Source organism: Coturnix japonica, chromosome 3, assembly GCF_054131305.1.
Source record: "Coturnix japonica strain WE chromosome 3, WE-NBRP24, whole genome shotgun sequence".
Taxonomy (NCBI): domain Eukaryota; kingdom Metazoa; phylum Chordata; class Aves; order Galliformes; family Phasianidae; genus Coturnix; species Coturnix japonica.
This window is the reverse complement of record NC_140665.1, coordinates 102,433,304-102,505,392: the sequence shown is the minus strand read 5'-3', so window position 1 is coordinate 102,505,392 and position 72,089 is coordinate 102,433,304. Positions and strand designations below refer to the sequence as shown.

At 39.7% G+C, this 72,089-nt stretch overlaps 2 protein-coding genes across 3 annotated transcripts in view; both read right to left on the bottom strand.

Annotated features, from left to right (window-relative positions):
- LOC107312443 (serotriflin-like) overlaps positions 1-5,044 on the bottom strand; it is a 6,415-nt gene extending 1,371 nt beyond the window's left edge. Inside the window, exons 1-5 of the mRNA XM_032443788.2 lie at positions 4,946-5,044; positions 2,242-2,466; positions 1,350-1,440; positions 705-850; positions 505-599 (exon numbers count right to left, since the gene is read on the bottom strand). Coding sequence (XP_032299679.2) covers positions 505-599; positions 705-850; positions 1,350-1,440; positions 2,242-2,466; positions 4,946-5,044 — 656 coding nt within the window. The remainder of the gene's footprint in view (positions 1-504; positions 600-704; positions 851-1,349; positions 1,441-2,241; positions 2,467-4,945) is intronic.
- Positions 5,045-33,557: 28,513 nt separating this feature from the next.
- On the bottom strand, positions 33,558-44,321 carry LOC107312442 (cysteine-rich venom protein-like). Of its 2 annotated transcripts, XM_015859893.3 has the most exons (9): positions 44,191-44,321; positions 41,154-41,215; positions 40,744-40,794; positions 38,982-39,101; positions 38,656-38,743; positions 37,197-37,342; positions 36,133-36,227; positions 35,195-35,283; positions 33,890-34,161 (listed from the first exon to the last, which is right to left on the bottom strand). In XM_015859893.3, the coding sequence occupies exons 2-9, from the start codon at positions 41,211-41,213 to the stop codon at positions 34,034-34,036; spliced, it is 777 nt and encodes a 258-aa protein (XP_015715379.2). In that variant the 5' UTR covers positions 41,214-41,215; positions 44,191-44,321; the 3' UTR covers positions 33,890-34,033. The 2 variants fall into 2 exon arrangements, with proteins under 2 accessions (XP_015715381.2, XP_015715379.2); XM_015859895.3 differs by lacking the exon at positions 40,744-40,794 and having other exon boundaries at positions 33,558-34,161.
- Between the last annotated feature and the right edge of the window lie 27,768 nt (positions 44,322-72,089).

Genomic DNA, 72,089 nt, shown 5'->3' with positions numbered 1-72,089 from the left:
TTTGCCTTTGTATAGCATTACAAGTTTAAATGATTACATGATTCCTTGTTCTGCTTTTTTAATAGCTTCCCAGCCATTATATATAATAAATAAGGAATAAATAAATAAATAAATATTATATATAATAAATAAGGAAATTATCTTGGCAGCGACCTTCTGCCATGCAAGAGTCGGAGATTTGCACTTTTCTTCTGTGAATATTCATTTGCTGTTGGCTTTCACCTGTGTCTGACTATCTCCTTTGTGTTTAAAGTTACAGGATGACTCTTGCATGATGTCTGATCCTTACACAGACCTTTCTTCATTCATATGCCAATATTTTCCTACTTCCAATTTCAACACAGATGACATTAAACTTGATGTTAAAGCAACAATTCACATTGACATCTTCAAAATTCCAAATGGCCAATGCAAACTGGAGGCACCTGATCCTACAGATGCTCAACAGACTGCAGGTCTAGAGCTATTATCACATCTCAAGAGAAACAACAAAGCAGTACGTACGGAGGACAGTAGTGACAAACATAGAAGTAGTTGTACTGGTTCCTTGGGCAGTAGGCAACTGCACACCCAACCTGGTAGCTGTTGTACCACACTAGCTGTAGAGTGAAAAACAGTGAAGTTGTGTCAGAAATACACCGTAGCTCAAATCAGAAGGTAGACAGATTGATTTATTCTCTGCAATACACTTCAGCTCTCCATACCTGAGCATAGTTCTTGACATTGCCGCTCTTTGTAGTTGCTCCAAAACCATACTTGAAATTGGAGGCTTGACTGTGCCAGACTTTGATTGCTTCAGCCCATGTTTTTGGTTGAGATGACAGCAAGATATTCTCACCACAGGTGACACCTGAAGGAGAAATAGGTCTGTTTTACGACATAGGAGTGAGGAAAGTTGTAGGGTGGGAGGCATGATAGAAGGAATGGCAATATTTTTATGGCATTAGCACTCTACAACTCCCAGAGGATAGTGCACTTGATCCTGGCAAGGCATGTTACTCTGATATCAGTGACCTTTCAGTCACAGATGGTTATTTGACTACAAAATGTGACACAAAAATATATGTACTTAGTTAGACCAACACTTCTCTATCGTACTGACTTGTCTCCAGTAGGAACTGAAAGAGGATAGTTAAAGAAAGGTACAAGAATGGGGTCAGTTCATAGCTTGCCCTCTCCCTCAAGCTCCAACAGTTTGTCTTTTATTCTGTCTTTCTCTTACAAAGATGATATTTTTGTGTTTAAAAATCTTCCAACGACAAAAATCAGATTAACATTTATCCATATTTCTAGTTCTCATGCAGATAGACTGCCTGCAAATCATCATTAATCCCATTTTCTTCACGTACCATCAATAACTCTGTGCTGCACTGGGCTGATTTGCATCTCACATGTATTTGCCCATTTCAGGGCATTTTTGGCAGCCTTCTCATTCCACAACTGAAAGACACAAAGGAGAGTATTCAGGTCACTGAAAAATTTTGTGCAGTTCTTGAAGGTGAGGAAAAAAAGTTATGTCTGAGTTGCTACCAATTGTGGTTAGCAAACATAAGGCAAGAATATGTGACTCAGTGTTCTAGCCATGTTAATACAGATTGGACAGCAATAAATGGATGTAGCTGGGGCGAACCTGTGTTCATACTATCTCCAAACAAACGACTCTAAGCATAGGGACTTCTGCCAGGTTACTTGAGTTTTGTTAACTGCACAAATCACAGAATCATCACAGTTGGAAAAGGCCTCTAAGATCACCCAGTCCAACCATCAACCCACACCCACCATGTCCACTAAGTATGTCAGTAAGTGCCACATCCACCCTTATATTGACCCCCTCCAAGGACAGTGATCCATCACTGCCCTGGGCAGCCTTTGCCAATGCATTACCACTCTTTCTGAGAAGAAATTTTTCCTAATATCCAACCTGTCCCTCCCCTGGCATAATTTAGGCCCATCACTTCTTGCCCTATCAAATCAGGACTTGCTGGCTAGTAGAGAGTTTTCAGATATCACCTGTGATGTGTTCTGAGACCTTTGCAATGATTTTACAAGTGCTTGCAGCATCTTACTCTGCAAACTTGGAGCATGAATTCAGTAGAAACAAAGGGATAGGATTTTGATTTTTTCATCTCAATCCCAGAGTAACTTTCCTGTCCTCTCTATTCACCAAGTGTGGAGTGTTTAGAAGGATACAACATTCTGCTAATAATCTTGAAAGCAGGTTATTAGCTATCTGTCACTTACCATCTTCAGCATGTTCCTTGCTGTTGGAACTACAGATCTCCGTATTTCATTGTGTTGCTCAAGGATCATTTGCTTGTTTTTGAGGTTAACAAGATCTTGACGAAAACGGTTTTTGTTTTTTATCTGATAACCATTGTATTTCTGTGGGTTTTGGTAACGGGGTTTCCCTTGTTGGTATCCAATGTCCAAAGGGAAGTAGTGGCTCACTTGGTTGCTGTGAATAACCTGGAAAACAGTAACAATGATTGTTCTAGTTCTGAGTTTTGATAAGCAAGATTGATCGAGAACCTGGAAATTCTCAGCTTTCCTTTATCGATTCTTCTATTCTTAAATGTGCTATTTTTTTTTTCCTCTCCTTTGTTTAAATTTCACTTTTCATAAGAGGACATGACCCTAAATGAATACTGTAGGTAGCAATTCTAACTTCAGGTGTCTCCACATTGAATGTGGAGAAAGCTTGGCCCTGGAACCTCATCCAGATTCCTCTTTAACACACTCAGGTATGGCAACTCCACCACCTCCCTGGGCAGCCATTCCAGTAAAGTTTTTACTTATGTATAATCTAGATCTCCTCTGGTACAACTTGTGGTCATTTCCTCGGGTTCTGTTTGTTGTGTGGGAGGCCAAGCTCCTTCTCATCACAACCTCCCTTCAGGAAGTTGTAGAGTGCAGTGAGGTCTCCCCTGAGCCTCCTCTCCTCCATGCTAAACAATCCCACCTCCTTGAGCCTCTCTTCATAAGACTTGTGCTCCAGACCCCTCCCCATTTTCGTTGCCCTTCTCTGGACACGTTCCAGGGTCTCAATGTCTTTCTTGTAGTGAGGAGCCCAAAACTGAACACAGTATTTGAGATGCGGCCTCACCAGAGCTGAGTACAAGGAGATGATCACCTCTCTGCTCCTGCTTGCCACACTATTTCTAATTCAGGCCAGGATGCTGTTGGCCTTCTTGGTCACCTGGGCACACTGTTGGCTCATGTTCAGCCAAGCATCGACCAACAACCCCAGGTCCAGTTTCCCCAGGAGGATACTGTGAGAGAACATGTCAAAGGCTTTGTTGAAGTCCAGGTAGAATACATCAATGGCCTTTCCCTCATCTACCAGTCTGGTCACCCATTCATAGAAGGAGATGAGGTTGGTCAAGCACAACCTGCCTTTCATAAGCCTGTGCTGCCTGGGCCTGTTTCCACTGGATGCCACGCATGTGCCATGTGATCTCAACCAAGATTTGTTCCATAACTTTCCCTGGTACTGAGGTCAGGCTGACAGGCCTGTAGTTCCCAGGATCCTCTTTATGACCCTTCTTGTAGATGGGAATCACATCGGCAAGCCTCCAATCCTCTGGGACCTCACCAGTTAACCAGGAGTGCTGATAGATGGCAGAGAGTGGCTCAGCATTCCCCCCCCCCCCAGCTCCCTCAGCACTCGAAGGTGAAGCCCATCCAGTCCCATGGACTTGTGGCAGTCCAGATGGAGGATGAGCTCTCTATCTGTTTCCACCTGAACAACCAGGAGTGTATTCTGCGTTCCATCCCAGACTTCCAGATCAGGGCGTAAAGTGCCCTGAGGATAACTGTTCTGCCTATTAAAGGCAGAAGTAAAGAAGGCATTGAGGACCTCAGCCTTCTCCTTATCCACAGTGGTCACATCAAGTAAAGGATGGAAATTTTCTTGGTTCTTCTCTTACTGTTAATATATTTGTAAAATATATATCTTGGTCTCCTTTACTGCAGTGGCCAATCTGAATACGGTGTGGGCTTTTGCCTTTCTAATTTCCTCCCTGCATATCTTAGCAACTTCTTTGTAGTCTCCCCAAGTAGCCTGTCCCTTCTTCTTGAGGACTCTCCCAGAGTCTCAACAAGAATTCCCAGTTCATCCATACTGGTCTTCTTCCACTATGGCTCGCCTTATAATGGTGAGGAACAGTGTGTTCTTGTGCCCTTAAGATTTCAATCTTGATGAGCATCCAGGCTTCCTAAACCTCAGGACCCTTAAGGAGTGACTCCCAAGGGACCCATGCTACAAGCGTCTTGAACAAGTCAAAGTCCACCCTCTGGAAGTTCAAGTTTGCTAGTCACACTTCTGACATCTCTAAGAATAGATAACTAATTCTGTGATCATTGTGGCCAAGACATTCCCCAACCTTCACATCTCCTACCTGCCCTTCACTGTTAGTGAAGAGCAGGTCAAGCAGGACACCACTCTTGGTAGGCTCTTGTACCAGCTGCATAAGGAAGCCATTTTTCACACACTCTAGAAACCTCTTGGATTGCTTCCTCTGTGCTGTATTATGTTCCCGACATATATCAGGGAAGTTGAAGACTCCCATGAGAACAGCTGCTGGCAATTGTGAGCTTCTTATAGAATGCCCTGTCCATCTCTCTACCCTGATTAGGTGGTCTGTAACAGATCCCCACCAAGATGTCACCCCTACAGGCCTTCTCCCTGACCCTTATGCATAGACACTCATCTTTATCATTCCCAATCCCAAAATCTTTATCATCAAAACACTAATATAAAGAGCCACACTACCACCCTTTCATCCTTGTTCATCCCTTCTTAAGTGCTTGTAGTTATCCATAACAGCACTCTAGTTATAGCAGTGATCCTACCATGTAGTAGCAGCTAGGTCATAGCTGGTCTGCTGACTTTAGCTGGCTTCAAAAAGCCCTTTTGCTTTGGATTCCTTCCCCAGTGCAGACTTACCCTTCTTGAAGTCGATCCGCCCAGTAGGACAGGTCCTACCTGTCCATCAGCTTGGTGCATCAAAGCAGCCAGGCAAATGATTGCAGTGAGAGGACCCATTTCTCTGGAGGAAAAGCGGGCAAAGAAACAACAAGAATCAGTCGATCTCTGTTGCACAAAGTTTGTGGTGTTCTGTGGTATGTAAGCAGGATGAGAAAACATTTCAGCATCAAGCATAGCACGTAGGTGATTGTATTAATCATTACCAAATACAGTTGCATATACTGAGTCTGCAAAAGTGAATATATAATGATTCATGGACAGCACTGTTTCATACTTAGATACTTAGAGAAGACTTGACATGGTATTGAGACAGAGACCCACAGTACCAGAAAGCTATGAGTTTCTTTTAAGAGACAGATCAAACTCCTCTTGTTTTTTGTTTTTTGTTTTTTTACTCAGTCCATCCCAAATCTGCACTATTTATTCAATCTTTGACTTCTTGTATATAAAAAACTAAAATTCATTAATGTGTACAGCAGGTTCACAGCAGTGTCCTGCTCAGGGAAGCATCATCCATACTGAAAGGTGGTATTCTGGAGTGGAGCTTTGTTTCAGTGCATTAACAGGTGCTTCTATTTCTTTTCAGCCCCGGACAGTGGGGGGCCACTTCGTGTTTTATGACTATTGTAACTTCGTATTTTATGACTATTCCACATCAGTTTACAACATAGGAAAGACATTCCACTGGGATTGGACCACACTCAATCACAGCACATAAATGTATCTTGTGACTTTTAAATCTATCCAAAAGATCTTACTGCTGATATACACAGGAAATGTATGAACAAACATAAGGTGTGGGTCACTATATCAGAAAATGGCAATCAAGCCACTCCTGGAACTTTCTTTGGATTTTGCTCAACTATAAAGAGCTTCATTCTACCTGTGAGGAAACTAAGCCAAAGAAGAAAAGGGACAACACCTTTTCTCTTACATGTGACATCACTGGAATAAGGGGTCTGAGTTCAGACCAGTACTACACACACTGTTGGGTTATTCTGCACAATGTGCTGTATTTTTTTGCTGGGTGTATATCCACTCCCAAATGGATAACAACAAAATTGGCACCCCAGCAGTGCCATGCAGATAATGGTTTGAATCCAATGGGCTTCATAGTTACATTATGATGGCCTTGTGACCATGCTAAGAAACCTTATGAGGTTGATTCAGCCTATGAAAATACCCAGAGAATATGGTCTGGTAACTGAACATTCTGGGTGGTAAACAGGTTGCAGATAGATTAATCATTTATTATTTCAGTACTGTACTCTGACACATGATACAAATCAGTAACACAACCTATCACACTACAGACTTCATGCCATTCAGGTATCTGTATTCTCAGGCTTGCATAAGGTAAAGGTCAGTTTCATGAAGTAGAGACAGGGATCACACTCATGTTAATGAAGAGTTAATTCTAAACTGGAGGGATATTTTTGTCTGCTGAGTTGTCTGACTCTTCCTCCAGTTACACACAGAAAGAGGGTCATTCTATCACTCCAACAACAGGAAACACAAAACATTTCTAGACTCTGAATTAAAGTAGATTAAAACACTGCCACACTTCTTCAGTTGTCAGGTGTCAATCAAACCACAGAATCATAGAATGTCCTGGGTTGAAAGGACCACAATAATCACTCAGTTCCAACCCCCTGCTGTGTGCAGGGTCACCAACCAGCAGCCCAGGCTGCCCAGAGCCACATCCAGCCTGGCCTTGAATGCCTGCAGGGATGGGGCATCCACAGCCTCCTTGGGCAACCTGTGCCAGTGCGTCACCACCCTCTGGGGGAAAAACTTCCTCCTCAGATCCAACCTGAACCTCCCCTGTCTCCGTTTCAAACCATTCCCCCTTGTCCTATCACTGCCCACCCTCGTAAACATTCCTTGGAATAAATTTATTTGGTAGTACTTTCAAAGTCAGAAGATGACCATTCCCTGATATTGTTACCCTCCTATGTCAATAGTATTCAATCAAGTATATCACTTTCATGTTCTATGACTCTATGTTTATGAAAAGACAAATCACAGCAACATGCTCTTAGGTAGCTCTGTTTGAAACCTCTGTTCATCTAATGCAACCTTGATCAAATTGAGCTTGATCAAATTATAGATAAATACAAATGGATTTTGTAACAAAAATGTTCATTCTGCATTTAGAAGACACAATCAGCTTACTGTGTACTAGAAGATACAGAAGATATTTTAAAATGGCATAAACCTGAAAGTTTGGACAAGTACTTGATATCTATAGATGTCAACATTCTGAAGGCACACCAAAGAACCACAGAACTGAAGGGTCTCAAGAGATCATTGAGTCCAACCACTCTGCTAAAGCAGTTCCCTACAAAAGGTGGCACAGTTTGGCATCCAGATGAGTCTTGAGTATCTCCATAGAAGGAGACTCCTCCACCTCTCTGGGCAGCCTGTGCCAGTGCTGTCATTCTGACAATAAAGAAGTTCTTCCTTGATGAAATATCAGATGTACCGATATTCCCCCATACTCCAGAGAAATAAATTTTAAATAACAGTAATTTATTAGAAATGCAACTCTCGTTATTGTCCACAATTCAGTGAGAAATGGGTTAATTTACTTGAAGAGTGCCTTTTGAACTAAAAAACTGAGATTTAGACTTCACTTCAGAGGTTTCTCACCCAGACAGGTGGAAGCTGTGCTTTCTAAGCAGAAAATATAATTTGCTTTTTAAATTCTGCTTCTGAGATAAATACAAGTAGGTATTTTCTTTTCATTACCAGATCTAATAGGACTTAGATATTAACTACACTAGTCTTCATAACACAGTGCCGAACCACTGCTGATCAAGAAACATTGGATAACATTTCTAATACCGAAATTAAATCCTCTGTACATTACCTCTTCCTGGAGATACTTCTATTGCTTGGGAAGAGTGCTGGAAGTTAGAGGCTTTCCTCACGCCAGGGCTGTATATATATACCCATTCCCTTTCTTTGTCAATATTTATTGCAGATAAATGACATCACCTTCGGGGCTGTACATGTTAGAATAAATTATTTTTCTTAAGGATCAGGTGACTGCAAATAAACCAATCCAACCACATTCATCTTCTTTTTATCTTTTCATTTTTCTCATCTCCAGGGCAGGAAAAGAGAAGATCACGGGCCTGCTCTTTTTCAACATAAAAACATCTGTAGACCGATAAACAGGCTGATGTGTTCACAAAACCAAAGCTCAACTTTAGGGATGCTGCTTTGTGATTCTCAGTTCTGGTTCTGGCAAAAGAGTGGTATAAAAGATCAGCACACTGTGAAATGCTGATATTTTCTTTTAAGTAGCTTCTGAACTTTAATTTAATACATAAAATGTATATTGCTTTAGATCACTGAGGCCAACAGGCTGTGGCACAGGGCACTATTTATAAGCACCATAAAGGCTGTCCCATGTGTTGCTGAAGAGTAAGCTACTTGCAAAGTGGGTATAAGTGTGTTTTCTTATCTGTCCCCCTTGGTTTGAAGAGATGTTTGAATGTATGGCTTGTGTTTGGTTTTCCTTCAGGGTAGCATCACTTAACTCACATTTCATATCATCTTTGTTTCCACTGGCCTTAATAAAGTACCATCACAAAGTCAACTCTGACAGCTCCTCACTGCTCATGTTTAAACACAACTTATCTTGCTTCCTTCTAAGGTACCTGCTAGCTTTTAGAAGTCATAAAGCACCTCCTCATTCTTTAGTTCCCTTCCTCATCCTTGCCTTTATTTCAATGTCTCCTCATTCAGAAACATTCTGGTTGATGCTCAGCTGAGTTTACTGTTCACAGTACAACTCAGTTTCTTTATTTCCTGTTTCCTACAGAACTTCTGAAGCTGTTGATATTGCCAGCATTTTAATATTGGATTATAGCTCCAGTGTAACACAGCTGCTTTTGTTCTTTATTTGTATAATGGGTACAACTATGGGAAGTCATTAACATTCCTACATCCTTCAGTGTTCTCAGAGAAGGGCAAGGGTCTTTTATGTCTGTGAAAACTTTTCTTGTGATAACTTTGATGAGACTACAGTTATCACCATAAGAAGCCCAATAAATTACCTACTGCGGTTATTAAGATTGCATCTCTATTGACTATAAGGGGAGGCAGAATCTAGCAGTTCCACCTACTCAGTGTCATGGGAGGCTGTTTCGCCTTTTTCCCTTCTACCATACAGAAAATATTTATCTAAGCCTGACGGGAAGATTTAAAGTGAAAACACACATTCCCCTCTGAATCACTCCATCCAGTACACTCAGTAATTTTCATTAAATCGCTACAGTCACCTGAGCTGTATTTGTATTGCTAAAATGAAATAATATTTTGCAAGTATTCTTTTAAAACGTGCCACACCTGTTTAAATAGTCAAATCCATTTATCTTATAAAGAATATCTGTCAGATACGTTACAAATCATGGTCAATGGGTAAAAGAATTGGGAAGAAAACAGAGATTAATAAAACTGACATCCGGGTCAATGGTACTGAGAGCAATTCAGCATACCAACTCCCTCTTAACTTAAGTGGACTATCTGAAAGGGTGGAGTAATTTAATTTAACAAAAATATGAAGAAAATAAAAAAAAGGATTAATTCCACAGTTTTCTACAAATGTACAGGTATACTCTTCATTGGGTATGGAGCTGGTTGGAGGGCTTTGCCCAGAGCATGGTGGTAAATGGAGTTCAATGCCCTACAGAGGGATCTGGACAGGCTGTGTCAGTGGGTTGAGGCCAATGGGAAGAATGAGAAGACAAAGAGTTCAAGAAGTGTGCAAGTGTTGGGTCCTGAACTTTAGTCACAATAACCTCAGGCAATGTTACATGCTTGGGGCAGTGGCTGTAAAGCTCCATGGAGGAAAAGTGTCTGGTGACATCAGTTGATGCTTGGCCATACAAGAGACAGAAGTGTGTCCAGGTGGCCAAGAAGGCCAATGGCAACCTGGTTTGTATCAGAAATAGTGTAGCCAATAGGAGCAGGAGGTGATTGTCCCTCTGTACTCAGCTCTGGTGAGGCTGCACCTCAAATACTCAGTTCATTTTTGGGCCCCTCACTACAGGAAAGACATGGAGGCCCTGGGGTGTGTTCAGAGAAAGGCAATGAAGCTGTGATGGGTCTGGAGCACGATCCCATGCGGAGCAGCTGAGGGAACTGGGTTTAATCTGGAGAAGAGGCTCAGAGGAGACCTTCTCACTCTCTACAGCTCCCTGAAAGGATGTTGTGGTGAGAAGGGGGTCAGCCTCTGCCCTCACATAACAGTGATAGGATTAGAGGCCTGAAGTTGTGAATATTAGGAAGAATTTCTTCTCTAAAGGAGTGATGATGCATTGGCACAGGCTGTGAAGGGAGGTGGTGGAGTAACTGACCCTAGATGTATTCATGAAACAGGTAGATGTGGCACTGAGAGTCGTGGTTAGTGGCTGGGGTGGGGATGGATTGATGGTTGGACTGGATGATCTTAGAGGTGTTTTCCAACTTTAATGATTCCGTGATTTTCTGTATGTATTTTAAAAGTGGATAAATCTATGGAAAAATCTATGGGAAGTTAGCTTAAAACATAAACAAATTCATCTGGAGAGATTTGACTGTGGAAAGTCTGAACTGTGAGAACCTGATCTGAGGTCAAGGGAAGGCAAAATTCCAGTTTCTCCATTTCTTTGATTCCCCTGAATTTAATGGCAGCAGGATCTTTGAAGGCTGATGGATTAAAGATTTGGAATTGCTGAGCATGGACAACTCACATATTGAAAATTCTGACAACAGCACAACTCTAATACTGTTGTGATGACCTGGAGGAGCTGTGTATTCATCTAGCATTGAAAGCAGGTGCAATAACTCTACACTTCCTATAGGAACACATGCTGTGATTCCTGCGTTCAGCCTTAGGAGAGCAAAGTCATGCTCCTTGGCTTTTCTTTACTATTTTCAATTCAAGCTGTTGTACCAATTGCATCAGTGCCCACCTTGGAACAACTGCTGTCTTTCAGGGCTGAAATGAGCTTTCCCTTTACTCATGAATCATTTCAGGCACTAGAGACTAAGTTGATTTTGCAGGACTTGCAGTGTGACTTCTCATCACATCTCACCTACAGCTTACGTAGCTAATGACTTCAGCTGTAGATATCTTTGACTGAAACAGGCTCTACAAACAATTAATGTTCCTCATGTATGCATTTTTTGTTTGCTCCAGGCATTTACTTGGAAAAGGTGTTTCTTTAACATGTCAGTACTGATGGTAATCCAGGGCATTTTGCCATGAATACCTTAAAAATGTTCCAGCCTTAATCACAGAGCCATAGAATGGCTTGGGTTGGAAGAAAGCTCAAAGATCATCTAGTTTCAACCTCCCTCGCATAGGTAGCCTTGCCAACCACTAAATCAGACTGCCCAGGCACCCATGAAACCTGGTCTTTAATGCTGCCAGGAATGGGGTTGCCCACCCTTTTCTGGGCAGCCTGTTCCAGTGCCTCATCACCATCTGAGTGAAGAATTTCTTCCTAACATCTAACCTAAACCTCCCCCTTTTCAGTTTAAATCCATTGCCCCTTGTTCTATCACCACCTACCTTCATAAAAAAGTCAATCCTTCATTCTGCTCATAAGCGTTTTGATCTTTTCTTACACTTGATGCAGGAGTATAACTAAGATGAGTTGCTTAGCAGGAGGATTGGTCTTTGCATAACATTGTCCAGTTGACAAAAAAATGTGTTTAATTTGTGAAGGCTGAAAAGGATGTTAAAGTGTAGAAGAAAACAGGGAAATCAGATTCACATATAGTGAGTCCTACATGGTCTATTCCATTGCACTGGTTGCAGCAAGCACATGAGAAATTCATTAAAGATTCTCCATCTGAAATGACAGTACACCACGATGAAGAGTCATCTGGAAACGATGTTGCTGATTAATTACAATATTAATAGTAATAATGATTGAATTAACTGCATCTGGCCATGGCCAAACTCATTTGCAGCAGCTTCTTACCTTGCTTGTAACAGCAGAGAGGTTTTAATACCCTGAAGTGGGAAGGTGCTTGATAAAGGCTGGATTGAACTCATGTTACCATGGGATGTGTTACATACCCTATCACTCAAGTGAAAGGGCTTTCTGCACGCCTTACACATGTGGGGCCATTCCACAGTCTGACAAGCAGAAATCATAGATGGAAAAGTGGGAAGAGGGAGTATTTAACTGCATGAAAAAGGCCCTGATAAAAAGGAAAAACCCAAAACACTTTAATGGAAGCTATAGAGTTCTGGTTTCTACATCCTGTAATACCTTTGCCTTTTACAGAGATAGAAAATGTACACACAGTCCAGGAAGCAGGGTCTGGAACATTGACTTTTGAATGCTATAATGAGCTGTAGAAGAATAATTGGTAAAGAAATTGCTTCTTGGCTGAAACCAATACATTTCTTTTACAAGTTTCTGATATTGGTAGGTACCCAGTTATTCACGCTAATGTCGAAGATATCTAATTACATGTGCTTACATTAGTGCTTTTCTGTGATCAAGGTGGGGAAAGGCAAATACAGACATTTCTTAATAAGTTAATGAGTAGATTCTTTTGAAAGAAGTCATAGAAAATAATTGTGCTTAACTAAAAGGGGGCAAGTATAATGTGTGAGTCTGCATTTGAGCTAGTTAACCCTAGCATTTGAGCTAGAGTGAAGGAGCTCTTCTAGATTTAGGCCTAAATCTAAAAGCAATAGAATGAATCAAGATATCCAAGGCAGTGCTAAAAATGTTACACACGACACAAGATAGACCTGTTTCCTTCTGAAGGGCACTTGGAGGCTTGGCTGGGTACTCAGGGGCACTACAACATTTTCTGGACTCCAAGTGGGATTAAATGCCTTATATGAATTTAAAGGGTTTCCTGGGAGAGCCTTATCTCATACCAAGACATGTACTTGTTGGCAAGCTTATTACATCTCAGACTGCGGTCTTCATTAACTTAGATTCAGATGAAATTGCAGAAGAAGGGCAGATGAGACCAACACCACTCAAGGTCCTCATTTTTCAAATGTGGGTACTGCAATAACTTTGATTTCTTTTGGCATACGATACCACCACTACAACCAAACAGACCAATCTCAGCCTTTTAATAACCAGAACTCAGATTACCGAAACCTGTACCATTGTCTTCTTCATCTATACCCAGTTCTCTTTGTCTCTGGACAAAGGTAGTCAGTTCTAAGATGGGATGTGTGTTGCTCTGAATGTCTCACCTTAAAGCAGGACACATAATTTAATTAAAAACATACTTTAGTTAACTAACAATTAAGGGAATTTGGAGGGTTTTTTTGCAATTACTCGGCATTACAGATATTTCAGTCCTGCAGAAGTGAATCTTACCTCCTACTCTTCTGCAATGTAAAGAACTGAAGCTGTCTGTTACCTATGGACAAGTTTAATTTGGATCAAACATCCCCAAATGAATCTTTACAGATAAAAAGTCACATCAAATCCTGCCTTCAGCAGCCAGAAGCTGTTTTAGAAGCACTGTGAACAAATATTCATAGCCTCTGTTTTTGAGTGACTGATGTCTCATGAACTGTGTCTGCACCAGCAAGTTCAACTTGATCGAAAAATTCTATTCCAGAGATTTGGGCCTCATGGCTTTGCTTCACCTACCATTCCAAAATCAAGTGCATTTATTGACTGTGGACAGGTTAAGGTGTCATCTTTGTCCTGTGTTCTGAGTTTTGCAGTGATTTATTGGTTTAAAAGCTGAAATAGGGACACCTTTCCCTTTGGTTTCCCATTCTGGGACTCTATCCCTTCATCCAGGTCACTGATTAAGGTGTTGAACAAGACCAGACCAAACCCAGCACCAACTCCCAGGGAACATCACTGGCTACAGCCTTCAACCAGACTGTGCCACTGATCACAGCCCTCTAAGCAATGCCAGTCTGCCCACTCATCTGTCTGAAATTCATAAGCTTACCTATGAGAGTGTTGTTGAAGACAACATCAAACACTGTGCTGAAGCCAAGGTACACAGCACCCACCATTCTCCCTCCCTATTTACGCAACCTATTATAACATGGAAGTCTTTTCCAGTGTCTGGGCCTTAATTTTAAAACCACCTCTCATAAGTGGACTCTTGAAAATTATTTATTTGGAAAAATATTTTCAAATGGAAATTAATAGGCAGCATTACTTTTGAAGTGACCTATTTATTTCTGTGCTTCATTTAGGTTTTGCAGAGTTCTGCGCTGCTTTAAACAGGTTGTGATACTGCATGATTACAGATCCTAGAGTCCCAGAGTTCAATAATGCTTCACATTCAGATTTCTCTTTGAGAATACTTTATTACAGCACCAGCCTGGGCAGCTATAGTGTGGAGAGCATTAAAGAAGATTCACTGCAGCCTATGGGCCATCCAGCACTCTGGCTTGGATTATTATTATTATTACATTGAAGGCTGCACTTTTTTTCTGATCATATATTCATCTTGGTCTGGTTCCTTCTTCTTCTTCATAAAAGAAGAATAAATAAATCCCTCTGTTCTTGTTGCTCAGTCTGTTTGCTTCTATTTTTTCTTCTGAAAGTTACCAATTCCACAAACAACTTGAGTAGCTGGGGAAGGTCTCCATACCGCATGTGGCCAAATATACCCTCACTAAAAGTCCCACTGCCAGAGGGGTAATGTTGCTTACAAGAAGAAATGAAGTTATTAACATTATCACAAGTGTAAATTTCCAGTAGAGTAGAACTGCCAGCTTCAAGTATCTGCAGGAATTAAGCCACCTTTTTCTTTACTGCATTCATGTAGTATTTTAAGTGTAAGGCTGAGCTTGCACAACTCTCTTGCAGTATAGGTTTTACATACTGAGTCATTTCTCTACTAATATTTACAGAGCAATATACCATAATCCATAATCCTCTTTGGAATATCAACATGCAAACTTATGTCTTGTAATAGTTAAAGGAATTAAATAGCTAATTTGTAGGTTTTTACTAATAAGATGGTGGTTAATGCACCCCAGAATAAAACATCTTGGTTCTAGCTTATTATCATCCAGTTTGCATTTATCATAGAACCATAGAATCACAGAATGGCCTGGGTTGCAATGGCCCACAGTGCTCGTTCATTTCCAACCCCCTGCTACGTGCAGGGTCACCAACCAGCAGCCCAGGCTGCCCAGAGCCACATCCAGCCTGGCTGGATGCCTGCAGGGATGGGGCATTTATGTCCTTTGTTATTCTTTTGCTTCATCTTCTATCATCCCAGACAGTATTTCCAATTTATTAGGCTCTTTTTGAATTCCAAACCCATCCTGTACACAATGTGGATCATCAACCAGCTTGGTGCCAGCGAAGTTTTTTATAATTGGACTCCCTGTTCAACTGTGCAAGTAAACAATGAAAACAGTGATTGCCTCCTGCAACAGGGGAGCCCTCGGGGCCCTTACCTGATATGAATTCTTCACGTCAGTGTGAGATGCGAATTGAAACATTCCAAGTTTCAGCTAAGTGTGTGCGTGCTTTTTGCAGGCATTTAATCCAAATGCATTTTCTTTGTTTATGTGATGACATACAGGACAATGTCAGAAGTCTCACTAAAGATGAAGTGTGTCTTGTCTATTACTTTCAGTTTAATCATCTTGCCAATTATCCATCTGTTAGCTGACATCTGATACACCTCCCCCCCCCTTGGACTGGAAACATGAGATATACCTGCTGCAAGCTAATTAAGATGTTTATTGATTAGCGAAGACACCTTGAGGTAATAAGCAGAGCAACAAGTAATCAAAATCAGTAATCCAACTAACGAATAAAATCTGTTCTCCAATTAACCAATCATCAAGCTACTTACATTAATAGACTGTTACATAACTACACAAGTGATTATTCACAGACATGAAACTGTTAATTATGGATCGTAAATCTCACAAATCAGTTGGAGCAACTGTTAAACAGTAGTTCTTCTGTATAGTGATACAGTGCTATGCCCTCTGTACCAAGGCTTCTGGGTGGTGACCTGGTGCAAATGGGGTTCTCTGCTGCCACTATGGACTCAGATCCACTGCTTGGTGTGGCCTAGGTCTATAGATGTCTATTCTCCTACTGCTGTAAGATTTACCTACAACTCTTCTTTGATTCTATTTTCATTTCCCATTTTTTTCTAAGTTTGGGACAATATTTTTGTTCTTTTGGAACTTTTTTCCTTCTTTTCCCTCATCTTACTCTCAATAAACAGTCCTTCCCAAATTACAAATATTCATCAATTCTAGTTTTTTCTGTCCTATATATGATATAATTCTGGCCTTATATGTCTTTCCTGATAAGGCAGGTATGAATACCATTGCAACTACTAACGCCTCAATCTTCATCCAGTTCTTACTGGTTGTACTTTACCATATAAAGTCACTGGATGTGATTATTTTGTTTTAGCATTGTTTCCTTTGCACAACTCAAGTTGAACGCAAGCAGGTTTTTATCTCGTGCAGGTAGGCTGCATACCACAGCAGCAGGGTAACTGGTTTCTCACACTTCTACTCTCTGCTCTTGTGGTTCCCTTTTAAGGACTCAGCTATTGTGAGGCCTCACCGTCTGACAAGTCCTCTTGATGGCTGGTTGGAACTTTAACACGTAGAATGTATTCTGTTCTCAAGAAAGCTTTTATAGCCTTATTACTTTTACCCTAAAATGTGATCTGGGGTTTTTCCTTATACTGAAACAGACTGATATAGTCCAAAATTATGATGATTCAATTGCTTCTTCTTTTCCCTTTTCAGGTTCAAGTTCTGTATTCATTCTTCCCAAAGGTCTAAATCACCTTTGAGGTGAGGTGATTATCTTCATGAATTTGGTGGTTCATGATTCAATGATCTCTTTGATTAGTCCCATGAGTATTAGTGGTGATTTTCTTCAAACTCAAGTACCCCTCTGCCATCTCACTGCAATCTTAAGCTTGCATTTGTCCCAACTTCTGCTGAAAGCAAGACAATCTACATGGAGATTTACTGCATTTCTGCTATGTATGTGGGTCACTGATAAAGATGTTAAAGAGTACTGGGTCCTAAGATGGATGCCTGGAGGACACCACTTGTCACTGGCCTCCACCTGGATGTAGAGCCACAACACCGTGGCTGTAACCATCCAAACAATTCCTTATCCACTGAATAGTCCACCCTTCAAATCTGTATCTTTACAATTTAGAAATAAGAATGTGATGTGGGACTGTATCTAAGGCCTTGCAGCAATCCATCTTCCTTTGTCTACTGAAGCTGTCACTCTACCATATAAGGCCAACATATTGTTGAGGCATGGCCTTGTTCAGCCATGCTGGTTTCCTGCCTCCTCTGCTTTATTTCTTACACTAGGGGATGGAAAGCTCTTGGGCTTTCAGGAAAGAGTATGTTTGTCTTGCTTGTCCTTTGCTTTTTGAAAAGCAAATGCTTTGGATCAGTGAGGTACCACTCCCGTGGACCTAGAAAGTGTTTACCAGGAAACATTCTGTTTGTCAAAGCAATTTTTCTTTCACATTCTATATTGCACTAGAGCACTTGTTTCACAAGAACACTTCTAGTGCCAAAAATAAATTGCAAACTCTCTTCACCTTATCAAATAAACAGTTAATGTATATTTACCTTAAAATCACGTCATCATCTAAAAGCCTAATTTTAAGAGTAAACTATGGCTGCTTTCCTCAAATTCTCTTCTATATCTTTCTTTTTCTCTCTTAACCCTTAATTCTGTCAAAGGCAAAAACTATTCAAGCAGAAGATACAGAATCAATTAATCATCAAATTATTATTTATTGCTTGGTATGACTTTTATTACATGCAGTAGAGGCTGGGATTTGGCAAGCTTCTGGACTACTAGTAGTCCTATGAACCTGCAGAGTGTGCTGGTGGAGCAGGTATGGGGGAGGTGAGCTGGTATATGGGGCTTCTTGGAATTAATCCTCAGTGGTGCTGAGATGTCGATTTCCATCACATTTGTGCACACCAATGACTCTTATGACTCACCCAAAAGGCTCAGTGATTCCCAGCTTATTTCTGGGATGCCTTTTTCTTTTTTTTTCATATTCTTTTTTCCCCAGTTTATTTCTATGATGCATTTCCATGTGTGTGTTTTCCTTCTCAAATACTTGAGCCACCAACTTCTGTATCTCAACTCTTCCTCTCTCTCAGTTTATACTTTGCTGTTTTTCTGAAGTCTTTCCCTCTGCTCTTTCCCAGCAGCAGCAGATGCATTCACCTGGGCCATCTCGGAGTGATACCAAGGATCTCAGAAAGACATGCTGAAGTGTTCCTTGGTAAAGCTGGCAGCTGGGATTACAGACCTAGAGGGTTAGCTGAGGAAATGGCCACAAGTTGTATCAGATGAGGTTTAGACTGGACATAAGAAGGAACTTTTTCTCTCAGAGAGTGGTCAGGCACTGGAATGGCTGCCCAGGGAGGTGGTGGAGTCACCATCCCTGGTAGTGTACAAGAGGCATCTGGATAGGGAGCTAGGAGATATGGTTTAGGGGTTTTCTGAAGGTATGGTAAAGGGAGGACGGTTGGACTAGATGATCTTGTAGGCCCTTTCCAACCTTTAATTCTATGATTCATTCTGAGCGTAGAATGTACCTGTTTTCAGGTAGATTTGTATTCGTACTTCTCTGTTGCAAGTCTGATGAGCTTGCTGGCTCTGTTGTATCTGTAGGTGATAAGTTTAACAGGTGAATGAAGCCTCATGCACTGTTTTTCTCTTCCTATCACGTTCATATTTGCAGTGGGTGTATCTCATCAGTTAGCTGCCTGTCCAAGCTGTACATCAGGTCAAATATTCAAGGACAGCTTGGTTGGCTGAAATCTCCCATGAAGTGGAGGCTGATTTGGTAAACCTGGAGGTCCAGAAGGGTTGGGTGAGGGGTTCAATGCAACCTTTGCCCTGTGATCTCCTAAACATTGTCTTAAGGTCTTTTGTCTTTCCCCCAGTCTGTTCAATGGAGCATTCATTTCCTAGACATGGTCATGGGCTTGTGAACTTGAGCAGTTACCTCCAGAGGTCCCTTCCACCCTCAACTATTCAGTGAAACCAGAGGGGTTATTCACACCATCTGCATCTAACACACTCTGTGAGTCACCCTAGATTTCTTCTACGGAGAAAGGCTCCTCATCAATGCAGCACGGAGCATCATATACAGAGCTCCTTCCCTGATACACTTTCCCTGCCCTAAAGTGTAACCAGCTGTGCCAGCTGCCTCTGTTCTGAGTGGTGGACTCCCCTAGAAAGACTTAGTGGACTGCTTTCACTCTAAGCAGAGGTTATGCATGGATCATTTATAGTACCATGGGTGGGATGTTATCTCCAGGTAACAGCTTGAAGCCCAGTCTTCACTTCCTAGCCTGGAGCAGAGGCCATGAAATGCAGTCCTGACTGTTCCCAATGCAAAAGCAAATTCTGGTGGTTAATTTTCCCAAGTGTGAATTATCTTGCTGCCTTCTAATGGAGAGCAGCTATACCTTGCAGAGCAGGATTGCTAGAGATGCACTCTGCTCACACAGCCCTGTCCCCTGACTCCATAGGATGGCCATCCCAGTGATAAGTAGGTGTTGTAATAGAAATAAGCCCACTGCTTTGCAAGCCCAACCCTAAAGGATTCTGTGCAGTAAGTTTGCTCACAATGTGACATCTCATTGCAACACTGACATCCAGGCAGAAGTTTATATCAACAGATGTATTATATGAACCAAAGTTTATTATATGAATACAGACCTGCTTCCAGCATGAGCAGCTGTATCACTGTAGGATAAATTCCTGGCACTGCAACTGAAATCCCAGTCTTGGTTTCTGCTATTTTATTTTTTATCAAGTGATGGCTCCACTTTTAGCAGAATCTGGAGATCTGTCATTTTAATCTGAATCATAGAATCATAGTGTCACCAAGATTGGAAAAGACCTCCAATATCATCCAGTCCAACAGTCTAATTACCACCAATATTTCCCACTAAACCACATCCCTCAGTACCACATCTAAATGTTTCTTGAACACCTCCAGGGATGGTGACTCCACCACCTCCATGGGCTGCACATTTCAGTGCCTGACTGCTCTTTCGGAGAACAAATATTTTGCAATATCCAACCTTTTCTAATAACTGATAGAAGATTGCTTTCATTTATGGAAGTTGACTGAATATCACTAGTATTGTACTGTGTTAGCTAATAATACACAGATACCTTATTCTATACAAACAACAACTGATTTGTAGCTGGTTTATAATCATCATGAAACCTCTTGACTCATTTCTTACTTCTGAGTTTTCTTATCTGTTATTTTGGGTTCTGGTATTCCCCTTAAACATTCTAAAAGTTGCACTGAACATATACTGCCTGCAGTTTGTTGCTTATACTCATCTACCGTTTATAATACCATACTACCAATCATTTTAGCATCCAGATAGGGAACTAGGAGATATGGTTTAATGGTTTTCTGTAGGTATGGTAAAGAGAGGACAGTTGGACTAGATGGTCTTGTAGGTCCTTTCCAACCTTGTGATTCTATGGTTCTATGATTTGGAAGAACATCTAGACTCACTTCAAGAGAAAGATATCTTTCTTCCTGTCTTGCTCCTCCAATCTGAAAGGCCTGCACTTTCCTGGCCATAGAGAAATCTCTGTTTTGAAATGGATTTAAACTGGAGAAGGGTAGATTTAGACTAGATATTAGGAAGAAAATCTTTCCTGTGAGAGTGGTGAGACAGTGGAACAGGTTGCCCAGTGAGGCTATGGATACTCCCACCCTTGAAGCACTCAAATCCAGGCTGGATGATCAACTTGGTCTAGTGGGGTCTATAGCAGGGGTTTGGAACTATATGGCCTTTCAGAGTCTTTTCCAATTCAATTGATTTTCTCATTCTCTGATTCTACGATGTCATGTTTGTATAGGATATTCAAAGGCAGGTGCTGTTTCTTTTATGGAGTTGAAGCCATTCTAGATACAGTAGCAGCATATTTATTAACTATTTTGTGCTCTATAATATCACACACTGGAGTATTTTGCTCTTCTATGGTAATCATGACTAAGACTGAGGGAAGGACCATCAAGATGCATAGTTCCTTGGCATGTCTAACGCAGTCTTTTGACTACAGTTTTGGCAGCACAGATAGTTGATAAGATTGGGCCCTGATCCAAACAAATACTTAAGTATACAAGTAATTTTAAGCCCAGGTGGCTTTATGTTCAAGCCATGGAATTCAGCACCTTGGAGAACCAAACTCTGCACACGTGCCTGTTAGTGTTAAATGTGTGATTCTGACACAAGGATGAGAAAGTTGTGGGGGGCAGAGTTCTGTTCTTACATCCCCCTTGTTGAGTGTGAGAAATTCATAGACCATCTCCCATCCCCAAACTGCCAGTAGGTGATATCCATCTACCAGCAAGGTCTGGAAGTTGGATGTGATTACACAGACATACATACACAGGATGTTCATTGAAGCCCAAAAGACATGGAGAGGTACAGGAGAGGCCTCCCTGACTTCAAGAATCATTTCTGTGGTGTGCTGGTAAGAAAGGGTGCCCTTCTGATGGTGCCTAATTGTCCCATACCTACAGAGAAAGTTGTGTTATGCAGGGTTCCACCTCCCACAGTCCCCTCTAAATTAAGGGGATACCCTCTATATTCAGAGCAAACGGTGTTAATGTGGACATCTGCTAAATCAGTTTAAATCCCAAATATACCAAGACAAAGTCTATCCCAAGTCTTTTTTTTAAAAAAATGGAAATCTAAACCAAGTTTTTATTTAAGAATAAAATAACCTCTGACAGTCGCCTGACCAAATGCAATTTTTAGTAATCATCTCTCTTATTTCTCCATAAAAATGACTACTGATGTTACTGAGAAGTGGCCCGAGCCCCAGGATTTCTTTTGGTTTACGAGCAAACTGCGTCTTTTTAGAGCTGAGTAATGTGGTAACATTTAGCGACGCGGACATTTCAACTTCTGATATTCAGTTTTCCACCAGAGGGCACTCCTCTATTTTTAATGAGGGCGACTTTCTGAACAGCAGGGACAGGTTTGCACAGTTCTGTATGAACTGCATGATTCTAGCTGCAATGCAGCAAGCAGAAAAATGAAGGAATAGTTGCACCTCATTGCACATCTGTCACTGCAACACATCATCTACTGCAACCCAGCTGGCTTGCTGTGCACAGCAAGCTTCCAGCATGACACATGTGCTGAGTTTATGTAGGTAAAATAATCAATAGGATCATACACCATGGATGTGGCTACAGTATGACTGAGCTTAGCCTGGGATTGGAGAGATCTGTGTCTATTTGAGCAGGAAGAAGGGAAGCCACCTTTCTGTGGAGTAAGCCATCCCCATGGCTGCCTACTGCTTCTGTCTTAGTGTATGGAAAGACATGCTTTTATAAAGGAAATCAAACTAAATGGGAAGTTGATGCAGTTTGGATTTTGGGTGCTTGAGAATTAATAGCAACATAAAACAAGAAGCAAAGAGCTGCACTGAAATATGTGGACGATGGAGAACCTGTTCGTTTACCTGGACTTCATCCTTGTGAAGAAGTTTCAGCAGTTTGAGGCCTCTTTCTTTGACTCTTAGAAACGTTTTTACTTATTTTTTAGAAAGATGGAACTGTATTTAAGGTATCATACTTGGATGCACACAATGTAGGCCTTTTGTTTTCTGATAGCCAAAGAGAAAGCATAGTTTTTAGTGCTTCTACATAAGGATGTAGAAAGATTGTGTTAATGGCTTCAGGCTCAGGGAGGGTAGATTTAGGTTGGATATAAGGAAGAAGTGTTTTACAGAGAAAACATATTGGCAAAAAGCAAAGGTTTGTTTAAAGTCTGTGCATACAAACCTAACTCACAATTCCCAACAGGTGCTATCAAGAATGAGTTACTTCCAAGGGTTAATTAAATGAAAATTCATTCTGCAGTTACTAAAACATTTTGCAAAGGTAGTTCAAGGAGAAAATAAAGTGAAATATATACAGTAGTCAGCAGAGATTGAATGTATGACACAAAAGCTGGTTTATGTGTTCTGCAGGTGATCCACAACATTTTCTCTCCTCTTGTTAGTGTTTGTGGGTGTCTGAGGCTGGATGACCAGCAAAGATAAACAACTACTGCTTTGACATTGATATCATATGGAACAAGCCAGTGTTCTGGCTCTTTGTAGAGTATCAGCAGATGTGGAGACAAGGTGAAAGGATCAAGATTTAGAGTAACATCTGGAAAAAAGGTCTAAAACTAAGAATAGGTACAATATTTACTCTTCACCTCAAACATTGTTGGTTATTGACCTGTAGTATGTGGGAGTTCCCTAAAACATGGCAGGAATGTGATAGGCAACAATAGGTGTTTAAGGAAGAGTAGGTGGAATGTTTTGTGTGTATGGAAAACAGCAGTGTAAAGTCACCTGAGGGAAAACCCACTTTCAGCTGATTCATCCTCTCATTAGTGTATTGCTTTCATAGCTTCCTAAGCAGCTCCAAGCCTGCTCTGTATATCTGTAGGGCTTTTTAGGCATGATTCAACGTGCTGTGTTTCATCTAGGAATAGCAGCACTAAATTGCAACTCTCCACACATGTTGCATCCCTATCACTGACTTCATCCACTCATATGCCTACCAAGCTGACTCACATAACACACCTGCCAGGAGCGATGGCATGCAACATTTGCTCTATGCCAGTTGTCTTTCATGTGAGAGATGTAATAACCTGTATGACAAAGAACTAAACTGTTCAAAATGAAGACTCCTAGTCACTGCTTTTAGCTGTCTAAAATTAGTCCTCTGACCTGGTTGTCTGGTGAACTGAGGCTTATTCAATGCATGATTCATTTCACCTGTCCTCAATAGGACAGGAGGAAGTTTTTCCCCCAGAGGGTGGTGATGCACTGGCACAGGTTGCCCAAGGAGGCTGTGGATGCCCCATCCCTGCAGGCATTCAAGGCCAGGCTGGATGTGGCTCTGGGCAGCCTGGGCTGCTGGTTGGTGACCCTGCACACAGCAGGGGGTTGGAACTGGATGGTCATTGTGGGCCTTTGCAACCCAGGCCATTCTGTGATGATTCAACAGGTAGAGAAGTTATATTCTGGACATATCTTGCTCTTCACTGAAGTTTAGTGGTACTGCTTAAACTAAACCTTATTTTGATACGTTGAAGAGAAGAAAATCCCACTTATAATGCCTCCACTTTTAACTTCCAGCCCCAAATTGCACTGTGTTGCATAAACCCTGGAAATTAGCTGTTGGATTCTTCCTCTTTTTGTGTTCAAAATGAATTTTCAGCGCGAATTACAATCCTCTAATTCTCAGTTATCAAAAACAATTTCTGAGGCTTCAGTATGGGAATTATTGTTACTCAGTAGTGACCGTTTGGGCATAATTACTACTTGTTGATTAGAGACAAATAAATATATAAGTGGGCTTATATTTAGAGCAAGTCAATCAAGAACTCCCTTGAGGAGTAAGTTGTTGTTCATGACTTATGAACAGTTTGTCCAGAAAACTGCAAACACACTTAATTGCCATGCACTGAAAATTTGTCATCTAATCCAAAGCTCATCGATTATTTCCAAGTCACCAGCTTCTCCTAACCACGTTCCTTGCAAATTACACAAGAGATATTTCTATATTGCCCAGTTACTCCGAGCAATTAGGACTGAACATGAATCTTCAAGGTGGCTTTAGCTGGATATATGCCCGGACAGCACAGTCATACATATTCGACCGTGTCTCGCTGTATTAGCTTATATGCTTAGCTGCTTATGCAGGGTGAGGGTGGCAACCTGCACTTGTGCACTACAGGGTTGTTCTTAATTTTGTTCCCACATGAACTGATGTTCAAATCATCTTTCAGATTTCAGAATCACTCTCTGGACCATTTCCAGTTGTGTTATTCTATGGTTCTTCATACTGTGGTCTTTGTATGCCTTTGTATGTTCTACAGAGTGTTTGTTCTCTGGGGAACTTCAGAACAGGGATTTGAAAACTGATGAAGCAAGTTAGTGATTTGCCTTCTTACTGAGAAGTGGATGGGCAGTAACTAGAATTAATAAGGATCTCTCGTCCCTTGTCCAAAGAAAATCCAGGTTCTTCAAAATATAAGAAAGATATTTCTTCAAAGTCTGAAAGTGGGCTTGTGACTACAGTTAAGGTAGGAGGCAAGTTACTTGTACAGCTTATCCTAAGGATTTACTATAGGACCTCATGGAATAGGATTTGGCTTGCGGATTAAGATACCTAAATATAAATGTCTATACGTGGATGTGATCTGAGTATCCAAGTTCCTAACCTGGTCAGTGAAGAGTTCATCAATGCCGTCAGTGAAGCCTCCTGAGCTTATTGGTGTGCAGAATAAATAGAGCCAGGTGTGAATCCAATTGCTCACTCAGAAACATCTAGCACTAATTTGGATGGACTAGAGTTCTATCTTACACAGCACCCATCAGTCCCACATATAGATCTTTGTCAACCCAGATTTTCACATAATAACGTCTCTGTTTGAGAAACAGTGTTGAATTTCCTATGAATTGTTCCCCAAACTTAGTAATTGCTCACCTTTCTCTCAGTGAAAGGCCCTCAGAACAACTGAACTAGCTACAGATGCCCAAAGTAATTCAAGACAGATCCGACTCCCCATATTGATGTTCCTGATGTTTTAATGTGTGAGCTCATTTGCTCTGGTTGATGTAGATGCTGTGTGGTGGCTCTTGGCTTACGGGTATCTTCGTTGCCCAGCATGTGCAGTCTTGCTTTGTGTTAACTGGTAATGGCCTGGCTAACAATGCTATGGCTCATTAGGTGGTATGTTAACATAAATGGCTTTATTATTTGTTTGCGGTTCCTTAAATGCAGGAAAAAGGTAACCCATCTATTGCGTAGCACCTCCTGGCAGGATAAGGGTCCTGCTAACACCCCCTGACAACAAGACAGGTCCGATCCCACACTTCACAACGTGAACAAAAGCAGCTGGGGCTCCAGGGAGATGCTTTATGCAGAAGATGAGATCAGGCTCAGACACTGAGCTGCTTGGGGCAATGCATTATTAAATGCTATCTACTGATACGCTACTTTTGTAGGAGCCGATTAATGACATCCTACTTTATTATTCTCTATCTTTTATCTTCACCTTGTTTCACAGATGTAACTGGCAGTACACAGCAATAACCAAAGAGCCGTGGCACTCATTAGGTTGTGGCTGCTCCTTACAAGTGCCATCAGGCATGCAATTCTGATTCACAGTTTCGTTAATGATGCTGGTTAACATGTGTGTTGCTGTTCAAGCAACACAGACGGCACGGTCTTGTCAGCCTCGAAGTAACTTATCTTCCACTCATCATTTTCTTTGACACAGTCCTCTGATAAACTGAGAGATAAATACAAAACAGGCTCTGCAACACATTCCCCCAGCAGTAAAATCTTAGCAGCAACAACACAGAGGGATTTCATCTAATGAGTGCTTCCTTTGACCCCTTTCCTGGTTTGTTAGAGAGCTGAAGCTGCAGGTTTTAAGGCATATTTAAACTAGAAACAAATTCCTGCTTAGCCATTCCCCACACCTCAGGACATTTTCTGTCCTCTGAAAGTGGGCGCTCAGTGGTAGAGGATACAGGCAGCTCATATATATCCCATTGCTTATGGTCCCCTTTTATGGTTATGATTAGAAGAGACAGGTGATCCTCCCTAACAGAAAACTAACAAAGAAAATAACAGAAATAGTTTTCTGTTGGGAATTATATTAATTTCTGTGCTTTGTTCTATTAGCAGGGTTGATAACAGAATCATAGAAGCTTTTGAGTTGGAAGGGAACCCCAAAGGCCATCTGGTCCCACTCCCTGCAATGCAGAGGGACACCTGCAGCTCCATCAGGTGGGGATGCTTTCAATGAAGACAGCTAAGACTATCTTAATTGCTGCCCCTAGTGATCAGATGTAGATTTAATAGAGAAGAAGAAGAAATGGGGGATAAGAGAGACTCAGATCGTTATTAGTGTGGTCATGAGAGGAGTCTGCTATATTACTGCATATCTGTACAGTCCCCATGAGGCTGTGCCTGATCCTGGGGGCAGCCCAGAGTTCTTGTACAGACTACCAAAGTTATATAGATCAGTGGTAAACAGCAGAACAGAGTAAACAGCTCTATGGAAGCTGATGGTATTGCTTGAGTGGTAAAGTGGATAAAATACTTTCCCAAGGTACCCCAAAACTCAGAAAAATTAGAGCTGAGTAGGTTTCAATCATTAAAATAATAGCAGCAGGGATGCAATCTGAAGATAGATTCCTCTATGTTATCAGCACTACTTTCCTTACACATCCAAAGCAAAGCACTGCCTGAGCTATTACGAGGGAAGTGAACCCTACCACAGTAGGACAGGCCAGTGTAAACTGGGCAAGGGGTTTAAATCTCTGCATAAATCCCACAGTGCTTCCCAAAGTCAGTCAGTCTCTTAGGAAGGAGCTAATTAAAAACTGTGTTTCATGCATTTTTTTCTGGAAATGAAACCTTTAAAAGTTCATTTTCTGCCTGATTTCGGCAGCTGAGAATGAGGGATTACACTTTTGTTGCTCTTTCACTTACACATTTATGCTCTTTAATATATTGCTAGGAGGCACTTAGTTGCTTCTGCTGTTCTTCAGGCACCATCTGTTGGCTGAAGAGGAGCTGCAATTTTTGGTTTGCTTCTTGCCTGTGAAATTTTCAAAGTCCAGAAAGACCAGAAGAGAGTCAAAGATACTGAAAAGTCCAAAGGATGCATTCAATAAAAGAAGCACAAAGAAATCTAGGTATGAGAACCCAGTTATCCCAGTATGCTCTATACCTTCTGCTGTTCCTCCAGTACCTGATCTTTATCCATTTGTCCAGTAAAATAATACGAGGAAATACGGATCTTTTTCATTATTGGTTTTGTTACCTCATGTTTTCTACAGGGTACGTGAGCAATTACTGCAGTATACTTAGTGTTCCAAGACTGTTGCAATAGGTTTCTCCAACCTTTATTTGCTCTACTCTTTATTCATACTGAGGAGTAACTGCATTCGTGCAGATTAGGTGTCATGAGAAACAAATCTTGATAAAAAAAGCCTGAATGGAGAATAAGATCCTGTAATGTTTTCATCCATCTACCAGAACTGATATTTCTGTTTAAGTCTTTAAAGGATATTTGCTTTCCATCAGATTACTTTAAACTTCCCTTTAAAGATTCTCAGTGGTACTTCGCTGTCTGCTCATGTCATGATTTGCTGTAGATTATGAAACTGACTTTTAGAATATGAGTCATATTGAATATGATACTCTGATCCTTATGGAGTTGATGTACTGAACCTCATGCCAACTGAAGGGGCAGTGGGAGGAGAGGAGGCTCTGGAAAAAGCTCATAGCAGCCTCCCAGTACTGAAAGGGGCCTACAGGAAAGACAAGAGTCTTTTTCAGGAAGTACAGTGATTAGGATAAGGGGTAACAGATTTAAAGTAAAAGTACATAGATGTAGATTAGATATTAGATATTATTCAGAGACTGGTGAGGCCCTGGCCCTGCTGCCTTCAGAGCTGCGGGTGCCCCATCTCTAAAAGTGCTCAAGTCCAGGTTGGATGGGCCTCAAGCAAATTTATGTCCTTGCCTGTGGCAGAGGGGGTTTGAACTAGATGACCTCTAGAAACCCTTCCAATGCAAGCTATTCTACTATTCTGTGACAGTAATCAAGAAAAGAGCTTGGTTCAAGGAGTGCTGCACGGACATTTGTCTACTATCCAGAGTATAATTATTCCTTCACTATGTGGACCACACAGTCATAGAATCATAGAATCACCAGGGTTGGACAAGGCCTACATGATCACCCTGTCCAACCATCTACTAATAGTTCTCATTAAGTCACATCTTTCAACATGGCTTCTAAATGTTCCTTGATCACTTCCAGGGCTGCTGACTCCACCACCTCCCTGGGCAGCCCATTCCAGAGCCTTTATTGGGGAGGAATATTTACTGGAAAATGCACAGCTAATGTGTTGAAAAACAGTGTTTTGTATCTGAGAAATTGCTCTATCAAGTACTGTTGTATGCTCTCAAACCAGTTTTGGATGAAAGCTGAACTCATGACAAATTTGCAAGTAACAAACTTCTGTAGTTGATATTCAAATATGACTATGGATCAGTCCTCTAATCCCATAAACAGTGAGTAGCCCCAAGAGCCCTTTGAGCTGACCATGTCTGGGACAAGTACTGGGCAGAATCTAGGCTCCTCACATCGCCATTTAAATAGGTATCCACTCTGTACCTGGAGACTCAACAAGTGTTTCCAGGGCAAATGTGTTTACCTTTGGTAAATAACCAAATGCAGCTTGCCATCTTGAATCTTGTTAAGTCACTGCCTTGTTTATGACTAAGCTGAGTCGCATCATTATTTTATATCAATAAGTTTACTGCTGGCTGGAGTGTATGAATATAAGGAGTATAATCATGATGCTGACCCAACTCAAAAATTTGTTGATAAGGTTTTTTTTGCTGTAGACAAGCTCCTGAATAATTAACCTCTCTAAACAGCTGGTACAACAGAAATAGTAAAACTTAAGGAAAATATGAGAGTTTGGTTTTTATTTAATAGACTGTGGGTACTAAGCAAGAAACTTAGTATATGATAAGAAGAGTAATAAATGCATTGACATCAAGGGACAGTCCATGCCATTTGTATCTGAAAAAAGTAAGAGGTTTGAGAGTTATATCTTTATCATATCGCAGCAAACAGTGGTTTGTGGAGAGGCTGAGAAACAGTTAAGGATCCTTGCAAAAGGCTCTGGGAGCAGTGTATATCCGGGGCATTCCAATAGCTCTCTGCCATGCCTTGAGAAGTCTATAATTCTTGCCTATGTCAAAACACAGAACCTGTGGGAAGATTAAAACAAGTCAGACCTTGATTCCTCTTAAATTGATCCAGGCCACTCCTTGTTTGGTCTTTGTTTGCAATTTGCATCTAATTTGGAGGAAATCACCTGTCTCCTAAGGCAGTAGGAGCCTGGAAGCCAGACTAAGGGCTGTGGGTGCCAGGGCAGGATCACGGGGAGCAATACACCACATTCTGCAGCTCTTCTGGGGCCAGCTGAGGTCACAGGAGATCTCTGATAGGAGCCTGAATACACACCCATTGTTTTCTTTTATGGTTGTAAAATGATAAAACACTAATCTACAGATGTGTGAAACTACCATTAGGTTGTTTCTGTTTTCTTTAAAGTTTTTCTTTATTGCCTCTTCAGCATGCTGATGCCTCAGAGCAGATGGACACACAAGCACAGTCAGGAAATCTGCTTGAAAATGGCAAAGAAAGAGTTGGAACAGCATTCGTTATTAAGTTGTTTGGCGTTCATTGAAAAGCTTATCTCTGGCTAATTGTTACACAGGAAATTAATGAAGAATATCTCCTCATAGGTGTAAAAAATGCCTGTCTACTCAGATAATTAAGCTTTTAAGTACAGCAGTCTCATTTTTTTAAGGATGCTCAAATTCCACTGTAATTTTTTTACTATGTCTTCATTCTTGCAGAGCAGAACAAAAATCTGGCCAGAGCAGAGCATGACCATGGACGGTCTGGCACTAGATATAATGCGGGATGTAGAAGATGATGATTCAGCCTCGGAGGAAATCTGTTTGATAAAATCAGTTTTATGTGCGATGGGGTAAAAGGCAGACAAGCACTGCAAAGGGACAAATGAGCACTGGGAAGCATTGGGATGGGAATTGTTGCTGGATTGGGAAGTGTTGGCACTGGGATGGGGAAAAAAAACAACACGGGAATTTATTAGTCTTGTGTAAACTGACCATTCCAACCAGTTTTTCATGCTTTACATAAGCATGTGAAAGAAAATAAAGCCAACAGTCTATGCTCCTACCAAAAGGCAGGCAAAAATACACTAGAAATCAACACAATTGCCTAATGTAGCGATCAAAATCAGAAGTTTGAGAATTAATAGTACAGCTTCATTATGGTATTATATTCCCAATCCTTGTAAACTCACTGTAGCCTCCCTTTCTAATTAGCTAAACCAATTAGGTTTAGCCAAGATCAGAAGGTTTTATCTACCGTGCAATTTCAGTTACTTGTGAATGCATTTCAGAAAGTCAAGCTGTCCTTCCATTTAGTGCATTAGGTTTTCTTCAAGATTGTATTTGAATGCTATGTTACGTGTCCTATTTTTGCCAATACATTCATGTACTCTTGCTTAGTACAATGTCGGTAGTCTCTGTAGAGCCTACATGTCTTGGTTAATAATGTACTTAGTGTGAAAAAGAGGAGAAAGTTGATATATTTAGAATAGTGTGCAGGATGTTAAATTTCATTTGCATATTTTAAAACATTAATATTTGTGAATGGCATTACTCAATGAGAACGTTCTTCTTGCACTGAGCATGCTTTCGCGTTTACGATATATGCCAAACAGTGCTTTGCTGAAAGCTGTCAGGCAAATTAAAAACACAGAACTCCTTCATCATGCCTCGAGAAAGCATGGAAAGAAATGCCTTGAAGGGATTACATTGTCAGAATTCTCTTTTTAATGCTTTAGAATTTATGGGGTTTGCTATTTTGCTGTGCCTACACTACAAGATATAAAGACCTTGGATCAAGCCCACAGAAGTGTGAATTTTCTAACTCTTTTGGAACTTCTGCAGTTTGTTCCTTGGAAATAACTGAAAAGGTGCAGGCAAAATGAAGCTTAAATTAAAACGTATTCACATAAAAATAATCTTGTAAATAGGAAGTGTGGAATTAGGTTTTTACGTATTCAAAATGTAAATTTTTCAGAATGGCCCATCCAGAAGAGTGCCACATAAATGACCAAAGGGACGGATTCCTCCATAAGGGAACAGATTGAGAGAGCTATGGCTGCTCAGCCTGGAGAAGAGAAGGCTCCAAGCTGACTCATGTACTTGTGATAGATGGGAACATGTGCAATCAGCTCAGGACATGGCTGTCCAGCTGCCTCAGGCCTTGGTCTCAGCTTCTTATAGAAAAGCACAATGGATGCACATGTTTAACAGCATGTGCTGTGCCTTACTTTCATCTTCACCTACCTGGCCTTTGTGGTTTTGACAAGCATGCTACGGACGTCAAGACAGCATTCAGTAGCTTGAGTTCCTTCTTGAAGAAGAAGGTTTGATTGTTTTGGCACGATCAGCCATGCTGTTATTTTACACTCTACTGATTACAAAATGCCTGGTAAAAGATTTACTCCACTATCTTCTTGAATATCTAAAATATGTTTATTGACCTTTTGTTCCCTGGGTCATCACACGTGGAATTTGTGAGGAGTGATTTTTGCCTTACTGCCCTACTTTTGTTTCCTAATGTGAGCAACTGAGAAATCATTTACTGTTCTATGGATTATGATGGAGGGAAATAAATTTCTATGCACATTACAGAATGCAAATTGCCTTTTGTTGGAGTGGGGTGTAGCTGGTCTACTCATTTCCATGGTTGCACTCTGGATTAGCTAATGCATTGTCAGCACCCTTATGTGAATCTGTGCTAACAACCTGAGAGTGCAGGTAGTCATGTACAGTGTTCACGTGCATATACCAGCATGGCTTAACTTCCTGGTAGAGGGGTGCCCAGGCAAGTAAGAGGGCAGAAGTGGAGGGGATGAATGAGAAAAAGAACAACACACACAAGAAAAAGGCTGAACAACAAAACAATGAGCCCTTTGAATTGTGAAACCAGGTTTCTAAGTGTGAGCTAACCATTCAGTGCTAGCATGAATGCCACTGAAATTAATGAGTCAGAAATGGATACTGAAATTGGCACTGAAGTAATGAGTAAGAAATATGTGCTGAAATTATTATTCTGAAGTCTTTGGGAATTGAAATATGAATTGCGAAAGCATATTCCTTACTAACAGAGCAGTGGAAGGAGAAACCAGTGTAATGTAAAACTAAAATAACATGTTGACCTCTTTCTGGCTGCACAGCAGAACATTTGCTTCTCAGAGGTAACAGAAGTGAGTACTGCGTGTTATTGGTGCTGATGACTGTTCTCTCTGAAAGAGATTCTGAAGGAAAACTGTTTGCCTGACTGCTGCTTTTGCTGAGGAAATCTCCCTCCTCACCTGATTTGTTTCTGCTGATGCTGCTGAAGAATCAGACTCCTTAACACGGCGTGTTCATCAAGTCAGAAAGTTGGCGGAAGGGATGTTTTTCACGATAACAAGAAAGAATAAAAACTAAAATGAATTGATGAGGAAGGAATGAACACTGATGGTTGAGATGCTAAAAGTGGTCATTCAAACAAACACCAAAAAAAATTGGAACCGTAACTGTATGTTTTCAAAAGCAAAATTTCCAAGCACAAAATCCATTCCCCTGGGACATCTATTTTTTGTGAATTAAGTCATTTTTCGAGCTATATATCTATGTATGTATCTTAGCAGAGAGCAGATTTAGTTTGCATTTATACTAAGTGTAATCGTACCATAAGGACAATCATTAATTTAGAGGAATTACACCTTTTTTTTTTCCCCTAACAAATAGATGCAACTGAGGATTTTACAGTTGAATGCAGGTCAGCAAAAGACACAGATTATAACACAGAGCAGTACTACAGGGCTACTGGATATTCTCTGCTCTCCTAAGTTTTATTTTTACTTTTGAGAATTACATTATTTTTTACAATCTCATTTACCTTCTTGTCCAATTAACAGTACCATGGTTTGCAAAGTTTGTCAGGTTAAGATTAGTTACATTACTACACTAAGAACATATGAAACATATGGAACTTTCTGGAACAGACATTTAATTAGTTAGACGTTTAACTCCTTAGACAACAGTTTGGGAAAAGAAAGGTGTGAGAAGCTGATCGCTGTGTATGTCCAATACCCAAATGCCAAATTTCACTTAACACCTCCACTTCACTTCCACAGCATTAAGTGAATAAAATACAAGCACTGACATTCAGATCTTCCTTATGAGTATCACTGGATAGAGTTCAGTCTTTGTGCATACATGGGAAAGGTAGGGTAAACTCATAGGGTAACTCTGTTTTTGTGAAAGAAATCATTAAAGGAGATGGATGTCTGTGAAGGGAAGAGTTGATCATTTTATTTCATTCTGGCATCTGCAGGAGGCAGGGCAGTTTGTCTTGATGAAGTTATGGTCACATCCATAACTCTTCGCCATTTCAGGACAGTTGGAGTAAACATCACGAAACTTGCAAGGATTGGCTGAAAATGCATTAGTATACAAAATTAATCATAAATTGGAAATGGGAAACTAGAATACTTCCTTTCAGAATACTTCTTTTCATTGTTCTTTTTGTACCCTGCAGTTTTTCCTCTCTTTTGCCATTTATTCCACAACTGAATCCCAAATTTTCGACCAGGATATTTACAGTATTCCCGTTTGTCACTGAACTTTCAAGGCATTTTGGAACTTTATCATAGAATCATAGAATACTTAAAGCTGGAATGGACCTCTGAAGGCCACCTGGTCCATTTCCTTTTTACTTGCTGATATCTCTTCAAGCATGTTGCTATTGCTACCTGATCTGCCACCATTGTTTTAAAGGGGAGGAAACAAAAAGAATCCCCTTCCTTCTCTGGTTTCATTGATTCAAAGATGAGAACATTTTCCTCTGGCTAAGGAAAATCAGATAGACAACAGCAGGAAATGTGGAGCTCAGATTTCTGTGCTACCATTGGTATAAATGTATCTCTGATCTCATTGCAGTCAATGAATCCTCATTCACTAGGTCTTATACATAAGAGTTTCCCTATGGAGACCCAGGCACTGTCATCTTTAACGGTGGTATGTAGGTTGTATGAATATCTTCATCTACTCTTGTGAGTCCAAGAAACTGGGTGTCTTTGCATCCCATAACATTAACTAATGTCTTGCATTAGTCTACCCCTCTCACATACCCTTTTTTGGGTTCACACCACAGGTTGTCCTACTTTGGCAAAGCACCCGAAATAGTGAATCACAGAATGGTTTGGGTTTGAAGGGACCTTTAAGATCATCTGATTCCAACCCCCTGCTAGAGGCAGGGACACCTCCTTCTAGAAGTTTGGGACTAGAATTTTTCTTCTATAAAACAACTGATAAATAACAATTATATAGCAATCTACACAGCATGAGAATCATAACCTCTCTTTTGGGCTGCTATTTGATCATATCACTTTAAAATTTTCCACTGGGATAAACTAACATATTTTATACAGTTTTACCTTGGCCACAATTAAAGCACTTAAAACTTACTGCATAATCCGTTGTCACAAGCATCAGGGCAGTCACCACAGGGTTGTCCTTCTTTGTAGGGTGTTTCAATTGAACCCATTATATTCCCTCTGAAACATAAATATTACCAATACAAATGATAAATTCACTATAATATATCTGAGATTAACATACAATTATATAGATATATTACAATCATATATATATATATATATTAATGTATGATCAGTCAGTTGTAACTATAGATCAAACATTTTTTGTGTATTAAAACGTGAATGTGAATATTAATTTTTGTCAAAGTTTGTGAAACCTTACTCTGCTTTAAGGCCCCCATTGGTGTTTTTGGTGTCACTGATAGTATATGTATTTATTTGCCTTCATGAACTGAGATCTCAAGTAGAATGAGGAAATCATTTCTTTGTGATTTATTATCGTAAGAATTGGGGATTAGGGGCAAATAAAATTCAGTCAGAAAACTGTTCTGTGCATTAAATGTTTTATGGTTTTGGTTGTTTGAGAATTCTTCTGACACATATGTTTCAGAGAATCATAGAATGGTCTGGGTTGAAAAGGACCACAGTGTTCATCCAGTTTCAATGCCCTGCAATGTGTAGGTTCACCAACCAGCAGCCCAGGCTGCCCAGAGCCACATCCAGCCTGGCCTTGAATGCCTGCAGGGATGGGGCATCCACAGCCTCCTTGGGCAACCTGTTCCAGTGCGTCACCACCCTCTGGGGGAAAAACTTCCTCCTATGATCCAACCCAAATCTACCCTGTCTCAGTTTCAAACCATTCCCCCTTCTCTTATTTCTATCCAACAACATTTTTGTGCATATTCTTAATGCACTCCTTAGACCTGTTCCTCAGCTGTGTGTGATGCACTGTGTTACAGATTTCACCATCTTCTGACTTATTTTGATGATGTGATAAGAAGTTCCTGTAGCAGAATCAATACGTACGGAGGGCAGTAATGGCACACATAAAAGTACTTGAATTGCCTTTCAGGACAATGGGCGACTGCACATCCAACTTGGTAAGAATTGTGCCAAACTAACTGCAGATGTAAGAAGAAAAATAATGAGAGAATGAAAAACAAACATATTTGAAAATCATTAGAGTAAATCATGCCTTAAAGAAACAGCTACAACTATGTTAAGTCAATTGATTTATTAAAATCTATTAAAATACTAGCATGTTTTCCTGCTCTGATTCTTGAATCACAGATCATCTGGGCCCAATGATAAGAATTTATCACACATGTTTTTATAACTTCTAAATTAAAGTGTCTTAATAAAGCAAATTTTCATTTAAGAAAAAGTGTTAAGGAAGATAATTGAGCCGTGGTATAAAATTCTACACCCTGTGCTACATGCACATGAACAGAGGTTATAATAAACCCTCGGATAGTCTGCTCAGTGCCTGACATCAAGGCAGATGGGGGATTGTATCATACTCAGCCACTGTTTCAGGAGTGAGGGACTGCTGGGATGACTACAACCCTTTTATTACTCTTCTCCTCCAAGAGAGCAGCCAGGCAACTGGAACACACTTCTCAGGGAGGTGGTAAATTCACCATCCCTGGAGGTGCTCAAGAAACATTCAGATGTTGTACTGAGGGACATGGTTTAGTGGGAATATTGGTCTTAGGTGGATGGTTGAATCTGTTAGATGTCTTTTCCAACTTTGGTTATTCTGTGATTCTCATTCCTTTGGCAAATGTATTCCAGCTTCACCCAATGAACTCACATTAGTACTGAACTGGATTTCGTGTTTTCTTGCACCTTTCTTAAACTAAAACATAAATTCTCTTGCCTAGTGTACTTCCTTATTAAAAAAAAAATACGCTTCACCTATTATTCTATTTTAAATTCAGTTTGTGGAAATTTTCATGTTTGTTTATTGGTATAACTCTCATGTCTCCAATGTACTTGCTGCCTTTAAAGGTAATGAGAGCATAAATGCTTCTTGGCTGACACAGGAATATTTACTTCTTTAGAATAGAATACAAAGAAGCTGCTTCTACCTGAGTGTAATGGCCAGTCATAGCATTTGCACTTGTTGCTCCAGTTCCGTATTTGAAATCCTTTTCCTCATCATACCAAGCCTGAATGGCATTTGACCACGAGGAAGGGGCAGTTGACATGTAGAGGTTTTCTCCACATGGTACATCTGAAAAGAGAAAAGTACTGAGAAATGCAGAAAACAAAGGTGTGTAAGAGCCAGTCTAAGCTGCTATAATTTTCCTGGAAGCTCTTATCCCCATTGGGATGGCATGGATTTTTTTCTGGTGCCATGACACCAACTTTAACTAATGATAATGTTGTCACTTGACCAGTTTGCAGCATGACCAACCTGTTCGGCTGGTAGTTCAGTTGGTGACAGACTTCTATGTATCTGCAGATGCATCTGTACACATGAGCCACAGATAGATGACTGTCATTTTGATATTTGGAAGGTGGGTGGCAACCTGGATCAATATTAAAGTCACAGCCCTGTAAAACAACTGCAATCCCAATAATTCAACATTTATTTCTGGCACACTGAAAGTTGTCTACACTGTCATGTGATTTCACCTACTGGTTTTGTTGTGGGTTTTTTTTCAAGTTTGGTGCCCTGACCAACTTTCCTGCATATGCATCAATTCTCATTTGAGGTTCACCTCAGTGAGGACCAATGGATTCTATTTTTTTAGGCAGAAAGCATGGGAACTGCACATCAGTCCACATCCTATATAGACAGAAATCAGCAGCAAACATCTCACTGGGCACTCATTATAGCTATAGCTAACATAGTATAGTTATAACACCAATATCCAGTGAATGAAGTATTTATTTAAGCATCCAAAATATTTATAGATAAAACTACGTTGTCAGGGAATTTAAAAGTTATGGGTCTTGTCTCATTCAGCCACACCACTGTTGGGTTTTGGACCTTCACCCTTTGCTCCTTGCATCTCACATACTTACATCCAGACCACAGCAGTAAAAAGGATCAACAGTTTCTTATTTTTGTGTGTGTTTTGAGTATATTTTATCACTACTATTTTTTTTGCCCATTGAAGAAAATTGATACAATTAAGATGAGAATGAGAGGGAATTTTTCTCACTTACTGGACAGATTTACATCCAGAAGTCTCCTTTGTCCCACATGCCAATAAAAACACTACATACAAATGACATCTCAGATACTCAGTCAAGTGACTGTAAAGATAAATTACAACAAGATCAAAGCTGAAAACCTCATAGACAGTACAGTGCTTTCAATCATCTGAAATTATTTGTACAGAAACCACTGTTTGAGGAATGGGATTAGTGAGAAAAGTACAAGCAATGATTTTGCACACATATTTCCTTTCTTTTCAGAAGTAGGGAATTTTGCATCAATTTGATAATTGGATGAATTAGTGATAGCAGATTGTATAATTTCCTTTCACACAGTCTTTTTTATGAACATCTTGGATAAGATTCCTTGCTTCAACTTACCAGTTTCCCTCCGGTTTGGTGGGCTGTGACTTAAAGAACATTGATTTGCCCAGTTCTGAGCATTAACTGCAGCCGGAGGACTCCATTCCTAGAGGAAAGTAGAAAGAATGAAAGAAGAATGTGTTTATGCACAGCAACATTTTCCAGAATTATTTTTCCATCTACACAGCTTTATGATGTTCTTACAGTAGAGGCTGTGCCAGGTCCTTAGGAGAGATTTGGAGGGTGTATTTGTTGCTAACTAAAACCAAATGAACCATCATGCATTTCTGATCTCTCATAGGGTCCACTGCTCGTTGCAGATAGATTTACAGCACACAGCTTACCATTTTCAGCATGTTACTGGCAGGTGGGCTGACTCTTCTCCTGAGGTCATTGTGTTTGTCAACAATCAACGTTTGTTGATCAGTTCTGTTGGTTGACAGAGCAAGGGAAGGTTCAGGTATCTAAATCGAAAGACAAAGTAGTTTATTTACTTATTTATAATGTGAATGTCATTAATGCTGGATACCATCTAGGAAATATTGGAGTACCAAAGGAGTGACGTCAGTGAAGGAGACGATCCTTGTGATGGAGGAGGTACTGTGACATGCCTTGTCTCCTGGTTAGTGGTAATAAAAATACCACTTTGCTCCTGGAAGCTATCTGCCAGTCCTCCAAGGACAGCTGGAATGTCCTGGAAGACTGCTTGTGTCCCTGAGCTCTTAAATTTTTCATAGAATGGCCTGGGTTGAAAAGGACCTCAAATGACAATCTTGTTCCAACCTCCTGCTGTGTGCAGGGTCAGCAACCAGCAGACCAGGCTGCCCAGAGCCACATCCAGCCTGGCCTTGAATGCCTGCAGGGATGCGGGATCCACAACTTCACTGGGCAAATTTAGACACCAAAATCATATCTAATTCATTGATATTCTAATTTCTTTTATTAAATTTTGGAGAAACCAGGTCTCAAAACCAGGCAAATGCATGAACAGGACTATGATGTTTTCCTCCTCTTCGGCATTTTACTTGAGCCTGTTGGTGTTCAGTTGAATGAACTTGTTTGATTACAGGATCACCACCAACCTCCATCAGAAGACCTCACTGCATCAAAAACAGTCAGTCGTTATTTTTCATTTCACAGATTTTCTCTCACTCCTGCTATAATTGGTGGCATTCTTAAAACTTTTTAATGCCTTTTCTGATTAAACGAAGAACTCAGTTTTTTCACTACAGTCATTCTCAGTAGTCTTCTGAGGGCATCGTGGAGAGAAGAAATATAAAAATATCATTGTATTCTCAGACTATTGTTCTCTATTATGTCTCATCATGTATTTGTTGTTACTGTTATTTCTATCATATTGCACTCAGCTCTGATTAACTCGATGAGATGATTAGTAATCAGAGCCCATACATAAAGATGTATTCCCACAATGCATTTATTAATGATGACATTTTTAGCAGTACAAAGGCACTGCTAAAAATTTTAACAAGATCTTGATTTTATGTATTTAATTTCATAGATCATTATGAGCCAATCACATTGAATATAATTATTCTCTTTTAAAAGTTCTTCTAGACATAGCACAGAGCTGCTGGAGTCCAAGAAGCATCTGGCCAACACTCTCAGACATATGGTCTGATTTTTGGGTGGTCCTGTGTGGTGCCAGGAGCTGGACTTGGTGATAGCTACAGGTTCCTATCAGCTAGGGGTGTTCTATGATTCTATGACTCAAAACACATATTCTATTTATATTTTTAATTATATGTCATTAAACACCATTCAGCCACAGCAATTTGGTGATGACTTACTTATTCTTTTGTGTGATCTCAGTGGGAATGATTGTGAGTCACACACACCACTTGCACTCCTTGTGTACTCAGATAAGTTTTAGTGCTTATATGGCTTTAGAGAAGCAAGATTTGCAGAAAAAAAGTAGTAGTTTTAGTCAAGGTGCTATAGAAGGAATAAACATAGTCAAGCCTTTAGGCACACCAGTATTTTGGAAACAAATATAGAAACTTCAGGCCAGATCTGTGTTGAGAAGAACCACAGGGTGGATGCTGAGCATGTTAGTTTGTTTAGCTGTTGGGGGGAAATTGATGGTACCTTTTGAGAGGATGAGGCTGTGAATAAAGGTAGAGGAACATAGCTGAGGTCCTGTGGGATGAGAAATGTAGGTCATTAGGGAACTGTTGTCTTTAAAAAGGCGGAGATTTAATGGGAAGAGTGTTGGATTTGTGGAAAGTGAATGGGAGATACTGGAGCACGCCATTCCCACTAATCCAACTCTGAGGTAACACTGAGCATATGGATGATCTCATGTGCCAGTGTGCAAGCAGTCTGCTGCTTGGAACATCTGTCAGACTTTGAGGATAAATGCTTTTTGCATCCCAGATATCTTAGCAGATTTTTTTTTCTGAAGACTATCAGTGTGTATAGAAGAAACCCATATTCAGTCATACCACCAGTCCCTCAGGCCCCATCCCAATTTCCTCTATACAAAGTGCATCTCCTACCTCTCCAGCAGATGGACACAGCACAGCTGCAAGGCACAGGAATACTGCTGGCAGAATCATCTCTGAAAAAAGAAGAATGAGGATTAACTTTTTCCCCTTTATGAGGCTGTCACTATTCTGAATATGTAAGATCCCTCCCTTGTGCATTCTCTTTTCTTTAAGCAGCAAGGCAACAATTTCTTTGTTTTCTCCTTCTCTCCTCCTCCTATTTTTAGAAGTAACTAAATAAAATTTATTGCAATGTCGCATTTCAAAACTTCTCTGAGTCATTTTCTTTGTGTCTCATTCTTCCTGGACTGATCCTGGTTGAATAATTTCACCTGAATTCAGGACATTCATGCTTCATTCCTGCAGGAAGAGTTATACACATTGCCCTGCTGTGGGGAACAATGATGGATGCTGCTTTTTAACTTGTTTCTGTGCCTGTTTTAACCTGCAACTTTGCTTTCTCCCCTTTGCCTGCTTAGACTGAACTGTGTTGCTTGCAAGGGCATTGAACACTCATCCCATTTGCAGATCTTGACATTCAGGGCTGGAGTCCAAACCTTTCTGAAATGATCAGCACCTCAAAGACTCACTTGTGAGCTGGGACAGGAACTGTCTTCCTGAGGAAGAGTCGTTTCAGAAAGCTTTTATTTTTTATTAGTTATTTATTAATATATATATTTCAATCTATGGACAGTGTGGGCTCACAACAGAAATGGTAACCTTCTTCAGTAATGAAGCAATCACTTTGGTCTGACCAAGAATATTTGCTATTAAGTCAAAGACTTTGTACCATCCCATTACAGTGACCTACAGTGTAATTAGGGTTACTTAAAATTTTTGCCTTCTGATTGCAATCAATAATAAGTAATTGCTACATTTAGCCTGTTTCTGCTTAGCTACCATGGGCAAAGCAAGTGACTAGAGAGAAATCTACTTATTTTGGCAGTTTTCCCAGCCTCTAACTAGAAGGGAATTTAAGGGCATGTTGTTGCAGAGATGCCTTACTAGCTTAACTTCTTGGTCTTGCTGGTCTTAATTTATCCCTATGGAAAGGCCAGTTGATATTTTCATACTCAGTCAAACCTATTTATCCTGAGGCAACCACTTCAAGTCAGATGCAAGGTGTTCCTGCTCATGGAGAGCAGGTAGGAGAGAAAACACTGCCCTTTTCCAAATGGTATGACAAGATTTGTTTACGGGGGGAAAAATATTGAGCTGATATGAGCAAAAAACAGATTGGGAAATATTCTGAAAATTAACTGCTTAAATCACAGATCTAAGGATAGTTAAGTACTGGAATAGGCTTTCCAGGGAGATATTTGAATCACCATCCCTGGATGTGTTTAAGAGCCATTTGGGTGTGGTGCTCAAGGATATGATTTAGTGTAGGATCTTTAGAGTTAGGGTACTGGTTAGGATGTGGTTGGACTTGATGATTTTCAAGGTCTTTTCCAACCTGGGCAATTCTATGATTCTATGTTTCCTATTTTTTGTATTGGTTTATGGCACTGTTTAATTTTGATACAACCTAGGACTCCTTGAATTACCATCACTGAACTTGTCTTTTACTAACTCTTGCACCCCTTATTGCTCTGAACCTTCACAAAACTTTGCAGGATATCCAACCTATGTGTTGAACAACAGAAGATTATAGTCCCAATGATGTGAAGAATGATTCTTTTCACTTCTTTCCTAATGAAAAGTAAGTAGGGGTGGGGATTTTTTCCCTGTACTTAAGTCACAAGCAAAAATACATTTATTTTTTTTAGTAAAAAATGTGCTGATAAGCAGATAGGAAACAATCTTTTTGCACTTGTGACATACAAATTCTTTGTTCCATTAAAAGATAACCATTCATTTAAATTTCGAGCCTATTTTGCAAACAAATTGAAGAAGCTAGTTTAAATACATAGCCTAAGTATTCATTCACTGTACTATTTTCAACGAATTTAATTGCAATTAAATAGGATAAAACATGATACAATTTAAAAGACACAATTGGAATGCTTTTTAAGAACCAGTGGATGCACTGCTCCAAGATACGAGCATACTTTTGGCAGTCCCACTGATTTCAACCAAATGCTTACAGTTTGAGAGATGTAAATTTAATTGCTCTGCATTAATTTCTAGGCACTGGTCCTAAAATCAGTCTCTGCAACCCCCTCCTCTTCTCCCCTCAGTCAAACATAAATCAGGACACATGCCAAATCTTACTGACTTTCCTGAAACTCCATCTGTGTGCGGAGGGCTGACACTGAAAGAAACTGGTGTGGGTATGTTTTTCCCATCACTTCTCTTAGTGCTCACTTCTAATATATATGTACACAATTTCCTACATTACTCATATCTCTGAATTTCTATTACAAAATAATGAAAAATAGTAAATTCTCATTAATTGTTATTATTGTTAGAAAAGACCTGAAATGGACTAATGTGAGTTGCCATTTCAGCTGAAAGGCATTGCTGCACAAAATTGTACTGGTGACTGGTCAGTGGAGGTGAGGGAATGGCTTAAAGTTGAAATGTGGGGAGTTCAGATTGGCTTTAGTAAAATGTTCTTCACTCAGAGGGTGCTGGAAGAAAGGCCCTGGGATGGTGATCACAGCCCTAAAGCCACTGATGTCCATTAAGCATTTAAACAGCACTCTGAGAGATACAGAATAAGAATTATCTCGCCCAGCATGAAGTCAGGAGTTGGACTTTGTGACTGCTGCATGTCCCCTTCAAGTGAGGATGTTCTGTGATTATATGACTGTCTGACACTTTGTAGTACACAGGAGTAGTAATTCCTACAAGGGGGTATTTTCCCCACTCTAAAAATAAGCAGTGATAGCTCCATCTACTTTGTCTATCCATTTTGTCTCCTTTGTTTTTCATCTTTCTTTAGAGCACTGACCACCAAATCCTTACTTTTCACCAAATAAAATCCTTTTTCTGTGGCTGTCCTAAACTGTTGAAGAGGTCAGAAGCTTTCTGATGATTGTATTGCTAGCAGTGTAATGAATGGTCAGAATTGCAGTAATTCAAGCAAACAAAATATAAATCCTACCTTTTGCTTCCAGGAAGATTGGAAGTGTCGTCTGTCCTTCTGCAGGTGGTTGTAGAAGTGGCTGGAGCTCTTCACTGGAGCATGATTTATAGCTGTTCTGTTTCCTGATAGGACCAGGTGACTCAGTGTCACAGGTATTAAAAAATTCAAATGGTGACCAGATGGAAGGGCACACATCATGTTCACATTCTTCCAAGAACTAGTTTGGCTGTTTGTGTTTTATTTCCTCCTACTTCTTGTGCTGGATGAGATGAAATATCAGAAAGGAGTTTTGTGTGCATTGCTCCTTGCGTGTGAAATATGAAGTCAATAGGAAGGCCAGATACAAAAGATTGCTGCTAATGATTGAAACCTCCAGTTGTAGTAATGCTTGATCTTAATCTCTGGTAATGCAAATAAATTCAGCTGGCTGCTGAGATGTCTTCAGATTGACGTTGTTGTTACCAAGAAGAAATCTTGCCCATTGATTTTTCCATGGGAGTAAAGATATCTTGGGCCAAGTTCCTGTTCATGCTATGGCTTCTTTATATCAATCCCATAGCGTAGAAAAATCAAAGAAAGAGAAAAGGATACTTCTGTAAATTATACTTTTACCCAGTATTGGATAAAGATTAACAGATTACTTTGTGCACTAATATTAAAGCACACACTGTAGTCTGACTCGGCATTTCCTTGTACATTAGGTAAGATGAGAACAGGTAGAAATACCACCGGATCAAAAGAGTATTTGTGTGCACACTGACTGTTTCTATCCACAATCCCTGTGAAGAGATTACTGGATACTGCACCTGCCATTGTAGGTGCTTATATAAAATGTTGCTAATTTTCTGCTTAAATTCTTGTTTTCCACATAATCACAAAACTTCTACACCAGTCACCTGTGAAGTTTGCCTTCAAAAAACTTTGCTTTACATTACCTGGGATCACAGTATATTTCTGAGACCAGAAAATAGGTAGAGCTGTGATTTCATGCCTAGCAATTACACAGGAAGGAACGTGCTGTCAACAAGTTCCTGGTTGACAACAAATTGGAGGGAGCAGTCAACAGGGCTGTCATTTAGAGGGACCTCAACAAACTAGAGAAATGATCTCACAGAGATTACCCAAAAGTAAACAATTGGGAGGGACCAATTTCTAAGGACCAACACTAACAAAAAGCTACTGAGGGTTGCTATTGAGTGACAAGTTACATATGAGTCAATAGTGTATGCTTGTGACAGTAAGGGTTAAGCATGTTCTGTGCAGCCTTAGCTGCTACATAGGAAGAGTACATTGATTAAACCAAACTTTAGAGCACTTCGGCATCCAGTTTTGGGCTGTTAAGTATGAGGCATTGGCAAATGGAAGTCTAGAAATAGGCCGTTATGTTGGCAAAGATGGATTCAGAACTTGGATGAAGTGGTGATTAAACTAATCAAGCTAATAGTGTTTGCAATATGGGTATACAGTAGCAATTCAGGGGTCCTGTACAACCAAAATTATTCCATGATTGTGTCATTTTATCTTATTTATACTGGAAGGGTGCCAGTGTAAGCTTATTTTAGTTGTTCAAGAAGCATGATCATTTAATTAATCATAGTGGAAACTCCTAATTATTTTATGAGAAAACGAATGTTACTAGCACAATCATTTGAAAAGAATAAGGATAGGATAGGATAGGATAGGATAGGATAGGATAGGATAGGATAGGATAGGATAGGATAGGATAGGATAGGATAGGATAGGATAGGAGGATAGGATAGGATAGGATAGGATAGGATAGGATAGGATAGGATAGGATAGGATAGGATAGGATAGGATAGGATAGGATAGGATAGGATATCCTGTCAATAAATAGTTCAGAACAGCTTCCTAACCTATTGTAACATTTCTCTGAACAGAAATTATGCCATGACACTTCATATACTCTTACACCTTATTAGCTTGACAGTCAAAAACATGCATCTGTAATGATAAACTAAGAAATTACCTCTTGTTCTATAGTTCAATCTCATAATAGAGATACTGATATTATACATTTATTTTCAGAATAGAATTCTAGTTTCTATTTCCACTCTTTGCATTTCCAAACCTTGGATCTCATTTGTTTTCAGCTGATTTTTTCCTTCTCAGAACACTTGGAGGCCTTCTCACCTCCAGACTGAACAGTTCCAGATCTTTCATCCTTTCATCACATGAGAAACACTCAAGACTCTTAAAAACCTTTGTGGCCTTCGTTGAACTTGTTCCAGTATATTCACATTTTCTTGTACTGGTCAGACCAGAACTGGACTCAGCACTCAGTGCTGAGAAGAGGGGAAAGATCACCCCTCTTGACCAGCTAGAATCTCTCAGCTTACTTCAGCCCAGGATGCTGTTGGCCACCTTTGCAACAAGGGCACGTTGTTTGCTCATGTTCAGCCTGTTGTCCACCAAGGCCTCCTGGTCTTTCATCTCAAACATGCTTTCCTGACACATGGTCCCCAGTGAGTACTCATGTGTGAGGTTATTTTTCCACATGGTTTTTTCTTTTGTTTAAATCCATAAGGCTCCTGCTGGTTCATTTCTCCAGTCTTTTGATGTCCCTCTGACTGACAGCACAACCAGCTAGAGCATGAGCCACTCCTCTCAAATTTGTACCATAAGCAAACCCAGACTAATCCCCATCACCCAGATTAATGAGGATGTTTCACAGTGTTAACCCTAGCATTGGCCCTTGGGATTAATCCAATGGGTTTTCTTTGTGAGCTCTCCCTGGTTTATTTTTTCAGGATGGTCCATATTCCCCTGCTCTCATGTGCCTGGCTCAGAGAACATGGGGAATAAACAGAATAGGATAAGGACTGCAACTGTATAACTGCAGTTCCAGCAGTGACCTTTATAGCTTTATCTCATGGAGCATGGAGTCCAGGATGATGATAAATCATGTCTTTCCATAAGCTCCTTGTATTCATTATATATGGAAGACATAAGGTCTACTGGACTCTTAACTGACTGCCTCATTCTGCTAGAGCTAACAGAGATCTTGATGAGTCTTTTTTCCCAATCTTTTGTTTTTTAACCACTTTGTTAAACTATTGTACTTTCATTATTGTACTGGATAATGTTGCCAATAGCTTCTTAATTTCATTACTTAAGTCAATAATGTAATGGGTACCTGAGTTCTATCGTATTAATGTCTTTGTGCTGATTTGGTTTTGGTATTTATGTTATGTATAGAACACAAAACTGAAATGCCTTCTTATCCCTAATCAGAAAATTCAATATTAGGATTACTGTTACAAAAAGATCCTAGGAAAGACATGTGAATTCTTGAATGTTTAATAAAAGTTGATCTACTAACCTCTTGCCTCATTCCCCTGAAAATACCCTCTTTTCTTTTTATGCCTGGCTGGATATTTTCATTAAATTTGGGGAAATTATCTTCTCTGATGTCATTGAAACTAGTCGTGCACAACTCTCTTGATGGCATATAGAGAAAAATGGACGCATCCAAGATGTAAATCATTTCATCCTGTGTTGCTTAGCCAAAATAGATTATACTCACAAAAACATAAAAGTGCCTGTTGTACTTCATTTTCTCTAAATAAAGCCTAGAGCAAATAACTCAGCTGTAGACTTCAATATTGAGAATGCATAAAGATCAATGAAATTAATCACATCCACTTGAAAAGCAAACTGCTTATGCACTTAGAAAACATGACTATCTAAACCTCACTTCTCTAATACATCATGTGAAGTCTCTGACACTTGTAAAAGGCCTGCATGATTGGCCCCTCTAATATAAATATAATTTCTTAGATTGCTTAAAGCTGTAGAATTCATCTTATCAGTCAAAGTCTCCTGACATTTCTCTTTTGGATTTCAACTTCCTCAGACTCTAGTGCTGACTTTTACCTTTTAGTTGGTAAATTTTCAGCATTTTCTGTTTCATTGCTAGAAAGTCACCAGTAAACATTTGTAGAACTATCCCTGGATCTTCTTTGTGCTTTCTTTATTCTAATGACTAAATACTCTTCATTGCAGTAGGGTAGCTCTAGTCTACAGATACTGTCTTAAAGTGGGTCTTCCTTCTGTCTGAGTTTTATTATCTATATTTGTCTGCGTCCCTCTTTTGTTCTTTCTGATTGCCACATACTCCCTCTAGGAGGAAGATCATTCATGTGTTCTCATTTGTACAGAATCTCCTAAAATGTTATTGCAGTTGAGAACAGAATCCCAGAAGTGATCGCGCTATGAACCAAAAGCACTAATAAACCATATAAAAAATCATACTTCACATTTCTCTCATCTGTTCTATGAAGAGAGGATGAGAAAACTGGGACTGTTCTGCCTAGAGAGGAAACTCGGGGAGATCTTATTAATGTCTATAAATACCTGATGGGAGGGTGTAAAGAGAATGGAGCTGTTCTTCATCGCTGTTCTGTGATGCCAGAACCAGATACAATGGACACAAACTGGAGCTCAGAAAGCTCTCTCAGACCATCAGGAAGCACTTCTGTGCTGTGAGAGTGACAGAGCCCTGGCTTAGGGGCCTAAGATGTTGGAGTTTCCTCTTTGAAGATCTTCAAAAGCTTCCTAGCCATGGTGCTGGGCATCCTGCTCTGGGTGGCTCTGCTGGGGCTGAACTAGATGGACCCAGATGTCCCTTCTCGCTTCTGCCATGCTGTGATTCTGAGTCTTTAGATGCCCAGATGATGCATATCTAGCACAAAATATGTGCCTAAAGTATCTCGGTAGTCAACATAAGGGGTGTTCCCTTTTGCCATATTAGACACCTACCTTAACTAACTTAAGTTCCAGAAGTATCATTCTGTTCCTATTAGCTACAGAGGGTGCCTGGTGTGGTCTAGATGAAGTATTGCAAAATTTCTTAGTATTTAGTAATTTTCCTGAAGCAATGTTTTGTGGCAGATCTGTGAACTGGAGCTGTATTTCCGATGCTTACATATTTCTGTCTGCGCAATATGTAATAGGAGGCTACAGCTGATGAAATCTTCAGTAACGCTTAATTCAGAGCGTCTGCAGGCTGGGTTGGCATTCTGGGGCACTATATGCACAAGATACGTAGACCTCATATCTGCTGGGACAGACTGAGAGCAGTTACAATGAATGTAGAAACCAATTTGGCTGGAAGACATGGAGGAGACACCACAGCTCTGAGAGGAGATTGTAGGAATAAACATAAAAACCTCTAAACCCCACTCCAGAATATTACTGTGTGTAAAAGACAGTCTCCAAATATCTGGTTGTTCCTGGTATTGTGCCACTTTGAGGCTCTAGTAGGAATTAGCTGAGGACTCGGTGAAAGAAAAAAATCATTGTTAACATAGATCAGGATTAATCTCCTCTAAGTTTATGAATAATAATATAGAGTAATATAGAATGGTTTAGATTGGAAGGGACATTTAAGACCATTTAGTTTCAGTCCTCCTATATAGGCAGGGACACCTTCCACTAGACCAGGTTGCTTAAAGCCTTCTTTTAGGTTTATCAACCTAAAAATTAGCTTTAATGTTTAAAGATGAATGTGCCTTCACTTTTCTTCTACTTAGAGGCCAAATTTGGCTGATCTAGAATCATAGAATCAACCATAGAATCATAGAATCATATACTGCTTCCTAAGATGTGACAGAATATCTCTTGCTGATGAGAAGAGAATAAATGTTTTCTTTCTTTTCTCTGCCAGGAGAGTGTGAGGGCAGTGTGGTAGAAATTAGCCAGCTGTCAATGTGAAAGTACCACAGTCCTTTCCCCCATCAAATAAACAAGAGGAGAAAATATGATAGAAAAAAGAAGACTCCTGGGTTGAGATAAGGACAGAATGATCACTCACCAATTGCTATCAGCAGCAAAACAGATTAATTACAGGGTTATGAATGTAGTTATTATCTATTGCTAATAACAGAGTCGAATAACGAGAGCTAAAAGCATACAAAAACCAGCATTCCCACTATCCACCTTTTCCAGTTGATTGGTGCTGGGGAACAGGTAACTGGAGAACAGGGAATGGGGTCAGTCCATATTGCTTTGAATGTGCTGCTCCTCTACTGCCACTCTGCCCTTGCTCCACGTGTTCCCATGGATGCTGTTCTTCATCAGTACTCTCCAAGCACTGTCCCAGTGGGTCAACTGCTGGACTCCTCTCAAAGACATCTCCTCTGCATCCCCCCAACTACCAAAACCTTGCCTTATGAGCTGAATACACAAGGATGAAGAACCCACAACCTCCTTGGACAATTTGTTCCAGTTCTTCACCATTCTCATAGGAAAGAATTTCTTCCAATCCTGAATTATGAATGGGTAGAGTTGTCCCTTTTTTTTTTCTTTGCCCAACAGAAAGTGAGAGCCCAAATGCCCATCTGGAGTTTCATGCCTATTACACAAATGGAGCAGTCAATAAGTGTATTGCTTTTAAAGGCCAAAGAGACTTCCTGGCAGCGTTCCCAGTGGTATATTAGACACAATCAGTCACATTCATTTCTAAAACAGTCTCAATTATTTGAGGATATCATTTTTTTATTACCCTGAACAAAAGTGTGCTCTTTTCTACGTATCATCTGCATTTATCTCAGGGAGGTAATTCAGATCATATGCCTGATACGCATTTTGAGTCCATGATTTAGATTACAAAGCATATTAATACTCCTGGAAGAAATGTGACACCTTAGCTTTTGTTTCTTCCTCACTTCCCCAGGCCTCAGTTTTAACAGTAAACTGTTGGCAATATGGTGCCATTAAGCACAAACTTTGGAAAACAGCAGCCTGAAGGCTCTACTTTGTATCTGTAGGAACAGCTGAGTTGCAATATCAATCACCAAGACACAGTGCTTCCAATCTAGAGAAGATACTGGTTCTTTTATGTGTCTGTAAGTCTTTCTTTGTCTAATTTCTATATGGAGAAAACAGGCTCTTCTATGTCTCTTCATAGAATACCAAAGTCAATAACTCTAAGCAAGCGTAACTTAGAAGAAAGTTAAACAGCTCCTTTATTTGGTAACTTCAGAGCTCTGCAATACCAAATGCATTTGGCAGCAGTACATTTGTTTGGAAGGATTGTATTTCTATTAAACGCTTACTGGGAAAAATGCAACTTAAAATGAAATTTAGATTTCCAGGTCATAAAAAGAAGTTAAGGGAAGGGAACATCTGGTATATCTACTTTGGATTTGGAAATGGTGACAGAAAAGGAACATTCTTTGGATTTTTATGTTTTAAAAATATTTCTTACTCTTCACTGAACATTAGATCTTTCAAGGAAGTGATATGTCCTAAATCCAGTATCATCCAGGAATGCTGAATGTCTGGAGTAGTGGAACTCTCATCTCCTTACCTTTCCCCAAATTCCAGGTCTCTTGCATTCACTCAAGGCAACTTGATTGGAACCTCAGTCATTATTTCATTGGCTGTGCTGGTAAAAATAGTTTCTTATTAAGGGATATGAGATCAAGAGTATCTCACAGTCAAAGTCATTCAAACCTGAACCCAAACATCCTATGCCTTCTTCACTATGTTCTTCTTAAGTGTATTAAAGAAAGAGATGGTTCCAGGAGACAACAGATCCTCTGTGGACTTTTTGATATCTCTGTCAGGCCACTTCCCCTTGCTTTTGGCAATGCATTTATACCCTGTGGCCTTTCACAGCAAAGAACCCCAAATCTTTTTTTGCCCGTGTCTCATAAATAGGCTCTTTCTTAATACTACATACAGGCAGTGTTCAAGTGTGTACTTAGAATAGTCATAAACTTTATAATTTCTGTAATTCAGATTTTATTGAGAGGTCTCAAAATCCTCAGGAATAATTTATTTTCCTCTTGTGAGTTAAACATACAACACCATCAAGTACCTGGGCACGGTTCCAAATGGCTTCTAGAGTAGTACTATCTTTCATCGCACTGAATCCCATCCATAATAGAGCTAATAAAAGCTGTGCCTTTTTTTTTTTTTCTTTTCTAGGTATTCAGTGATAAAGGGCATAAAAATGCAAATCTGAAGAACTGCCATGCCCTGCCATGCCAAAACTAAGTCATGTGATGATGGGCTAATAGAGAAATAGAGATGATGTTGTTGACTCATGCATTACAGTTCTTTTTAAGAAGTGCCTGCAGTGCGCACAGCACTACAACTGTAACCAACTTATATTGATATTATATGGCTATGCTCTCTTTTAATTAACTTTAAACCAGTGTTTATTAGGACAGATGCTGAACAGTCCTGAAGAAAATATGAAGACATTTCAGACTGCATGCATCAAGGCATTTATGCACAAGAAGCTGAATTCATTTAAGCATGCATAGATGCATCTACATCTGTGGAGGGGTCCTTTTATTTATAGAATTTGGATATTAATATATATCTTTAGGATATGCTCAATTACATCCTGAAGCTGACATCTAATTGAAAACATACTGTGTTGTAAAAGAGTCTATATCTCTTACAATAGTTGGATAGCCGTATTGAAGTCTCATTCACTACCTATTTCTTAACTGATATTTCTTTCAACTGATTAATAAAATATAGTAACAACCTTGCTGCTGTGATAGAAGAAATTTTATCATGGAAACAGGTGAAGAAAGGGAAGTGGGGTGGAATTTTAGAAATTTCAATGGTAAAATTATTTCCAGATATATTTGATAAGCACCCATGGGTGTTTCCACCTAAATCAACTCAGAAAAAAGGGAAGCAAAGTTAATTACACATAATGACAGAAGGAAACAGGACACGATTGCTTGCCAAATGCAGGAAGTTTGTTGTTCAGTCACAACTGGAACTTCATTTCTATGTCGTAAAGCCAATTCTTCCCTTTCTCTTCTCTTGGCAACAAGAAGAAGAAAAAAGAAAAAGAACAGAATAAGAAGAGATATCTGCATGGTCCAGATTTTATTCATATGCTTTACATCGACAAGTGATGGTCTGAGAATCCTCTTTGGAATATCCTCAGTAAGAAATACAGAGATGAGCAAGCTTGGCTAATATGTGTGAAGAATCAAATTTCTCTGTTCATGGAGACATTGGCATTGCCTGGTGTGAGAGCTATCTGTCTTGGACTGTACTCCGTACTACATGGATGTAACTGTATTATTTTGTGATTCAGATGATTTTTGCAGTTCTCTGCTGTGAGGTGATGACTTTCAGGGCTGCATCTACACATAGGAAGTTAGAAGTGCAGACTCAGAGGAAAGGATTTTATTGCAAAACATGAACATCTGCAGCATATCTGAGACATGTGCATAGCACTGACAGATATTACATGTCACTTGTGGGAGACTATCTTTCTGGAATGTCAGATGAACTGTAGGTGGGAGGTCATGCAGTACTTAAAATAGCCCTAAATGTCTGGACATAAATTAATGGATCCTATTGTTTCAGGCACTCTGAGTTATCTTGCCCTGTTTGTGGGCTTCAGAACTCTTGGTATTCCCTAGATGTTGTCTGTCATATCTGCATGGCTTCAAAATTACATTAAATACCAAAGTTGAGGCAGCTGAATATAGGTCACTGTCTTATTCAGTCACTTTTCTGCATATGTTAAATTAATGTACCACAACTTCAGAGTCTGGAACTATCTTGAGATTCTGTAAGATAGTCTGCCTTAAATTCAGTTATTGGTTCACAGATTTTGAGCTTTTGTTACATCTGGCAGCCCTGGATGACTCTCTCAGATATGCCAGGTCATCCTACTCAGTCAAGAGTGCTTAAATTAATGGAAAGAAATGGAGACTCATTTGCTAAACATTAAGCATTTAATCCAATTGACACCACAGAACTTGATCCATAATCAGTAAAGATAAAAAGTCAGTCACTTTTATCCAGTTTATCCTTGAAATCAATTTTATTCAGTCTTAGAAAAAGATGAACGTCTTGCTTGTATATCTCCAGTTCCTGAGAAGGATTCCGGTTCACACACATAATTACAGGCATTCACACTTCACCTAAATGTCCTGACTCTTGTGTTTACTGGCAGTAGAATTCAGTTGGCCATCATGTAGCCTAGTTAATCTATAATAGTCCTCAGAATCACAAGAAAACCAAAGTTTTTCCTGTAATCTGTGTACTGCAATTGGAGCTTCTTAGAACCAACAAAACTTATCAACACCTGATCTTGGACTGGACCAGCTGAGATGCTTCCATCAATTTCCTTGTATGCTGTATTGTGTTGGCAGGCAGAAGGTAACAGCTCTCTGTCATGGTTCAAGACTCAAAGAGGATATTTCACCTGGAGATTCAACATGTTGGATAAACACTGTGACTTCACAGCAGTGTCTTAGAATAACGTGGTAAGGTTGCAACATACCAACAACATGATATTAGCCATGCCAAAGCTATGAAAATGCATTGCCAGGTGCCACGTAAAGGCTAGAATGAGGAGGATTACCATGGGATGATTTACAGTTTGTGTTCAGCAAGTCAGACTGGGTCACTCATCGTTCAGTCTTCTCATCTACAAAACTCTTAGAGAGCATCCAAGGGCCCAAGCGAATGGCATGGAGCAGTGTCAGGGGAGGGTTAGTGGTTGGTTCTGCCCTAGATGGCAGAGGGCATGGCACAGCTCCCAGGGCAGCAGACATGGCCCCAAGCTATCGGAGCTAAGGGAGCACTGGGACACTGCCCTCAGCCATAGGGTCTGGGTTTGGGGGTTGACTAGGGGATCCACGTGGGTTCCTTCCAACTTCAAATCTTCTATGATTCTGTGATCTAGTCTTCTTCCTTTATAGCTGTCTTGGCAGCCGTATTAACAAAAAAAGTCTTCTGAAGTAGAGAACCCTCAGGTAAATACTTCCAGAGATGAATTCTGGGTGTAGAACTGAGATGCTGCAAACATTTCAGCTAGAGATTAAGCAACATCCCTTTGAGTTGAGAACTTATGCACCTGATTTTAATGAAATGAAAGCATTAACTATGCCTTCTTTGTCTGCCAGAGCTCAGGCTTATATAGGAGCGCTCTTCTTTTTCCCCTGCTTGGATCTGAGCAGCAGCCAGGGATGGCTGTTTCTCTGTGTGTGCATCGTGTGTGTGTGTATATCTGTGATACCAGTGCCATATTTGAAGTCTTTCACCTCATGCTTCTGTGACAGCTGACCAAGTACCAAGAGTGTCTGTCACAGACAGATTTTCACTGCAGTTCACAGCTAACATAACAGAGGGAGAGGGGAGGGGAAAGATGGTTCACAAAATGTATGAGTAAACGTGTCGGGAAGATGCAGGGATCTCTGTGCAGACAGAGTGTCTTTTGTATCTCGGGCAGTATGACTCCTTGGCTCCAAGCCACAGCCAAGCAAATAGCAGAGCAGATTCATTATGCCCTAGTGCTGCTACCAGGCTGTACATCTGGGAATTAAATGATAGACAAAGGTGGGTTCTCTCTATTATTTCTTGTAATCCCAAGGAGATGCCATTGTCTCACTGCTCAATAGCTCTTTTGTATTCCATAGATCTGCAAATCCCAAACTCACCTTTCTCAAAGGAAGTATAGTTGTATTAAAAAGGTTTCCTTATTTTAGTTCTCATTCAGTTGCTAAAAGAACTAGGGCCTATTACTGATCAGGATTACAGAAAGCAGATGGCATTCTTTTATTTTTTACATAACTGTGTTTAGATGTGAATGGTGAGATTAGTTTTGTAACAGTTTTCACGTATAATATCTATTATAAACTAATCCTAAATATGCTCTGTAGTGATTAAAAAATGTCAATGCAGAATGATTTATCCCACCTGCATATCTTAGGATTCCTTGCATTCTGGAAATGCTTGCATTGCTTCATTGATTACAGAGAGGTTAGACATAGACCTCTGCCTTACAGATCACTATAAGAAAAGAGCTTAATTTCTTCAGAACTCTCAGAAATCTTTGCAATTTTAATGAAGATGTTGATTTTTTACTTCTACTGTTGGTCAGCTCAGAGTCAGCAAATACAACTTGAAGGCTATTTGAAACTATTTTAACAAACAAGAAAAGAAAAAAGACTCCCAAACTCATACAAAATATTCTCACCAACTTCTTTTTTTGGTTTATAGTTATGTACAGGTGAGATTTTGCACTCTCATCATTTTGCTAGGCATGTTCTTAACTCAGTTTTGCAAAGAGCTCAGGCTGTTAAATATCTTATTTTCTTCTGAGGCCCTTGACACTTTCCTCTATACATATCTTTGCATCATTCTACAGTAACATAATAGTGGCTATATGTTGTTTTAAGGTTCAGTTTGGAAGAAATGGCTGTACTAGGAAGTAGTTTATTGTGTCAGTACAGCAGATCTACATAAGATTTGATACATCAGGGGAGCATGCTTGGTGCTACACCATCTCCAGATGGGTAATTTTTTGGATATCCAGCCAAATCCTCTGCATTTTTCACTTCCACAGCACCTGGAATTCCTGCTGACATCTCATAAAGGACACTGCTGGGAACCCAAATGGAGCCTGGAAAGAAGAGTCTGGAGAAATCACTGATAATTTAGTTTATAGACGTGTAAGCTATATGCTAGCTCCATATACTATACTGAGTCACTTCTGACTCAGCTAGGTTGGGTTTAAAAGGAGAGGATTTTCCTATAGTGCAGAATAAATGCTAAATGTAATTTTTAGATTATGAATTTGCACAGTAATCCCGTAAGAAATGTGTCTCAGTACACAAATACACTAAGCAGGCAAATATAAAACTTAAATGCCTCCAATTACATTATTCTGTTATGTGCTTACAGGACCATGTAATCACAGGATGGATCAGATAGGATAGGACCTCTTGAGGCCATCTGGTCCAATCCCTGCTCCAACAGGTTCACCTGGAGTGGGGTGCTTGTATATTCACATAGGGATAATGAAACAAACTAACAAGCAGAATGTTAGAAGACAGATCACAAGAAACAGAAGAGATGCATAACCCGCACATTTCTAATTTAGAATATCTTTGTTTGCTATTGAGATTACCAGTTGTACTTAGCTCTGCGATGCTTGAATGATCAAGCTATTTCATCCATAGACTGGCATAGCCAAATGGATTTCACTTGTCACCTAACTGAAATGTAAACTGAAGTTTCATGAGATGAAAAGTGTTAAGAGGTTATTTCAGGTTAGGCTGCCTTCATTGTTCACAGCTTGGTACACAGTATTTCTTGCACGCCAAAACCAGCATCAGGATGTTGCAAGACAGACCAGGCAAACATTTTTAAATGGAAGTGCTATAATTAAGGTTTCATCTACCTATCCTCTAAGACTTTATCTACTACAACTACCTATTACAAATTTATATGCCAAAGCATATGCAGACTGCCTATTGCCCTACATTTTCATTTATATATGAAAAAATATGTAAATACATATATACATACATATACATATATGTGTAGCAAATTCATCTGTGCCAGGGCCTGTTCGGACTGCAGACTTGATGAATGCACTGAATTTATTCATTGGGAATGGCCTCTGACCCATTCCACCTTTGAACCATGGCTGGACATTGTTTAAATGAGAGCTAGACAGGCAGATATTGCACCACCTGTTAAAAGGCATTGACAAACTGTTCCCAGTGCCTATCCCCTGGTACTATTTACTGTGTAGACACATTTTAAGTCTTCCTAAGCTCCAAAAGTAATCCTTTTGAGCTAATGAAATAATAGTGCCTGAAAAGGTCACCATTGTCCATGGATTACAGTTATGGAGGCGCAGAATGGGTGAGGCTAGAAGGGACCTCTGGAGGTTATTGGGTGTAACCTCTTCAAGCAGGGACAGCTACAACAGGACACCCAGGTCAACATCCAGGTGGCTTCTGAATATCTCCAAGGAAGATCAGTGATGTCTATAACTGTAAAACAGAATGCTAGGCTATTCATTTTGGCTATATTTACTTGACTCCCATTGGCTACAATGGAAACCTAAGCACCTAACCCAGTAAGAGACACTTCTATATGCGCATTCAAAGACAAAGAGGTTGAATTTCACTTTTTGGTGCCTTCAGCACAATTTTAAAAGTTGACATGATTGATTTGGTTAGACCAGTAGAGAGTTTTCTAAATGATGATTCTTCCTCTGATAACTTAGTTTGAAAAATAAAAGCTTTAGCAGAATATTGGAAAGTTTGCTAATAATATGAAAATCTTCAAGGACAATGAAGAAAGTCATCAAACAAAAGAAGCAGCACCTTCCAAAACCCAAAGGTAATGCAGTTCTTTTAAAATCACTGCTTTTTCAAACCTAGTGGTACTCATCCTTCAACAGTGAATGCTGCTGTTGATTGTAATACACAGAGTAATAGCCCTCTCTTATTTTACTATAAATCAGCACTAATTTTGGAGCTACATGTTGAACTTAACTACCTAATCTGGACACTATAACCTTAATATCTATAACATGCATTATATATAGACCATCTGCATATATTTTAGAAGTCCTGCTTCAATTGAATGTATTTCTTCCCACTCATAGCAGAGAGCTGAGTCTAGCTGGTCTCTTCACAGAATCATAGTTGAGTTAGTCCACCTTCCAAACGTGTTGTTGAGCATGCTTTTTCATATAAGTTTTTCTGCTTTTATAACAATAATGCCCTTTCATCTTTATCATTTTAGAGGAAATTACAGAATCATAGAATTTCTCAGGTTGGAAAAGACCTTAAAATCATCAAGTCCAACCACAACCCAACCATTCTACCCTAACTAACAGCTCTCCACTAAATCGTGGCCCTCAGAATGACCCTGATCTAGGCAGATGTCTTTTACTAACCTTCTGATTTATTTGTGTGGTTATACATATTATACATATTCTTTTTTGCCAAGAGGCAGCTTTTGTTTAGAAAACTGTGCTCTGTTCTATCTGGATGAATGCTATCCAAGCAGACAGTGCACATGAAGCCCTCTATGTAAATAAGCATATGCCTGTGCATGTGCATATTTATAAACACCTACATAAGTATATATTTGGTGATTGATGTGTATATTACATTGTAAACTTGATTAGGATATATTAGAATAGTATAGCGTATATAAAATCCCCTCTGAACCAGCTGACAAAAACTTGACTTTCTTTTTAAGACATTGAAGACAAAGGAACTCATGAAGCAAAACCAGAAGGCTTCCAGCTATTTGGGCTTTAATTTGCATAAAGCGTAGTTCACCAAAAATAAACAAGCCAAGACTCAGAATGATTTATAAAAACGGTCAAAGAGCATGACCCTAAGCATCTGGGTTCATGATCGTCGTGTTCTCATTAGTATAAAACTTTAAGATACTCATATAGAAAATTAATGTGTAACTAGAACGCCAGATACTGCAGATATTGACTGATGGCTGTTGCTGATTCATCCTGCAAGTGGTGCAACCAGAAGAATGACACAAATGTGTGCGTAATGTGTCTGATTTAAATGTCAAACACAAGAGCAAGTGCTTTCAGGCATGGAATGAAGAACACCTGGTATGGTGGTTGGAGACCCTGCACATAGCAGGGGGGTTGAAACTAGATGATCACTGTGGTCCTTTTCATCCCAGGCCATTCTATGATTCTGTGATTCTATGATATATTCCTACACGCATGTGTGCAGGTGTGCATGAGTTTTCACCTCAAATCTCTTAGCACTGATTTTGTGTCTCAACTGTATTTTGCTTGTTGCTGCATGCAGGAAAAGAAAGCTATTTGCAAATTGGAGTAAGTTCAGCGGAAGGACAAGAAGATGATTGAGAACTGGAATGCATGACGTAAGTAGAGATCCTGCATTTGTTCAGCCTGGAGAAGAGAAGGCCAGTGAGGAGAATCTGATTACTATTTCAGCAGTGGATGCAGAAAAAAAAAAGATCCAGACTCTTCTCAGACATTTACAGCAAAAATATGTAAGGGAATTGGCATAGGTTTTAAATCAGGGTGGGATAATGAGGTGAGGCCAAGATAAAGCCACTTTTTACAGTTCTTACGCTGTGAAGATATGCAAGCAAAGTAAGTACTTATCAGCATTAACACTGGAGAATCATGGAATCATAGAATCACCACGGTTGGAAAAGACCTCCAAGATCATCCAGTTCAACCCACCACCCATATTTCCCCACTAAAACATGTCCCTTAGTACCATGTGTCCATATTTCATTAATAACTCCAGGGACAGTGCCTTCACCACCTCCCTGGGCAGATCATTCCAGCACCTAAAGACATGTAGAGTAGTACTTATTTTTTCTTACTTTAAACAACAACAAGAACAGCAGCAACAACAACATTATCTGCTTAAATAAATGCTTTGTTTCCCTTCTTACAACTTTCTCCCTCTCCCCATTGTACTGCCTTTCTTACTGCTAGTCTACAGTCAGATGGGGCCCTGAGAAATAGGGAAGCTGATACTCTGGGGACTTCTCAAACTTAAACATTAAGTAATTCCTTACTGAGTCAGTCAATGTTGGCTATAGGGAATTAATATGAATTTCCCAAATGGCAGCCCCCAACATTTTTTCCTTTTCCCACCAGAAACAATTTTGAGTGTGCAGTGTACAACAGGTTGCTACTGTGAATCTGCTGCAGTGCTTCCAATTGTTCATAATATTGTTTGTATTATGAAATGCAGTGAGGAAAAGGTATCATTGTTAAGGAACTATGCTTTGCTGACATCGACTAAACAACATTGTTTACACATGGAACCAAATTATCCAGGTTGGCTGTTAATGAAACTCAAGAAACTCAACTAAGTTTGCTTCAATGTCAGGCTTTGTTTTATTATTATTATTATTTCTGCTATACTTCAAATCCTTGAATCTTATTGAGCAAACTTTAAGAATGTTCTTCCATGTAATATTTTCCCTTATGATAAGAAAACTCCTTAGTTTGACTCTTTCACAATTAAAACAGGGGTTGTATATAAAAAGAATTTGAGAAGTTGTATCTCATGCCATTTTTCTTTTATTTTTTTCCTGCTTTTCATCTTTTATTTAAACCATTGGAAGATATCATGAATTAGCTCATAGAGGGTAAAACTCATCTGAACTCATTTAACTCATTTCTTGTCTAAAGGATCTACTGTAATGGTGCATGTCAATTACATGATTATTTTGCAAATTAAGTATATAGGAACTAAGATAGTGTTTTAAAGCCTATGGGTGATTACAAGAATATCCCTGCTTGTACTGTGACCAAGTGTCATCAATCATTGCAAAAACTGGCTTGAAGGAAAGAACATAGTATGGATTGCTCTGCATTTAGCATTAGGCATGTCATTTAAGACTCAGAGGCTGTGTCTTTCCTGAAACCCAGGGTGCATTTATAACATGGTTAGAAGTCCCTGGGATTGTTTTCCTTTGTTTAGTTTGGGTTACAGTCATGGTTTTGATGTTGAGGAGCATATCCTAGTGTAGGATGAGTTCCTTCAGAAGTGTGCTGGTTTGCACAACTGGCTGTCCCTCCCTGAAGCCTGTGTCGACACACCTTAACTCTACCAACCCCACAGCAGGCTACGTTAAAATATGCCCCATCTAATATCCAAGCTGTTCTCTGATAACTCCTATACCTCTGCAGTGATCTTAATGAGACTACACAGACGGTTCACCTACCTGCAGTAGGTGGTGTGTTTCACATTCATTTTAGGTGTTCTATGCCTGGTCATCTCCTGGAGGAATAGAATACTGACCCTGATCTGTACTGCTAATGCTCTCATTAGTGAGGGAAATGAGTGGGTGTCATTCAACACACAAGATATTGGTTGCTTTGGGGTGGTGTTTCTGGATTCTTTTTTTCATCAGCCTTTTGAGACCAGTGAGGGCAGTTCCATAACAATGACACTAACAATGGATGTTAAAGGAGTTGCTCCTTCTGCAACTTCCAGGAGTAGGACAATAGGATTCATTTGCATGTACTTGGTAGACTGACAAAGAGACTCCCACACCTCACCTGGTAAGTCTCATTCTCCCTTTATAGACAAGGGATTAAAACAGTTGCTTAAGGAGAGTCAATTCATTAACTTAATAGGTGATTTAACAGGTGATATATACATATTGTTCTTCATAACCTTCAGCTTTAGCTGCAGTCAGAACTCTCAGGTGAAGACATCTGCCTTGTGGACACAGATCCTAGTCCATATATAGGCATTTAGAGCCATTTGAGATGCCATCAGGCATCCAAGACACCCATAGTACTGTCAAAGAAGGGAGATCTGTAGAAGATTCACAATCTTCTCAAGCAGCAGATGGATTAGGACAACTCTTCAGTGGTTAAAACGACTTTACATACATATATTTAATCCTGTCCCTGTTTTCCATTGGTAACAACATCAATCCCTTGTCACCTTGCTCAGAGGCTCACACTGCATTTCTTTCCCCTATACACAGAAGATTGACAAGAAGCTCTCATCAATTAGAGAATACTTGAAAAAGAAAACCCTGCCTTTTGCATTGTCTGACAGATTTAGTATTATGAAATAAAGTGGAGCTGTCTGAATGCTTAAAATTGTTTATGCCTCTCATGGACACCATATTTCTCTGACTCTCCAAAAGCTGGCCACATAATAAGATTTGTCCGTAGAGAATTAGATCGTTAAATGTATGTATCTAATCTTTCTTTCAAAGGAACCTCATTCTCACTTGTTTAGTGTATCAAATGTCTCATGAGATACAGCAATAAACTCTTACCTTTATCTGTTTGAATAGCTGGTTAATAAACACTGAGCTAAAACCGTGTGCCACTGTTACTTGTTAAGCCGGTTGTTGATTTCAGTTCAGTACAACTTGGGGAACTGCTTACTGAACAAAGAAAACTTCCATACTTGCACAAATTTCCAGCATCACTGGCTAATTAAGGCTTTGTCTACACTGGCAGCTGGGGACTTTAGGCAATCTTGTGCCCATATGCACTAACCATTTACATTGTAAATCTTTTGGCTAGGTCTTAAGTGACAATCTTGCTTGATGCTGAAAAACATGTTGGCATGAGACTGATCTGACCCCTTAATGCCATGTGCTTTGAAATTATCTGGGCACACAATCTGCAAGCTCTAGAAGTCAATCAGCTGCAATCCCACAATTCACTGCTTTTAGCTTCCTGCAGTTCCCTGTATATTTTCTTTTTGCCACCCTTGAATACAGAGAATCTCAGAATGAGGCAAACCATTGAGAATTAATGAGTAAAAGAGTGCAATTTGATATGGCAAAAGGGAGCCTGTGATTCACCTTAGCCCTCAGACAGGTAATACGATGCATCAGTTACGTGCTTTACTGTCTTTTGTGGGGCTGGGATGTGAAGTTGATTGCAGATGATTCAGTTTCTCATAAATATCAGCTGAGATATCCTTTGTGCTACATCATGAAGGCCATGGTTCAAGATATTCATGGCACTGAGACATTGCATTTAGCAGGTTTTAGATTTATTGATCCCAAAACAGGGCATTTGTTTTGCCACTTCTGTTATGTTGTTCAAGGGGTAGCAGTCACTTCAGTCCTCATTCCCTATGTTTTCTGCGTTGCTCATTGTCATCAGTACTGTTTGGTCTCCAGATTAAAAGGGTGAATGACAATTTATAATACCCACCTTCATGGTCTCTTTCACCTCTACAACTTATTACACAGATATGTGGAACCAAACTGCCTAGATCCTGCCTAAATTAGAACTAGAACTTATATTTTTGCATAGTCTTGCTTTTGTGAGGTAGAAACAAAGGTTACAGGAATAATTCTGTAAATCTTATTGCCTGTGAAATGCTTATTTTTATTGGATGAAGGACAGAAATAGTCTTGATAACAGAGCTCAGAGCCCCTAAATATTCCCCTACTAGAATATTTTCCTCTGTACTCAGCACTATTGAGGCTGCACCCTGAGTACTGCACTCAGTGTTGGGCCCCTCACTACAATAAAGACATTGAGGCCATGGAACGTGTCCGGAGAAGGGCAATGAAGCTGTGAATGGTCTGTAGCAAAAGTCTCATGGAAAGTGGTTGAGGGAGCTGGGATTATTTAGTCTGGAGAAGAGGAGGCTCAGGGGAGACCTCATTGCCCTCTTCAGCTTCCTGAAGTGTTTGTGGGGTGCTGGGCATCAGCCTCTTCTCACATGTAACTAGAGATAGGATGAGAGGAAATGGACTCAAGTTGCACCAGGGGAGATTCAGGTTGGATATTAGGAAAAAATTACTTTCACAAAAGAGAGGCCAGACACTGGAATGGCCTGTGCTGGAGTCATCATCCCTGGAGGTGTTCAAGAAACACTAAGATATTGTACTGAGGGACATGATTTAGTGAAGAAATATTGGTGGTTGGTGGATGGTTGGATTGGATGGTCTTGGAGATCTTTTCCAACCTTGGTGATTCTATGATTCTATGACTGCCCCAGGCTGCATTCTGTCCCCTCTGCTTCAGATCCCCTGAATCTTGCATTCTTTCACTTCCATCAAGACAAGAATAGAAAATCCAGCTTAGCCATGGTAAATCACACCCTGTGAGAGGGTTTGCAGTCTTTCTAATGAGGTTACCACCTCGGGATCTCATCTGTGAATTCCTGAGTGTCATAACTTGGCAGAACTGAAGCACGCTGATCTCCAAGTGGAGTAATGCAGCTTACCTCTATTCCCATTGCTCACATTGTTGGCAATAGATATTTACATTGAGAGAATTACATTTACCTTAAGTAAACATAGGATAATCATATCGAATCATCCCCTGCAGATGTTTCCTTCTGCCAAAGGATTGATTTATAATATAATAAAATACAATAAAAATGATCAGCCATATCATTTCATCTACATGACTTGATGATCTGAAAATGTGGTTCTTGTAGTACCTGTTGACAAGGATGAAATATAAAGATGCTACAGTCAAAACTGTTGCAACATTTTCTTGCATCTAGACACAACAAAGTTGAGTCTGGAAGGTTTCTGGTGTGAAAACATTTGAGAATCACTGCTCCAGAAACATAAGCAGCATCTTTAACGCATGTATTCTCTTCAGCTTGTTGCTAGCTGTTGGGATTTACATTGACACCATTGTAGGTCAATGTGTTTGCCAGTGACCTCATCTTGTGACTCTTGCAAGTCAGAACAGAAGGCAGTATAAAAACTGCATCGGAATCCTAAAATGCAATTGCAGACTTAAAGAAAACGGTTTATTTAAATAGCTCTTTTTGGAATAATGTTTATAATATTAGTTCAGGGCAGAAGGATGTTTTCCAGGAATACCAGGTACTTTCCAGAGCCATAAGAAATGCTTCTGGTGGCCACATCAGGCTTTCTCAAAGGGTTTTTCTAACAAAAAAATGGCATCTGTCTAGATGAGTATAATTAGTAGACTCATCCCTGGAAAACAAAAACAAAAACCAAACAAAAACAGAATTACAAATTCCCTGAATCATCTGGAGTGTTTCCATCTTGCAAAAGACATAATTGAAGGATCAAGGGGTGTGACTTTAATGAATGACTAAAAGGTATGCAAATATAGGAAGAGATCATCTTAATCTTGACAGTAAATGTTGACTGTGTATGGTAATCCTAAAATACTCCAGCCAAAGGTATCATCTGACTTACCAGAGTTGAACACGAAATCTGAATTTTGCTGGATTTTACTCCTATAAGTTAAAAAACATATTGCACTGTTCTGTTTGAGAAGTGTTTTGGCTCATCTCCATGTGAATCCTACATTGTGGAATGCTTTTGTGACAGTTTCCATCATCTCAGGATTCTGCAGCTTTTCAGGTAATAGGTACCTGCCTCTATAGTTTTACTTGCATAGTATGTAGGTAAGCGTATGATCTCATGTACAGCAGTGCAATGCAATGTCTATTGCATAAACTGTTAGCGTATGACATGTCTGGATTTCAGACTAATCAGGTCTCTCTAAGCAATTCCAGGGTATAATGCAGGAATAATTCTGGAACAAGGGCCATCACATAGTATGGGATCCAGCCATACAGTCTGGAATTTGACAGTGTAGTTGGGCCGAATCACTTGTCATCAAGGGTAGGAGACAGGCCTGGAAACATTTAAAACATATATCAGAATCATAAAATCACTGAATCCTTGGAATTGGAAGGGAAGAACTTTAAACATCATCAGCTCCCCTGCAATGAGCAGGGACATCCACAGCTACTTCAAGTTATTGCGGGCCTGTTACAGCTTCACCTCAAAAGGCAAAAATATATGTGTGTAGTCTCAGTAGTAGCACTTAAGGACTATTTTCTGTAGCCTATATGGATACAATAAGCTGTTTCACCTTACAGTACAGTAATATTTGGGAAAGGAAAGTCAACTAGATGTTTCCTATTGTCTTTACAGAAAATAATCAGTGGTAACCCACTGTTTTGGACAGTCTACAGTGTGTACACAGAAACATCCCTGCTTCCTCTTCACTGCAGTGTATCATTGTGGCAGCACACCTATAGGCAGAGTACACTGGAGATGGGCAATCATTTCTCATGGAAATAGCTTAGATCCTGCTACCATTTATATTTTTTCCAGAGTCATTTATGCTCTGCATTTCACACTGACAGTGGGATTAATTGCTGGAGGAGGATATATAGGAGATAATTAGTTGTTTTCAGGCTTAGTGAATAGATATTGATGGGTTTATAAACAAATAGTTGAATACTACTACTGCAAAATAACAGCTATTTCAAGCTCTAGCTGATCCTTGCCATTCACTTACACACTGCCTGTCTTTCAAAATCAGATATACACCTCTTATCAACATTCACAATCAGCTCAGTTTAATGCAAAATAGCTCCCAGCAATTCCTAAGGGAGCGTCATATTTAAATAATCCTAATGTTTAACGTATATCTTAATGGACAAATAGAAATGGATTAAAAGTAGCTTTACCTTTATCTCTTATAGGATTAAAGATCAATAAAGCATTAAGTTGTCCTTGACAAACAAATTGCGCATGGAGTAACGATGTGAAGTTTGCAGAGCAAGCAGCACTAATTTGGTTCTTGATGTTGGGGCCTTTCTGTGCTAGTCCTTCTCCCAACCTTATGACAGATTTGTGTAGCTCCGGCCCACATGAAAGTGTAGAAAAAAGAATTTTAGCCCGAAATGTCTCTGCCAGCTGGGAAACAATTTTTATGTTCTCTGTAATACTGTGTGATTGTTGCAGAATGAGCAGGGTTTGGCCAAGTTGACTGCTAAACAGCTGGGGACACTCTGTATGTCTGTTCCCAGCTTTGGTAGCGTTCTCCAGAGTTAGGTCTCAACAGTGCTTTCAGGCAACATGTTATATACTGGGTCTCTGAAATATTTAAAGCAGTTTTTCAATTGATGGTGAACAGGAATTCAGATGGACAGAGACCATCTGTAGAGCAGGTTGGAAAAGAAGAACTAAGAAAAGAAGGAGTAAGCCGAGAACAACTGGCCTGAAAATGAGTAGAAATAGGAATCTGTCAGGTTTTCTGAACGAAAAAGCATCTGATGTTGGATGGTTGGACTGGATGATCTTGTAGGTCTTTTCCAACCTTGATGATTATATGGTTCTATGATAGCTGTGGATTGAAGGAATTTGAGAGTAAAAACATGTATTTTCATAGAATCATAGAATTACCCAGGTCGGAAAAGACCTTGAAGATCATCAAGTCCAACTGCAGCCTAAACATAGTACCCTAACTCTAAAAACCCTCTTCTAAATCATATCCCTGAGCACCACATCCAAACGGCTCTTAAACACATCCAGGGATGGGGATTCAACCATCTCCCTGGGGAGCCTATTCCAGTACTTAACACCCTTATTTACTTAACTACCCCCATTTTTTAATGAAAAGAAAGTCTTTGTTCTTTTTCTAACATGACTAGCATTTATTTAAGTGCATGTATTTTGGGCTTTGGTGAACTTTTTTTGTTGATTTAAATTAAAGAAAGGGCAACACATTGAGCATCTTGCCAAGCAACAATCATATGGCAGAAGTTCTAACCTAAACAATCTAAAGAAGTCTATTTACACAGACAGGTATGATATCAGGTCCCTGAAAACGTAGAGCTTCACAGGATATTTTTTTTATTCACTGATTTTGCTTTTGGTGCAGATCAATAAGGTGTGAATACAAAGTTACTGATGATAGACTCCATGATCATATTTCTTGGAAGCAGTAGGAGTTATTCAGAGACGTAATGGTGGGGATGATGGGTGGACTGGGTGGTTTTAGAGGTCTTTTCCAGCCTTAATAATTCTATGGTTCTATGTGCACTTAGTGTAAACACGGTCAGCTTGTTCCATTTGTTGAATCATAAGGACTCAGCATTTACGTTTTGTGTTTTAATTGCATGGTATACTGTTTTAATCTTGCATTTTAAGAAGAGGGATCAATAAAGCAAATATTTGCATTCATGAAGAACTGCTATTTAATATTCAGAGTTTAACTACAAAGGTTTACAACATAAAGCTCATATGCCATATGCACTTAAAACATTAACATTAAAAGATATTATTCTACATTCCTCTCCAGCTAAGGGATAATACAGAGTGAATAATAAAGTATAATAACCAAAGCACATGCTTAACTTACCTATATTTTAAAAGAAATAGGACTTAAAGAAAGACTCTGTTCACTTCAGTTATTTCCCTCGAAGTAAGTGGGAAAAAATCTACTTTGGTTGCAGTTATAAAAATACTTTTCCATTTGATCATTATAGTTTTTAAATGAAACGTGACTAAAATGCTACAGATTTAAAGTGGCACTCAAATAATCAGATCTAATGGTATTGACGAGGTCTATTTTTTCTTAAGACAAATTATTCATACAGCGTACAATCAATATAAACTTAATAGAAATCTCTTTTCACAGAGAGTGAATGCCATATGTCATTTACTCCCCTGAAAACAATCCCTTTCACAATCTCACGGTGCTTTTTTTGAATCCAGTTCTTCTGGAAATGAGTTATAAACCCATATTTGCTTTTCTTCCTGATGGAAAGGAAGGTGAAACAAGAACTGCACTGTCTCATCATTTGCCATCCAAGATGAATTGGCAGTCTAACCAAAGGATCCTTCCTCCTTCAGAAGGACAAAACAGTGGATATTCCAGTTGCTCAGACTATTCTCTTATATAATATGAAACAGAATTCTGCTACAAAATGCACAGACTTGGCTTTTCCTGTATGGTGTATATTACCTTATTCCATGGCCAATATACATGGTTTCCCATTAAGTACCTCCTTTCTTAGAGGTAATACAAGACACAGTTATTTATCAGTCACATCATCTCTGACAATATTTCAGAGAACTATTGACTGCTCCCTGTATTAAAATATTACTGCAGTGATTCATTGTGGATTTCCTGTAGCTGGCAATGAATTATGATTATACAATATGTGACCTTTTCAAGGCTTATAAATTTTACAGGTGCTTTTACAGAAGCCAGTTTCAGCACCGTGTCAAAATATTTACTTACTTATGATGGATTTGGACTTATATTAAGCTAGAGGTTCCTGCCTCATTCATCCAAAGTAACTGAAGGCATAACTGAAAGCAATTTCTACCCGCTGCCTGCATGAAGGAGCATTTGTTGAATTTGCCTTTACTCTGTAAAAAAAATTATCAGATTCATTATTGGCAGTATCACACTGAGCTTCATTAACCAACAGTTCTGGAATCCTGCACAGCTGCCTGATCAGAATGTGTTTAATTATAATGTCAACCTACTGTGCTAATTATTATAAATGCATTATAGCAGTAAACATGAAACGTATTAATTGCAGCTTAATTGCTGAATAAAGCATTGGCTGTTCTTGTTTGTGTTTGGCATGGAGACTGTGTGATTGAAAAGGTGAACACTATTAATGACTGATGGTGGCTTTTGTCACCACTGTAGTATCTCCGAAACTGAGGTGTGAGATGTTGCGTTGGGTGATGTGTTACCACAACTTTATATTTCAACAGCCTCACAGCTAAACAATAGTTAAGATATGTGAATATTGGAAGTACTGAAGCTGTGAATGGCAAATTAACACATCTATACATGAGGGATTACATGCAGATGTTCACTAGGCTTCCAAACTGCATTGCAGCCAACTGAGTTCAGTCAGTACAAGGAAATCCACAGCTGTCCAGCTGACCAAATATCTGCTTAACTGAAAGGCTGCCATCAGCTTTCTCTTATTTGATGCACCCATTTCCATTTCAGTTTTCTGTCTAGTCAAGAATTTTCATATAGATTTAGACATTTAAGACCCATGAACCATTTGGTGGCAGTAAGCAAAATAATGGTAGGGAATGGTCCGGAGCTCTGGTACTTGATGGTGTACTGGCATGAGCCCTGGTCTGCTGTTGGCATGAACTATCCAGAACAGTTCTGGGGTGTGATTTCAGAAGTAACACGTTTCAATGACCATTTCCCAAGACACGTTTGGTTGTGACTGCCTTTTTTTGGAAGTTAAAAAAATTTAATAGAATGTCATAGCTTGACATCATGCTTGTGCCCATGGGCACGGTGTTAAGTACAGCATGTAGCCAGTGAAATCCCTCATATCTATTAATATCAGTAGGTTAGAAAAGGAGTTCAAGTGTTAAGGGGAATAGTGACCATCTAAGACAGATATACAGATGAAAATTGGGTAGATATCATGGAAACCAGGCCAAATATACTAGCTGAGGTGAGCATTATTCAGTTCTACTGACCTGAAACTAGGAAAGTGTGAGGTACAAACTCATTCTGTCCTTTAGATTATTATTTAAAAGTGAATTGCTGCGGACTTTTCTTGAAGGTAATACTTGAGACATTTCATGGATACTCTTGAACTGGGATATTGTGTTCTATCACATCTACAGATGCCAAGGGCTAGTCAACCCAACCTTTTTTAAACAGAAAATCCTACAGCAACTCACAGTGCACACCAGAATGTTTAATCCAACTTTCTTTAGGAATGCCTAGAAGTTCTGCTCCTCCTACACTGCAAATATTGCACTGTTTTCCATGGGTGTGGCGGAGTTTGTCAGGGGATCCTCATAAAACAAAGGTGAATAACTTTAAAACCATTACCTGAAAACCTGGCTTTTCCATTGAAACTTTAGTTTCTTTCGCAATTTAGCTCTGAAAATAAACAGTTTTTGATGAATCTATTTAGCCTTAGAATCTTTCCCCCTTTTTTCCCCCCTTAAACATTTCATTCACTGTTTTACCAGCTGCTCCCCTCCCATTCCCACATGTAAGAAGTCTCACAGAAGTTCCTTAGTAGATTTCTCAAAGAGGAATCAAAGGAAACATCCAAAGAAATTGTTAAGTCTGAGAAGAGTTGGACTCAATGATCCATGTGGGTCCTTCCAGCTCAGGATGTTCTATGATTCTATGATATAATTCAGACCTGAGATGTCTCAGTATGGCCATACACAAACCTGTAGGTTCCCTTTTCCACAGGTTTTTAAAAGTGTGATTGAAAAATAAAACATAGACTGAAACTGAATTTTTCACTGCATTAAGAATATAAAGAAATGGGTTTTGATTGAGACCTATTTTGTCGGTTTTCTTAATGATGTTTAATGGGATTTGTATATGAGATAGACTGATGGGGTTTTATAGGACACTGATTTAATTAAGAAAAATAAAAAGCAAATCTAAAAGGAGACAAATATATTAATTCAAGTGTTTCTTTAAGTTTTAATTAGAAGTGAAAAGGTAGCTTAGAATGAATGTTTCCTTTTGAAAAGGCCCACAGTGCTCATCCAGCCCCAACCCCCTGCTGTGTGCAGGGTCACCAACCAGCAGCCCAGGCTGCCCAGAGCCACATCCAGCCTGGCCTTGAATGCCTGCAGGGATGGGGCACCCACAGCCTCCTTGGGCAACCTGTGCCAGTGCGTCACCACCCTCTGGGGGAAAAACTTCCTCCTAAGATGCAACCTAAACCTCCCGTTTCAGTTTAAAACCATTCCCCCTTTTCCTGTCACTGCCCAGACTCATAAACCATTGTTAAATTATCACTGTTCCTCATCCACTGATTGATCAATCAAACAGCTAATTAAACAGGGCCAGATAAACTAAATAATTGTGTACAGATTCCTAAGGC

What these genes read in the sequence shown, in the direction of transcription:
- LOC107312442 (XM_015859893.3), bottom strand. Translation starts at nt 41,213, where the DNA reads ATGATTCTGCCAGCAGTATTCCTGTGCCTTGCAGCTGTGCTGTGTCCA. An exon ending in CAGCCTCATCCTCTCAAAAG is followed by an intron (nt 39,102 to 40,743) that starts GTACCATCAATT and finishes CTTTCGATTTAG; the next exon opens with ATACCTGAACCTTCCCTTGC. An exon ending in CCAGTAACATGCTGAAAATG is followed by an intron (nt 38,744 to 38,981) that starts GTAAGCTGTGTG and finishes ACTTTCCTCTAG; the next exon opens with GAATGGAGTCCTCCGGCTGC.